Source organism: Meles meles, chromosome 14 (genome assembly GCF_922984935.1).
Source record: "Meles meles chromosome 14, mMelMel3.1 paternal haplotype, whole genome shotgun sequence".
NCBI classification, from domain to species: Eukaryota; Metazoa; Chordata; class Mammalia; order Carnivora; family Mustelidae; genus Meles; species Meles meles.
Window position 1 is genome coordinate 21,790,108 of NC_060079.1, and position 57,685 is coordinate 21,847,792.

General features: G+C 40.0%; 1 protein-coding gene across 1 annotated transcript; it reads right to left on the reverse strand.

Moving 5' to 3' along the window:
• Nucleotides 1-8,957: 8,957 nt before the first annotated feature.
• MRPS31 (mitochondrial ribosomal protein S31) lies at nucleotides 8,958-42,778 on the reverse strand. The gene is made up of 7 exons (XM_045978287.1): nucleotides 42,622-42,778; nucleotides 37,094-37,378; nucleotides 27,269-27,427; nucleotides 26,374-26,511; nucleotides 22,881-22,960; nucleotides 17,743-17,886; nucleotides 8,958-9,265 (listed from the first exon to the last, which is right to left on the reverse strand). Exons 1-7 carry the CDS (start codon nucleotides 42,735-42,737, stop codon nucleotides 9,036-9,038), a joined length of 1,152 nt encoding a protein of 383 aa, XP_045834243.1. The 5' UTR covers nucleotides 42,738-42,778; the 3' UTR covers nucleotides 8,958-9,035.
• Between the last annotated feature and the right edge of the window lie 14,907 nt (nucleotides 42,779-57,685).

The window sequence follows — 57,685 nt, forward strand, 5'->3', positions numbered from 1 at the left end:
GACTAAGTGTTTTCATATTCTGTTCTCCACAAAGATGCTACTGAGATCTTGGAAAACATTGTCCTTCCATTCGTGTGCTGTGAACAGGATTTGTTTAAGAAGCTCTAAATCGCAAGCATATTCCAGCAGCTCTTTGCTTTTCCTAATACAAGCTACTTCCCATTCTCTGCCACCATTACCAACATTCTGGTTCAAGGAGATACTAAGAGACAGAGTAAATTATTCACTTTTCAGAACTCGCTTAGTCCTTGAATTCATATGTTTTGAAAAGCAGGTTTGCTTCAGCCCCTTATGACTCTATTACTTAGAATGAAATCTCCCTAATTTAATAGTCAATTTGCATACATGTATAAATGCATGGATTTTAAAGCTACTTTGGGATTAAGAGGATTTTGTTGTTATTATTTGCATAACTTAAAGCTGATTACTCCAAGGAATTTTGGAACAATTTTAAGAATGGTAACAAGGCAAGAATCTAATGATAACACATTCTTTAGAACCAAGAATCTAATGATAATAAATACATTCTTTAAAATCAAGTCTGTAAATGGCCAGATAAAGGATGTCTTTAACATCATGGTCTCAGCTGAGGACAGACCTCTATCATCTGTCAAAACTAGGGCTAAGCTCTGTCTGTCTTGCAGTTATTTGTCCATTTCCATTTATTCCTTAAAATATTATGAATTGTTGTTACATACAAAAGAGTATCTGTAATATGATGTAAATATAAATAATACAAATAATTTAAAGCATGATAATAAAGTGACCACCTGTGAGCTTCCCATCCAGCTTAAGACAATGTTAGTATTATGGAAGCTCCCTGTGTCCCTCCTCAACCACATGGCCTTTTCTCCTGAAATGCGGTGTTGTGTCCATCATTCCCACGCTTTTCTTTTAGTTTCATCAAATTTATAGCGCAAGGCAACATACTAAAAATTTGGCTTTTAAATCATATGGACGTGGTACTGTATTACATGCATTCTTCTGCAACTTATTTTCCATGCAACATTTTTTCTGAAATAATCTGTGTTGGGCACCTGGGTGGCTCAGTCTTTAAGTGTCTGCCTTCGGTTGGGGTTATGATCCCGGGGTCCTGGGACTGAGTCCTGCTTCGGGCTCCCTGCTCTGCGGGTAGCCTGCTTCTCCCTCTGTCTCTCTCTCTCTGTCTCTCATGAATAAATAAAATATTTTTAAAAATTTTTTTAAAAATGAAATCATCTGTGTTGATGTGTATAGTTCTATTTTAATGATTTTCACTTGGGCATAGTGTTGCATTGCATAAAGAAGCCACAATTTATCACTTTCTCCCTTGATTTTTATACTTTGAACAGTTTTGGGGTTTTTTTCTCACTTTTTAAAAAAAGATTTTATTTATTTGAGAGAGAGAGAGTGAGAGAGAGCATTAGAGGGGAGAAGGTGGGAGGGAAAAGCAGACTCCTCGCAGAGCTGGGAGCCTGATGCGGGACTCGATCCTGGCACTCTGGGACCATGACCTGAGCTGAAGGCAGTGGCTTAACCAACTGAGTCACCCAGGAGCCCTCATTTTTTTTTTTTTTTCCAAGTAAGCTCTGTGCCTAATCTGGGGCTTGAACTCAAGACCTTGAGATCAAGAGTCGCATGCTCTATTGATAGAGCCAGCCAGGCACCCCTGCTTTGAACAGTTTTATACATGCCTCTCAGCACGTATTTGTGAGGGTTTCTTTGGGGATATACTCCAGGAGCAGGATTGCTTGCTTATAAGATTCTGTAATTATATAGGTAAAAAATATTTATATACACAAAATTATATGTATTTATATTATATATTTACAGTAATCGTTTACATCTGTATAAATGTATAGTTAAATGTTACATGTATAATTGTTATATATTTATATATGTATATTCTGTAATATATATATGTATATTCTGTAATATATATATGTATATTCTGTAATATACATATATATAAATATATATTTATATATATAAATATAATATATGTATATATTATATATTTATATATATTATATATTTTATATATATTATATATATTTTTATATATAATATATATTAATATATAATTTATATATATTATAAATATATATATTATATATATAATATACATAATTTATATATATATAAATATAGGTATATTCTGTAATATACATATATAAATTATGTAATTCCAAAAGTGGTTGCCAATTTACACTCCCACCAACAGTGTACAAATGATATTGCGTTTTAATTTTTTACCCATCTAAGGAGAATACAAATGTTATCACAATATGGCTTAAATTTGCATTTCTCTGAACATTTTTCATCTACTTATTAGCTATTTATATATTTTCTCCTGTGAAATGAAATGCCTGCCTTTGTCTTTTGACCACATTCTTTCAGTTGGTTTATTTCCCTCTATTTGATTTTTAGGAGTTCTCTATGTACGTTATATACAAATCATTTGGTGACTATATGTAAAGCATTTATCTTCATGTTTGAGGCTTATCTTTGCACTCTTGGCATTGCCTTTTTTAATTGAAAGTTCTAAATTTTAACAGTGAAATTGACGAATCTTTTCCTTAGAGATTGTGCTTTTTGATATTTTAAATCCTTGTCTACACCAGAACTGTAAAGATATTTTTATTTTAAATGTTTTTTAATATTTTATTTATTTGTTTGACGGAGAGAGGGGGAGCAGCAGGTAGAGGGAGAGGGAGAAGCAGGTCCCCCACCAAGTTAGAAGACTCCAGGATTATGACCTGAGCTGAAGGCAGACACTTAACCAACTGAGCCACCCAGGCGCCCCAAGTATCAAATTATTGAGTTTTGTTATCATGAACTTTTTATCCATCTACTTACTTAAATATTTTCATTGTTATTACTATATTATTATTATTTTAATTTAAGTAGGCTCCATGCACAACATGGGGCTCAAACTCCCGACCTGGAGATCAAGAGTCTCATGCTCTACTGACTGAGCCAGCCAGACATCCCTTTTTTCCTTATTTTTTATTACTTACTATGTTTCATTTAAGTTTTAAGAGGTTTTCTTCACAAACATCCTAAATATCTTTCATTAAGATTTTGTTCATTTATATTTTTGATGCTACTATGAACAGGATCTCATAAATCATCTTTTTTCTGTCACTGGTATATAGAAATGCAATTGCAAACTTGCTAAATTCTCCTATTCTTATAATTTGTAGGTTATTTTTTTCCTACATAATCATAGACTCTAATAATGACAATTTCATTCTTCCTTTCTGTATTCCTTTCTGTGTTCAGCAAATAACCTCAAACTTAGTGGCTTGGAACAGCATGCACATCATCTCCCAGTTTCTGTGGGTCACTTAACTGGGTCCCCTCTTCAAGGTCTCACAAGGCTGCAGTCAAGGAGTCCGCTGGGCTCTGTGACTTTTCAGAGCTTGGGGTCCTCTTCCAAGACTGGCGGGAGAATTCAGCGGTCGGAGGCTGTAGAACTGAGATCTCCATTTTGTTGCAGGCTGTCAGGCAGGAGTTGCCTTCTGCTCCCGGGGAAACTGCATGTAGCCTGTTCATAGGCCTTTTCATGACATGGCAGCTTCTTCAAAGCCAGTAGAATTCTCACCCAGCTGGCTAACAAGGAGTCTTATGTAATGTAATGTAATCACAAGAGGGACGAATTGCATCACTTTTGCCTAGAACGGAACTCGGTTGTGGGAGTGACTACCCCATCACCTTTGCCATATTCTATTTGCTAGAAGCAAATCTCAGGCTCTGTCCAGAAAGGGGGTGATTCACTGAGGATTACTTTAGAATGAATTTCTAATTCTAATAGCTTTTACGTATATCTTTTCTTGCTACACTTATAGGTTAGGCCCCCATATAATTTTTTAGAGATTTTTTACTTACTTATTTGAGAGGCACTGAGAGGGAGAGAGCATGACAGATGGAGGGAGAAGCATACCCCCTGCTGAGCAGGGGGCCTGATGCAGGGCTCCATCCCAGGACCCTGGGATCATGACCTGAGCTGAAGCAGATGATTAACCGACTGAGCCACCCAGGCATTCCCCCCCCCCCACCTTTTTTAAAAGATTTTATTTATTTGTGAGAGAGAGAGAGAGTACGTGTGCATGTGTGAGTGAGGGGAGGGGCAAGGGGGAGGGAAGGGGAGATGGGGTGAATCCCAGGCAGACTCATGCTGAGCATGGTGCCCATGTGGAGCTCAATCTCATGACCCTGAGCCAAAACCAAGAGTCAGAAGTTTAACCGACTGAGCCACCCAGATGTCCCTGCATTCTTTATTATTTTTTCCCCATTGTTAAACCTCCCTTGCATTCCAGGAATAAATTCAGTTTGACTATTGTTTCTTTCCCATACGTTGCTGGATTTAGTTTGTCATGTTGTTTGGTTTTTCAAATGTGCCTTCATGATTATGATTAACCTTTGTTAATTCTAGTCTCTTGAAATTAATTTGAGGTTTGTTCTTTTTCTGTGCTTCAGAATAATTCGTGTAAGAATTACCTTTCTTTTTTTTTTTTTTTTAGATTTTATTCATTTATTTGACAGACAGTGATCACTAGTAGGCCGAGAGGCAGGCAGAGAGAGAGAAGGAAGCAGGCTCCCCGCTGAGCAGAGAGCCGGATGTGATCCCAGGACCCTGAGATCGTGACCTGAACTGAAGGCAGAGGCTTTAACCCACCGAGCCACCCAGGCTTCCCAAGAATTACCTTTCTTCTGAAGGCTTAAGACCCTCCTGAGAAATAGTCTGAAGTTGTTGCTTTCTTTCTCAGAAGATTTTTTTTTTTTTTTTTTTTTTAAGTTATCTCTATGCCCAGTGTGGGGCTGGAACTCACAACCCTGGGATCAAGAGTTTCATGCTCTACCGAGCCAGTCAGGTGCCCCTTTCTAGGAAGATCTTTAAATTAGGGATCCAATTTCTTTCTTTCTTTCTTTTTTTTTAAAGGCATGTAGATGCTCTTTTATTTTATTATTTTTTAAGATTATTTATTTATTTATTTGACAGACAAAGATCACAAGTAGGCAGAGAGGCAGGCAGAGACGAGGGGAAGCAGGCTCCCTGCCGAGCAGGGAGCCCGATGTGGGGCTCGATCCCAGGACCCCGAGATCATGATCTGAGCCCAAGGCAGAGGCTTTAACCACTGAGCCACCCAGGTGCCCCGAGATCCAGTTTCTTTAAGTTATTAAGTTATCATTTTATTTATTTTTTTAAATTTAATTTTATTTTTTTGACAGAGATCACAAGCAGGCAGAGAGGCAGGCAGAGAGAGAGGAGGAAGCAGGCTCCCCGCCGAGCAGAGAGCCCGATGCGGGGCTCGATCCCAGGACTCTGGGATCATGACCTGAGCGAAAGGCAGAGGCTTTAACCCACTGAGCCACCCAGGCGCCCCAAGTTATCATTTTAAAAATAATGTCTCTAATAATGTCTGTCAGACTCTCTTTTTCTGATGTGAATCTAGCCACAACCAGATTAACACTTGTCCATTTTTTCCCTTTACTTCCAAACTTCTGGTATTGTTTTAGCTGTGTCTCTGCCAAAGAGCATTATCACTTGACATTTTAAAAAATTCATCCTGGGCGCCTGGGTCACTCAGTTGTTAAGTGCCTGCCTTCAGTTCAGGTCATGATCCCAGGGTCCGGGGATCGGGGTCCCGGGATTGAGCCCCGAGTCCAGGCCCCTGCTCAGTGGGGAGTCTGTTTTTCCCCCTACACTTCCCCTGCTCATCTCTCTCTCAATCAATTGGCTGAGCGTCTGCCTTCAGCTCACGTCATGATCCCAGGGTCCTGCGATCGAGGGTTGCTTTGGACTCCCTGCTTGGTGGGGAATCTGCTCCTTCCTGTTCCTCTGCCCATCCCCCCTGCTTGTACACTCTCTCTCTCAAATAAAACAAACATTAAAAAAAATTCATCTTCACATATCCTATTGTCATATATTTTAATCAATCCCATAAGACATTTTACTATTTTATAATTAACTTAGATATTTATCACTTTCCTATTTTTTCTTATATTTCATACCTAAAATGTGGGATTATGTCCTTTTCAGTTAAAGCACATCTTTAGGATTTTTTTTTTTTAAGATTTTTTATTTATTTATTTGACAGAGAGAGATCACAAGCAGGCAGAGAGGCAGGCAGAGAGAGAGGAGGAAGCAGGCTCCCTGCCGATCAGAGAGCCCGATGCGGGGCTCGATCCCAGGACCCCGAGATCACGACCCGAGCCGAAGGCAGCGGCCCAACCCACTGAGCCACCCAGGCGCCCCCCATCTTTAGGATTTTTATCATCTGCTGCTAGCCAATTACTTTTATCTAACAAATGTATTTAACCCTCATTTTTAAATAAAGGTTTTATTTATTAGAGAAAGAGCACGGGTGGGGGCAGGGAGGGGTAGAGGGAGAGGGAGAAGCAGCCTCCCTGCTGAGCAGAAAGCTTGATGTGAGACTCAAGACCCTGAGATCATGACCCGAGCCGAAGACAGATGCTTAACCAACTGAGCCACCCAAGTACCCCTTAGCCCTTATTTTTAGAGATATTTTATGTTTCATCCCTCTCTTCCACTAGTATGACATGAGAAAAAATAAGCAAAATGAAGGCAACAAAGCATACAAGGGTACACAAAAGAAGCTAGTAAAAATAAATCCAAATAGATCAGTAACTATGATTAAAAATAAATGAACTAAATACTTGAAAAAGTTCGGGTGTCCCCATGTACTAGTAAAGAATGTATTTTGTTGTTGTTGGGTGCAGTTTCTATATATGAGCCAGAGATTACTGTCTGTGAATTGATGTCTTTCATAAACCATAAACTCCTCAAGTACCCAGATAGCTTCTGACCCATTTCTTCTTCTCTCCTTCTGGAAATCTGATTGCACAAATGTTACCTTCTTTTAGAAAAAACCTTTTTTTAAGTAGTTCTCCATGCCCAACACGCGACTGGAACTCATGGCTCTGAGTTCAAGTGTCACATGCTCTACAGACTGAGCCAGCCAGGTGCCTAACAAATGTTACCTTCTTGTATCAATCTTTACCTCTCTTTCAAATTTCTTTTCTCTTTTCTTCTCTGCACTACATATGGATTTTTCTTTAAGTAGGCTTCACATTAGGCACTTTTTTCTTTTTTAAGTAGGTTCAACACTCTTGACCCTGAGATCAAGACCTGAGCTGAGATCAAGAGCTGGATGCTTAATTTACTGAACCACCCAGGTGCCCCCACATGGATTTCTTTAGATCTACCTTTGTGTCTAATCTGTTGTTAAACTCCTTAAATTTTCGTTTCCCAACATCTAGTCACTTTTATTATCTCCTGCTCTGTATTTTACTCTTTTTTTTTTCATTTTATTTATTTTTTCAGTGTAACAGTATTCATTCTTTTTGCACAACACCCAGTGCTCCATGCAAAACGTGCCCTCCCCATTACCCACCACCTGTTCCCCCAACCTCCCACCCTGACCCTTCAAAACCCTCAGGTTGCCCCAACCTCCCACCTCTGACCCTTCAAAACCCTCAGGTTGTTTTTCAGAGTACATAGTCTCTTATGGTTCGCCTCCCCTCCCCAATGTCCATAGCCCGCTCCCCCTCTCCCAATCCCACCTCCCCCCAGCAACCCCCAGTTTGTTTTGTGAGATTAAGAGTCATTTATGGTTTGTCTCCCTCCCAATCCCATCTTGTTTCATTTACTCTTCTCCTATCCCCCTACCCCCCCATGTTGCTTCTCCTTGTCCTCATATCAGGGAGATCATATGATAGTTGTCTTTCTCCGATTGACTTATTTCACTAAGCATGATACGCTCTAGTTCCATCCACGTCGTCGCAAATGGCATGATTTCATTTCTTTTGATGGCTGCATAGTATTCCATTGTGTATATATACCACATCTTCTTTATCCTGTATTTTACTCTATCTTACATTTAGTTCATAGTATATGATAAGTCCAATATTTATTTATTTATTTGAGAGAGAACAGGTAGAGCCGGGCACAGGGCTTGATCTCATGACCCTGAGATCATGATCTGAGCCAAAACCAAGAGTTGGACACTTAACTGACTGAGCCACCCAGGTGCCCCAAGCCTAACATTTAAAGACTTTACGAGTCTGCTTCTGCTCGTGTCCAATCACACTGTTTTATTTCCTTATGTGTTTTGTAATTTGAATTCTGAGTTGATGATGGGTTCCTTCCTAGGATTTCCATTTGTTTATGCCGGGAGCCTAAAATACTACTAGTGTACGACCACTATAAACTAAATTCTTGTTTTGAGTTTTTCAGAATCTTTATTCCTTTGAGTTGTATGAATTTGAGTCACACTTCTAAGCACCGTAACAGAAAATAAGTAGTTCTAACTTTGGCACAAAGACCTAAAGGACTAGAGGGGTTAGGATAAGCCACTGATCTCTACAAGATTACTTCTTGTTCATAACCTAGACTTAGATGAGGGTAATTAATTTCGGGTGAAATATATAAAGATACATAAATAAAAATATGTGTATGTAAATATACATAGTCAGTGCATATAAACCTGTCTATAAACCATCTCAACTGTTAGAGCACTCTGATGTCATCAGATATGTGGCTAATAATTGTATTTCAAAGAAGTATAGTCACTGAAAAGAAAAAGAAGTTGCTTAAACTTGTAGTAATTCTACGATATTCTCGTTACGAATTACCAAGAGCGCCTGGGTGGCTCAGTTGTTAAGTGTCTGGTGCCTTTGGCTCAGGTCATGATCCCAGGGTCCTGGGATCGAGGCCTGCACTGGGCTCCCTGCTTCTCCCTCTCCCACTTCCCCTGCCCTCTGTTTCTCTGCCAAATCAATAAAAATAAAATATTTAAAAAAAAAAGAACTACTAGTTGTATCTGTAAATACTGACAACTTTTCTCAATGCAAGAATATTCTTCAGTTACCACTATATACTTTAAAGCATTTTAACATTTATACCATTCAAATCAAATGTAATAATTAACACAATATAGGAAAACTTCTAGTAAAATTATTTTATTTAGTTTTAATATCCATCACCAACATGGATATATGTTTTATGGAAATAAAAATTTCCATGGTCTTCAATTAAGCCGTATCCCACTTTCTTTTAGAATGTCTTGTTTTTCATTAAAATAATTTCTAAACCACTCTATGTGTTCAATCTTCTGTTTAACACTCAGGTATGGGTTTTTGGAAAGGCCACAGGTCACCAGCTCCATGAAGTGGCGAATTGGTCCTTGTTTTGGAAAATCTTTCAGGTGTTTATCCAGAAATACATGTTCATGAAATTCTGAACCATCATCATCAAAACCTAGGAAATGAGATAAAATACAATTCTGAAGTAAAATCTCTATTGCAAAATTAGCACTAATGACTATTACAGTTAAAGCCATCAACTTTGGAGTTAGACCTAGGTTTGCCCACCAATTTAACAACTGTGTGACTGGGCAAATTAATTAACTTCTCTGAGCATCAGTTTTCATATAAAATGAGGATTAAAACAGAACCTTCTTCATGGGGTTTCTGTAAAGATTACATAGATACAAAGCTTATAAAACTCATAATGCCTAGCACATTATAAATGTTCATTATAAATGTTCACATTATGATTCATATTATAAATGTTCAAAGTGTAGCAGCAGTTACTAATAAAAACTTCAATTCTACAGCAACCACTAAGAAAACTACACAAACTACATAAAAAATTATATAAATAAAACAAAATAGAATCTTAAAACATGTTCAAGCAGCTCACAGGGACCCCCCCCCACAAAAAATGTAATGAGAAATAGAGAAAATGAAAAGAAAACAAGTAATAAAATTGGAGACTTAAGTCCTAACAAATCAATAATTACTTCAGATGTAAATGGTCTAAATACACCAATCAAAAGACAAAGATTGGAGAGTGAATATAAAATCATGCATCCAATGATATGCTTTCTATAAGAACCTCACTTCAAACACAAAATCAGAAGGTTGAAAATAAAAGGATGGAGAAAAATACATCTTGTTAACATTAATTTTTTTAAAAAAGCAAGCATGAGTGGTTATATGATTATCAGACAAAACAGACTTCAGAGCAAAACAAAAAAAATTACTAGGGAGAAAGAAAAACATCTGAATTAGAAAATTAGCCCAGATTCTCTGCTCAGCGGGGATCCTGCTTCCCTCTCTCTCTCTCTCTGCCTGCCTCTCTACTTGTGATCTCTGTCAAATAAATAAATAAAATCTTAAAAAAAAAAAAAAATTAGTCCAGATAAAGAAGAACTGAATAACAACAACAAACATTATCAAACTGACGTCTACAGAACACTGCACCAAACTATTTCAGAATACAAAATCTTTTCAGGAGTTCATGGAGCATTCACCTAGCTGGACCACATCTTGGGTCACAAACTGCAACACATTTAAAATAAGTGGAGTAATACATAGTACATGCTCAGATCATAATGGAATCAAACTAGAAATCAATAACAGAAAGACAATAGGAAACAGTCAAAGATCAAGCAATATACTGAAAAAACACTCAGAATTGAATGAAAATAAAAACACAACAAATTAAAATTTGTGGGACATGGCTAATGCAGTGCTACGAGGGATACATACAGCACTAAATGAATACAGATGAAGAGGAAAAGTCTCAATCAATAACCTAAGTTCCCACCTCAAGAACTAGCAAAAGAGCAAAATATTCTAAAGCAACAAAGGAAGGAAATAATAAAGATAACATCCAACATCAAAATTGAGAATAAAAAAATAGAGAAAGATCAACAAAACCAATACTAGTTCCTATCAAAATCTCAGTAAAGTTTTGCCAACAAATTTATTCTAAAATTTATATTGAAAGGCATAAGTCCTAGAATATTATAACAATCTTGAAAGAGAAGAATAAAATGGGAGCAACAATGCTAAGATTTACTGAAATAGCTACAATAATCAAAAGTGTGGTATTGGCAGAGGGACAGACACACAGATTGATGGGACAAAAGGGACGGCCCAGAAACAGACCCTGTTATGGACTGAATCATATCTCCTCAAAATTGATAGGTTGAGTGTGACTCAATAAATAAATAAATAAATAAATAAATGTGACTATATTTAGAGACAGGACCTTTAAGAAAGTAATTAAGGTTAAATGAAGTTTTAACAGTGGAGCCCTGATCCATCCTATCGGGGCTTGATCTCACAACCCTGAGATCATGACCTGAGCTGCAATCAAGAGTCAGATGCTTATCCAACTGAGCCACCCAGTTGCCTCAATGCAACCAAAGATTTAATAAAGGTCTAGAATATATTAAATTAAAAAAAAAAAACAAAAAAAAACAACCTCCCAAAGCTCTGTAGTAAGAAAACCAAACAATCCAAGTAGAGAATGGGCAAAAAACAAGAACAGAGATTTCACTGAAAAAGATAATAGATGGCAAACACACACAAGAAAAATGTGGTCAATCTCTTGACCCATAAGGGAAATGCAGATTAAAACCACAATGAGCTATCAATACACATCTATCAGAATGTAAACACATCTAAAAGAAAAATAGTGACAACATCAAATGCTGGTGAGAATGAGAAGCCAGATGGTTCACATATTGCTGGTGAGAATATAAAATGGCATAGCCACTCTAGAAAATAGTTTGGAAGCTTCTTTAAAAAAATTAAACACGCAGGGGATCCCTGGGTAGCTCAGTTGGTTAAGTGTCTGACTTCAGCTCAGGTCATCTCAGGGCCCTGGGATGAAGCAGTGTGTCAGGTTCCTCCCAAGCCCTGGGCAGGGCTTTCTTTTTCTCCCTTTTTTTCTTCCGCTGTCCTTCCCCTGGCTCATGCTGCACTCTCTCTTTCTCTCTCTCTCAAATGAACAAATAAGTAAAATCTTTAAAAAACAAAAACAAAAACAAAAAAACCCACACAGAACTAAACATGCAGGGCGCCCCACTGGCTCAGTTTGTAGAGCATGTGATCTTGATCTTGGGGTTGTGAGTTTGAGCCCCATGTTGGGTATAGATATTATAAATAAATAAACTTTAATAAAAAATAAAATAAAAACTAAGCATGCAGCTACCATATGATGAAACAATTTCACTCCTGGGTATCTACCCCAAGGAAATAGAAATTTACATTCAGACAAAACTCTGTACAAAATATTTATAATACCTTTATTCATAATAGCTCCAAACTGGTAACAACCCAGATGTCTTTTACCAGGTGAATGGTTAAACAAACTATAGGGCACATTCAAATCATAGACTACTACTCAATTAAAAAACAAACAAAAAACCTCAACCAACCAAACAACAAAAAACAAGGCACAAACATACTGACACATGCAACAATTGGCTAATTTCTAGGTAATTAATCAGGCTGAGTGAAAAAAAGTTAATTCCCAAAGGTTACATACTCTATGATTCTATTTGTATATATTTCTTGTAATGACAAAATTACAAAAATAGTGAATGAATTTAGTGATTGCCAGGGATCCAGGACTAAGAAGGGGAGGCAGTGGAAGGCAAGCAGGTGTGGCTTAGAAGGGCTCTAAGAGGGCTCTGAGATGATGGAACCGTGTATCTTGACCGTGGTGGTGGTCTCCTGAGTCTACACATGTGATAAAATTGCACAGAACTAAATACACCTGTATAATGTAATACTTGTAAAGCTGGTGACATCTGTACATGGTTGGAGAATTGTGTCAATGCCAATTGCTTGGCTGTACTACGGTTCGGTTTTGCAGGAAGTTAACTATGGGAGAAAATGGGTATAGGCTATCTAGGATATTTATTATTTCTTCAGTGGCATGTGAATCTACAATTATCTCAAAATAAAAGGCTTAAAAGCTTTCTACTCACTTGGAGTTAGTTTATATTTACTGAAAGAGATTTAAAAAAATTTACTTGGATACTTAAAGATCTATACATTATTTTTATTTTTATTTATTTATTTTTAAAGATTTTATTTATTTATTGGACACAGAGAGAGAGAGAGATCACAAGCAGGCAGAGAGGCAGGCAGAGAGAGAGAGAGAGGGGGAAGCAGGCTCCCCACTGAGCAGAGAGCCCGACACGGGGCTTGATCCCAGGACCCCCAGATTATGACCTGAGCTGAAGGCAGAGAGGCTTCCTGCTGAGCCACCCAGGTGCCCCTATACATTATTTTTACTAAAACTGAAGTAAATAAAAAATAAATCAAGGTGGTAGACAGACAAATGGCCACATATCGTATCACTCTCATGCTTCTAGACATTCCCCTTCACAATGTGATTTTGTCATTCTTTGCATAAATGGAGTCTGTTTCTCAAACCCTTGAATTCAGGGTTAGCAAGTGACCTGCTTTGGTCAATGGGATATTACTCAACACAGTGCAAACACAGGCTTGAAAAGTACCTCCACATCAATCCTTGCTCTTCCATGCTGTTATGAACTCTACTACAGTCGTGTGAAGAAGTCCAAGTTAGTCTTTGAGATGATGCGTGACGTATAACCCAGTTATCTCTTCCTCCCCTGACAAGAGCCAGCACCCACAACCAGACATGTGAGACATGCCACTCTAGAGGGAACTACCCGCAGCTAAGCTGCCAGAACTAACCAGAAAACCCATAAATTCAGGAGCAGTTGTAAGTTAGTTGTTGTTTTACTAACTTTGGTGGTAGCATGTTATGTATCAAAAACTGATATATTTCCAAACTTACTGTACTTAACACTATTTTGGTGGTATATTTTATGGCTAAAGAATATTCAAGAGCAAGACTCTGTTAACTGCGTAGTAGTAAAAACATGATTAAATTCAAAGTCAAAGTTAAGGCTAAAATAAAAATGCTTTTATCATCAATCCAATCTATAATAACTACTACAAAATCTAAGTGGAAATAATGCCATCTATGCTCTTACAAATGTCTATGCTGGCAAAACGACACAGAAGGGACAAACCAGTTCTTAAAAATAACAACAACAACAACAACAACCTGGAAAAAAGCTACTTCAAAATGGAAAATAATTTATATGTTTTATGTGGTAAAACAACAGGCTGCAATTTTTTATATAAATGAAAAACGTAACACTGGAAAGTAAAGCTGTCAACATAGGAGACGTCATTTTGTCATTTTCAGTATTATGTTCAGAAACTGGCATGGCCCAGCCCTAAAAATAAAACACTTTTCCCTCAAAGCATCAGAGTAAATCTTCATGAAGCTAACTATTAGTAGAGAGAGCATGACATTTTATTAATCTTAAAATTTAAAAATAAGAAATACAGAAGAATATTATTAAACTGCTGAGGCTTCAAATTCTAATGCCACTCTCTTAAAGTATTCTCACGTTCCAAACTGTATACTGAGGGGAGTGATCAAAGTGAGAAAGTTTCCACAGTTCTTTTCCTGTTTTTCATTCCGATAACAATTGCCTCAAGGAGCTGGAAATGAGATACCTCCCCTTCCCATCCTGAAGCATCAATAATATGTACAAGTGTATATGGAAACTTGTCACATTTATCTCCCTAACCTGACCAAAAGACATGGTTTTTTTTTTCTTTTCGTAAAAATTAAACTTGCTCAAAACCCAGGTCAAAATTAAGATAGATTTCTTTGGAGTTTGGACATTCAAGATTTTGATGAACTGAAGTGTTTTATTTTTGATGACAATGTACACTAACCCTTACTTTCCTGTTACCCTATTTGGTGGTTCCTAGAAAATACACATCCTCACTAACAGTTTAAGATTTAAGATCCTTGCAGTAGAGTAAAACCCTCTCGTGATATTGTTGTAGGAACAGAGATGATGATGGTTGATGATGCTTTACTTGTATAACCTCACTTGATTTTCAGAAGAATCACCTGAATTCAGAAGAAGAATAAATTTTATTTTTATTCCCATCATTTTATAGACAGGGGAAGTGAGGCTTAGTGAGATTAAGCACACAACTCACTCAAAACTTGAACCCCTAACCACTGTCTCACCTAAATAAAGTCACATGTTCAGGCACCTGGGTGGCTCAGTTGGTTAAGAGTCTGCCTTCCACTTTGGTCGTGATCCCAGAATCCTGGGATCAAGCCCCAAATCGGGCTCCCTGCTCAGAAGATAATCTGCTTCTCCTTCTGCCCCTCAACCTGTTCATGCTCTCTCTCTCATAAATAAATAAATAAAATCTTAAAAGAAAAAAGTCATGTTATTCTACCTCAATATGGTGTTTTAGAACCATATTTTTAATGACTCAGAACACCCACGTTGCATCAAATAAGGAAATTTTCCCTTAATATCACACACTGCATTCTGCTAATTTTTTTCTTTTAAAATTCTGTGTTCATACAGAAGGGACATGAATTAACATTATTTACATGTATTATACACTAAGAACGGGGCTCAGCAACTCAAATAACTGCCTTAGTTCTTACATTCTTCCAATGAGGTACCTTTAATTTTACAGATGAGGAAACTGATCTGGTTTTTTAATCTCGGGATGTTAAACTGTTTTCTCAAAGGCAAATGCCTAATCACTGAGAGAGCTAGATCTGTACTCTGGTTTGCACAACTGAAAAGTCCTTGGGCGTTTTTTTTCACCCTTCCCTGATACCTACCAGAGTATGGGAAGCATAATACTTTTTTTTTAAAAACTTTTAAAAAAAGATTTTATTTATTTATCTACTTGAGAAAGAGCAAGAGTAAGCAATTACAAGCAGGGAGAACAGCAGGGGCAGAGGCAGAGGGAGAAGCAGGCTCCCTCTGCACATCAGGCAGGGAGCCTGATGTGGGTCTTGATCCCAGGATCCTGGGATCATGACCTGAGCTGAAGGCAGATGTTTAACCGACTGAGTCACCCAGGTGCCCCTGGGAAGCTAATACTTTGAGAAATATACATTTTATATATACCAGGTGAAACACAGCAACACAGCATCCTTTATGACTGCATATACCATACAAATCCACAAAATATTCAGAATTTATTAAAGGAGTTATAAGTCTCTAAAAAGTTTTCCTACACAAAGTAATAATTTATGAAGATATAAGACAAAATATTTCTGATACTTAAGCTTCCATTCCACTTATTACTCCAAACAAATGAAAGATTATAAAAAAATAAAATGTTACAATGACAGCATACTACTATAAAGGTTAAAATATGGACATTTTCCTAAGACTTACTGCAATGCTTACATTTCCTAGCTAACTGTACCATAAAAGTAAGTGAATCTCTTCTAATTGAAAATATACCTAAAAAAAAAGCATAAGAAATAAATTGCATAGTAATACTGTTTTCCTTTTGAGTGAGAAAGAAGTAATATCTCCAGGACAATCTTCAGGAAAGTAGATAATACAGCGTCTAGCAGTTCAAAGAACCTAGGTATGGAGCCAGAGTCCCAAAAAATCTTGAAGTCTTTTAACATTTTTGCTTTGAGTAGCATTTAAGCACAAGAACCTTACATCTCACTAGTGCAATAGTTGTTTTTTTTTTTTTAAAGATTTTATTTATTTGACAGACAGAGATCACAAGTAGGCAGAGAGGCCGGCAGAGAGAGGAGGAAGCAGGATCTCCACTGAGCAGAGAGCCCGATGCGGGGCTCCATCCCAGGACCCCGGGACCACAACCCGAGCCGAAGGCAGAGGCTTTAACCCACTGAGCCACCCAGGCGCCCCTAGTTTTTTTTTTTTTTTAAAGATTTTTTTTTTTTAATTTATTTGACATAGATCACAAGTGGGCAGAGAGGCAGGCAGAGAGAGAGAGGAAGGGAAGCAGGCTCCCCACTGAGCAGAGAGCCCGATGCGGGCTCGATCCCAGGACCCTGAGATCATGACCTGAGCCGAAGGCAGAGGCTTTAATCCACTGAGTCACCCAGGTGCCCCTCATTAGTGCAACAGTTTTATGAGTAAAAGACAACCAGCATAAAACTTAAGAGTTGTAATGTTCTCTAAAACCAAAATATCATCTCATACCCAAGATTTAATGTATGAGAAGATTTTCCAGGTAATCTCCAGCTTAGCAATTAGGGAACTGTCATCATTTGTAGTCAACACCTTCACGTCACATAGAAATTCATGACACGTGGCACCTGGGTGGCTCAGTCATTAGGCATCTGCCTTCGGCTTAGGTCATGATCCCAGGGTCCTGGGTTCAAGCCCCACATCGGGCTCCCTGCTCAGCAGGAAACCTGTTTCTCCCTCTCCCACTCCCCCGCTTATGTTCCCTCTCTCGCTGTGTCTCTGTCAAATAAATAAAATCTTCAAAAAAAAAAAAAAAAAGAAATTCATAATACATTTCTACCATATGATTTTACTTGCTTTTAAAATTTTTATTATTTTTTTAAAACAGACTCCATGCCCAGCACAGAGTCCAACACAGGGCTTACGACCTGAGCTGAGATCAAGAGTTAGACATTTAAGGGTGCCTGGGTGGCTCAGTTGGTCAAGTGTCTGCCTTTGGCTCAGGTCATGATCCCAGGGTCCTGGGATGGGAGTCTCACATAAGGCTCCCTGCTCAGCAGGGAGTTTGCTTCTCCCTCTGCCCCTCCTCTCCCACTCGTGCTCTCTCTCAAATAAATAACTAAAATCTTCCAAAAAAAAAGAGTTGGACCCTTAACCAACTGAGCTTCCCTCGCGCCCCTAGTTTTACTTCTTTATTTTTCTTATGAAAAACCCAGAATTAAGTGAAATTCTAACTTAAAAAAAAAACTGTCAAATTTCTTTTCAGACATCACAGAGATATTTATACAAAGTTTTGAAATTCATGTAAATCTCTAGACTCTATGACTGAACACCAACCAGATTTAATCTCCATATGGAATTTTATAAACCTCTGAAATTAACTTACCGGCTTCATTGTTAACTGGAAACTCCCACAGCTTCCCCTCTTTCGTCCACTGGATCATCTCTGCAAAACCATTCTGAAGGGGCTGTTCATTTACCATGGCTAACTGCTTCGCAAATTCCACTTCCCAAAGTGAAGGTGCTGTCTCTATAATAACATTTCAAAATAATCACAAGTCAATGTATATATCTTTATTTTTTTAAATGATATAATCAACTCTAAATTAGTAATACATTTCAGGCCCTGAGGATTAAAATAAACAATATATAGTGAAAGGTCACTCACTGAGAGCTAAAGCTAAAGGAAGATGACAAAAAAGCCTACGGTGCCAATTCCTGCAAGCCTTAGCATTTATTACACTGCTAGGCAAGCAAGCCCTAAAGTCTGACCACCCCCTCTACTGGAAAGGAAAAGGAATGTGTATTTTGTTTAAGAATGTTTTCATGAATGTGAGTATTTTTTTTAAAGATTTTTAAATTTATTTTAGGGGCCACTGGGTGGCTCAGTTGGTTAAGCATCTGTCTTCAGCTCAGGTCATGATCCCAGGATTCTGAGATCTAGCCCCACATTGGGCTCTCTACTCAGTGGGGAGCCTGCTTCTCCCTCTCCCACTCCCCCTGCTTGTGTTCCCTCTCTCACTGTACACTCTCTCTCTCGTCAAATAAATAAATAAAATCTTTGGGAAAAAAAATATTTATTTATTTATTTGAGAGAGAAAGAGAGGGAGAGACCACATGTGCAAGAGAAGCAAGGGGTGAGGAAGAGAATCTTAAGCAGACTCTCCCTAAGCACAGAGCCCATGGACCGGGGCTGGATCTCACGGCCCTAAGAACATGACCTGAGCCAAAATCAAGAGGTGGATGCTTAAATGACTGAGCCACCAAGGTGTCCCATGAATGTATTTTTTATATAACATGTGACTTTAATATTTAAACTCTAGCCTGTTTATCTTTATGCAACTATGTCCTGAATGTCAACTGTGGTTTTGGCACTGTGCCTGACACTTGAATTACATTACATTACTTCATTTAATTCTTGAGAGGTATGCATTAGGCCTATTTTATAGATGGAGAATGGGAAACTCAGAAAAGTTAGTATGACAGAATCTGAATTTGAATAATTCACATCTATCAAATACCAAAATTCCTTCCATTAAGCTATATTGCCTCTCTGTTCTAAATTACTGTAGGGTAAGTAGAAAGGTCTACGACTACGGAGGGAAGCAAAATGTGGGAATCATGGGACAGAAGAATTCATTCATTCTGTCAATAAATAATTACTAAATGCCAATTATACATCAGGCATTATTTTAAGTGGTAGAGACAGCAGTGAATAAAAACCGAATTTAAGTTTGTACGCGGTTGGTATTGTACTTAACTGGGAACAAAAGACATTCTTTAGACTCAATCAAGTATAACTTATTAAAACAGTACCTTCATTGAATTTTTAAAAAAAATTTTATTTACTTATTCTTACTTAATCTAGAGAGAGAGCGAGAGCAGGGGGAGGAACAGAGGGAGAGAGACAAGCAAACTCCCTGCAACTTGGGACACATCAGGCTCCATCCCACAACCTTGAAATCCTGACCTGAGCTGAAACCAAGAGTGGGATGCTTAACCAACTGAACTACCCAGGCGCCCCCTAGGGTAAATGTTAATAAATTTACCTTATGAGAGTACAATCATTTTATATTTTTTATAGAACACATAAAACTTCAGCGCTTCCTTGCCAGCTAATTTCAGTTTTAAGAAATAGGATTTCTGATTTAAAAAAGCAAACTGGCTCCTTCAAGAATCCAAGTGTCTCTCCTGGCTGTTCATTAGGTGGACAACCACAGCTGCCCTGACAACAAATGCCTTTTTTTTTTTTTTAATTTCTTTTCAGCATAACAGAATTCATTGTTTATGCACCACACCCAGTGCTCCATGCAATACGTGCCCTCCATAATACCCACCACCTGGTTCCCCAACCTCCCACCCCCCCCGCCCCTTCAAAACCATCAAATTGTTTTTCAGAGTCCATAGTCTCTCATGGTTCATCTCCCCTTCCAATTTCCCTCAACTCCCTTCTCCTCTCCATCTCCCTATGTCCTCCATGTTATTTCTTATGCTCCACAAATAAGTGAAACCATATGATAATTGACTCTCTCTGCTTGACTTATTTCATTCAGCATAATCTCTTCCAGTCCTGTCCATGTTGCTACAAAAGTTGGGTATTCATCCTTTTTGATGGAGGCATAATACTCCATAGTGTATATGGACCACATCTTCCTTATCCATTCGTCCGTTGAAGGGCATCTTAGTTCTTTCCACCGTTTGGCAACTATGGCCATTGCTGCTATAAACATTGGGGTACAGATGGCCCTTCTTTTCACTACATCTGTATCTTTGAGGTAAATACCCAGTAGTGCAATTGCAGGGTCATAGGGAAGCTCTATTTTTAATTTCTTAAGGAATCTCCACACTGTTCTCTAAAGTGGCTGCACCAACTTGCATTCCCACCAACAGTAGAAGAGGGTTCCCTTTTCTCCACATCCTCTCCAACACACGTTGTTTCCTGTCTTGCTAATTTTGGCCATTCTAACTGGTATAAGTTGGTATCTCAATGTGGTTTTAATTTCAATCTCCCTGATGGCTAGTGATGATGAACATTTTTTCATGTGTCTGATAGCCATTTGTATGTCTTCATTGGAGAAGTGTCTGTTCATGTCTTCTGCCCATTTTGTGACATGAGTATCTGTTTTGTGTATGTTGAGTTTGAGAAGTTCTTTATAGATACTGGATACCAGCCCTTTGTCTGTACTGTCATTTGCAAATATCTTCTCCCATTCCGTGGGTTACCTCTTTGTTTTGTTGACTGTTTCCTTTGCTGTGCAGAAGCTTTTGATCTTGATGAAGTCCCAAAAGTTCATTTTTGCTTTTGTTTCCTTTGTCTTTGGAGACATATCTTGAAAGAAGTTGCTGTGGCTGATACTGAAGAGGTTACTGCCTATGTTCTCCTCTAGGATTCTGATGGATTCCTGTCTCACGTTGAGGTCTTTTATCCATTTTGAGTTTATCTTTGTGTACAATGTAAGAGAATGGTCGAGTTTCATTCTTCTACATATAGCTCTCCAGTTTTCCCAGCACCATTTATTGAAGAGACTGTCTTTTTTCCACAGTCTATTTTTTTCCTAATAAATGGCCTTTCTGATGCAAGTGTAACAGCTGCCACATCAACAGGGGAGAGGTGATCTACTCTCCATGACCACACATTTTATTGTGCTTTTTTCAAGTAGCTTGTTAGAATCATCTAAGAGAGAGGGTGTGTGTGTGTGTGTGTGTGTGTGTGTGTGCATTTTGTATTCCCCCCCACCTTTTTTTAAGGTAATCTCAACACCCAACGTGGGGCTTGAACCCACGACCCCAAGATCCAGTTACATGTTCTGAGAACTAAGCCAGCCAGAGCCCCTTGTATTTCCTGTCCATCATACAGGACAGAAAGCAGTTTTCGCAATAAGAGCAGGCAAGTTGTTCTCTTAGTTTCTCCTTTAGTTTAAAAGAATAAACAGATTGAATTAACTCCTTTCCTCTATGGATTGATATTTCATAGCTCAATTTGTTTAAAAAAAGCATTTATTTAAAAAAAATTTTTTAAAGCATTTATGATTTAAGGTAGTTAATTCCTATGATTCGTCAGCCACTGGCTAGGTGTTGCTGGGTATACAAAAATCAGTGAAACCCAGCCCCTAATATCTAGCAGTTTACTGAATAGTGGAAAAAATCAGATGTTTATAAAAGTAACTATGATAAGATGAACCATGAGAGACTATGGACTCTGAAAAACAACCTGAGGGTTTTGAAGGGGTGGGGGGGGTGGGAGGTTAGGGAACCAGGTGGTGGGTAATAGAGAGGGCACGTATTACATGGAGCACTTGGTGTGGTGCAAAAACAATGAATACTGTTACACTGAAAATAAATTTTAAAAAAATGAAAAAAATTTAAAGAAAAAAAAAGTATGCATTCCTCATTTGCTAACATTTTAAATCATCTATCACCCCACATTTTTTTATTATTCTGTTTTGATTCTGTATATTTTTAAATAAGTAATATGTTTTTTGTTTTTCTTTTCTATAATTCATTCTCAGTGTCAATAATAACCAATATTCATAATCACTAAGATTACATTTTCTTTTTATGTTTATCCTGATTACTTAATTTGGCAAAATCAAATCTGTATACTACTTTTCTTCTTAAATTATAGATTTGTTCCAAAATTATGTAAAAAAAAAAAAAAAGTAACTATGATAGATTAAATGAGCCATTGGAGGCAGGCCATGGAACTTAAATAACAATCACAAAATTATCAAGTCCAAAAGCTAACTTATAATCTTTGGAAATGAAAGCCACTTGTAAGCTGAAGACCATTTGTATTGAGCTTCCCATTTATCTGAATTTATCAGTAAACCATACTTAATGCAAGGGGACACTCTTACATCTCTTTTAATTAGACTTAAATGGTGATTATGAAAGATTTGACCTCTTACCCAAAGGGATAAGTACATGGAACAAGGATGGTGTGCTTAAAAAAAAAAAAAAAAAAAAACAACACGACCACCACAAATCTGCTAAATATATTTCCTGAATGCTCTTCTTCCAGCTCCTAAACAATCACTAAGTCACTTCATTAAGTTACTTCTACAAATGCTATCTCCCTTTTTTTTTTTTTAAATACTGTATTTATTTATTTGAGACTACGGCAGAGGCTCAATGACTGAACCACCCAAGGTCCCACCCCCACCCCCATCTCCTCTTCTAGATAGCAAGCTGCCTTAGGGCAGAAACCACAGTTTATCTTTTATAATAGCATAGTTGCAAATAAAGGGTGATAGTTAATGTTCTAACCCAAATCAGTAGCCAACTGCTAGCTCTGGATTCAAGAAGGTGGTAGTCTTACCTCCCACTGTCTCACAGAATGCAACATTTCCAGGCAAGAATCTGGCCAAGACTAGCAATGGCAACAATTACATTCATAAGCAGGATCCAGGCCAATGACAGGATGGATTATTAAAATACCTCACATTGAGCAATCAAAACATTAAGGAATTTTTTTTTTGAAAGATGGAATGTTTCTACACCTGAGAAATCATGTTCTTAACAAACCTGTTTCAGGTACCTCTTCAGTAACTGCCTTAAGGTCAAAAATATTAAGTCTCTTCCCTTTGAGCATATTTTTCCTAAGACTGAAAAAAGAAAAAAACAATTTAACTTAATATTTTTACAATGGCCAACAAAAAAATTGAGAAAACTATTTTATTATTATCATTTTTAAAGATTTTATTTATTTATTTGACAGAGAGAGAGAGACACAGCGAGAGCGGGAACAGAAGCAGGGGGAGTGGGAGAGGCAGAAGCAGGCTCCCCTTCCCGCAAAGCAGGGAGCCCAATGTGGGGCTCGATTCCAGGACCCTGGGATCATGACCTGAGCCAAAGGAGATGCTCAATGATTGAGCCACCCAGGCCCCCTTAAGAAAACTATTTTATATGAAATACTCAATGTAGAAATTAAAAACAATTCCACTGGGGTGCCTGGGTAGCTTAGGTCATGAATCCAGGGTCCTGGGATGAGCTCTGCAGCAGGCTCCCTGCTCAGCGGGAAGCCTGCTTCTCCCACTCCCACATCCCGTCTGTTTCCTCTCTCAATGTGCTTCTCTGTCAAATAAATAAATAAAAATCCTTAAAAATAAATAAGTAAATAAAAATTCCACTGACTCACAACAGACATTTTAACTAAATTGCCACATCATAAGAATGGATAACTAAAAACTGAAACAAATGCACTTGAATTTTTGCATCATGATACAATAAAGCAGTTTAAGTAGTTTAATTTCCAAAATATCTAACTGAAAAGATTAATTTTACATAATTTTATGTGATCCATTTCATATTAAGGTTTTTAGAAAACTCAACATTAGAAAGCTATTAAAATATGCTAAATTAAAATTGTTTAAGTCAATAGTTGTCTTAGTTTAAGGGCAGAAAACAATGTATGTTTAATTACAAACTATAATTATAAAAGATGGCAAAGATAAATCAAAACATTCCCACTTATAAAGCAATCATTCTGTAATTTTAACACAATGATTAACTTTCTTTACATAATATTTTAAATTAACTATTAAAATTAATGTCAGAGAGTCAATAGGTAACTTTTCCTTGTATATTTTAATCAACTGCTTTATGCATCAATTCACATTCATACTTGAATAAATTTACTGGGAGATTAAAAACCAGTTCAAAACTGGATAATCAGTTTAAAAATAATTTTGAATTCTTGGGGCGCCTGGGTGGCTCAGTCAGTTAAGTGTCTGCCTTTGGCTCAGGTCATGATCTCAGGGTCCTGGGATTGAGTCCCCCCACACTGGGCTCCCTGCTCAGTGAGGAGCCTGCTTCTCTATCTCAAATAATAAATAAAATAAATAAAATCTTTAAAATTTCAAAAATTCTTTTCTGAATCAAATTTTTTATGAAATCACATTAACTGAAAAAATTCAACTACCATATTAAAATTAGATAAAGTAATCTCAAATCACTTAAGTGTTCCTTTAACAGATCCCCAAGTATTCTTAAACAAAGGTATTTATGCTCCCCAACTATTTTCAGTGCTTTTAAGTCCTTCCCCCCCCCCCCCCCCTGCACGCCCTCACTTTGCATCAGGTTAAAAGGCTGATGGATTAAGGTAACTCACAGCAAAGAGGGAATGATTTGGTAAAGTATGGAATTTTAGAATGTACTGAAGAGGAAGGGAAGGGAACAGACATTTGCTGTGTATCTACTATATATAGTTGTCACACTCCTATTTTTCAAGAAAGCCATTTAAGTCAGGCTTCAGTTTCAGCATTTTATAGATGAGGACACAGACCGAGAAGGCTATAAAAGTGGCCCCAGTCCCAGAATTAGTCAGTGGCATAATGCCAAGATTCTGAGGCAGGCCAGAATGACTCCAAAGGCAGTGCTCTGTGCCTCACCCCTCTCAGATGTCTCTTCCTGAAGGAATTAACCCAGGGTATATCTGTGGTGATTAATCTAGGCCCCGATTGTCTCAGGCTGTCCCATGACAGAGCAGGGTAAAAACCTGGCATGCCATCACTCCTCTCCCTTCTTCTAGAGTCCTTCAGTCAGCTTAACACAGTCATTATATGCACATAAACCACCATCCTACTTTTTAGCTTCTTCCTTACCACTTTCTAATTTCTAAGAATTTTTTTTGACAGACACACACGTATGTCGGCGGAGGTGGGGGTGGGGCTGGAAGGAGGAAGAAGAGAGAGGGAGAGGGAGTGAAAGAATCCTAAGCAGGCTCATCTCACAACCCTGAGATCAAGACCTGAGCTGAAATCAAAAGTTAGACACTTAACCAACTGAGCCACCCAGGTGCCCTGCCACCTTCTAATTTTCAGTGATGGCTAATATCATTAAGAATCAAATTATGATATAGCATTCTGATGTATTTTCATGGAATCACTTCAAAGATGACTGATTCAAACAAGACTGAAATTTAATATATATATATGTGTAGTATATATATATATATATATATATATATATATATATATATTATATATATTTTTTTTAAGTAAGCTCTATGCCCAACACAGGGCTTGAACTCACAACCCCCAGAAATTAAGAGTTGCATGCTTTACTGACTGAGCCAGCCAGGTACCCCTGAAATGAAATATTTTGAGGAATCTTAAGTAAAACTCCAAGTATACATTATACTCTATTCAACATGTCATAGGCATAAACTCACTTTAAATTAGTAATTCAGATAATCTCTCTAAATCATTGTAACTTCTTGAACTTGCTTTGTTAACAGCTGACTATCTTTTACAATCTTCCTGCACAAATCAGTAGTTTAACTTCTGATTAACTTGCTGGGACTATACTTAAAATCCAAAGAATACACAACATGTCAAAAACACTCCAACTGTAAGCTCCCCCTTCTATCAAGATCAGTTAGTTTTTGTTAGAGCATACTAAATACCTGGTTTCCCCTCCCCAACTATTACTTCATGGGATTGAAGGAGAGAAAACAGAAACTTTCTGTAAATACAGACAGCTTTTTATTATAAAATAATTACATAAGGCATGGCTTAGCATCTTTAAGTCTGCAAATCACCAAATTCAAACTGCCACAAATAATCTACCACCTTAAGGTATTATAATGGATCTTTCTTTTTTTTTTTTTGATGGTGGATTATTTCTCTAAGGTATGAATAATGATAATTATGTAGAGATAGAAAAATTATATAAATATTGTTATGTACATATCAGAATGAAAAATAATGCTTTTCCCAAATGTTCATTTGTTCAGAATTCAATCAGCTCCACTTATCTTAAATCAGGAGACCTCTACTCATCATGGATAAATAGGAGGCAGGGCCCAATGTGATTAATGGTTACAGAAAAGCACAAGACTACTAAACCCAGAACATCGTTTCCTCTATAAGAAATGGTACATGCAGGGTGAGAAGAGAGATATAAATGCATCCATAATGCTCAAATACCTATCAGCAATAACATGCACAGAATAAAGTAAATCTACAGAGAAACAAATAAAACCAGCAAAACCAAACAGACTGCAAAGCCTGAGTACCTTTTCTTAAGATCATCAGTCTTCTGTCCCATGAAACTGTCAGTTCCTTCATCAAATTGAATTTGATGCACTGGTCTTGTACTAACTCTACCTTTGGCAGATTTGGCAACTTTCATATCTGATATTATGTTACTGACACTGAAATAAGAAAAAGGTCAAGTGTATTAGAAACTGTAGCTACAGTAATAAACTTTCTGATACACGAGATTCCTATTATTTAATCCATATTTCACTTCCGTGCACTATAACAGCACAAAGCATTATGTTTAAATGAAAGATTATATGTCATATGTTAATTCACATCCCACAGATTACTAAGACTTATATTTCTTTTTGAAATACAACTTTTGAAGGTATTCTTCAGAAATGTTCATTTAAAACATAAAAGTGTCACTCTGATGTGACACTATTAAAAAAAAGTGTCACTTATGAAAAAGTATCAGATATCTGAAGTAGTATATCAACTTCAAACTTGGCATAAAATAATGAGATGAGAGGCAGAGTGAGGAGGTGTCAGCTAAGAAGGAAACGGGCCTGAACATGATCATACTGTACATAACACCAGCAAATTATTTAACAGGAAAAAATTAATATTCTCAGAGAAACTGTCTTATTCTTTTACTTGTTTTTAATCACAATACTGAATTCATCATTTCTTTTTCAGGGACAAGAAATCATGTAACTTTGAGAAAGAAAAATTTAAACCATTCCATTGATCTTCGAAAGACTGCAATCTTACTTAACATGTCAGTTTTTTTAAAAAATTACCAATATTCCACCTATGAGAAATATTTAATGTACAAATTGATATACTGTGCACATTATTCACCAGTCACATGAAAAGAATCTATTTTGAAAAAGCAGCATTACCGACAGAACTATTTGATTCACTAACCTAATTTTAGTTCTTTCTCCATCTTTCTGTGCCTTTGAGACTTCCTCATGCTGCTGGAGTTGCCTGAGCAGCTCTGACTTGGTTGTCTGCTTATCAAAAGGGAGAAAATCTGCAACAGCAGATGCTGCTGCTTCCAACTCAGGACTCACGGACTTGGTTCTAACAAAGAAAATGAGGAACAAGAAAAAAAGGCATTACCTATTATGCCATTAGTTTAGTGGAAAGTAAAATGATTCTTTTCCAGAGAAAACTTTTTTTGTCATTCCAAAAAATCCATTTCTGACAAAATCAATTATTTTTAAATATTTGGCTTTTTCTTAAGTAGGTACCACACCCAGCCTGGGGCTCAAACTCATGACCCTGAGAGTCAAGATCAAGAGTCACATGCTCAATCCACAGAGCCCTAGGTATTGCTTTTTTGTTTTTAAGATTTTGTTGAGTTATTTGACAAAAAGATACAGCAAGAGACAGAACACAGTCAGGAGTAGTGAAAGAGGGTGAAGCCGGCTTCCTGCCAAGCAAGGAGCCCGATAAAGGACTCAATCCCAGGACGCTTGGATCAGGACCTGAGCTGAAGGCAGACACCTAACGACTGAGTCACCCAGGCACCCTGGTACTGGTTTTATATAAACTTTAAAATGTCAAAAGTTGAAATACTTGAAGCACAACACTAACTCAGAACAACACATTACAGTAATATAGTAAAGTATAAATTAAGCACAATACTAACTCAGAATATATTAAATTAAATATGTTATATATATTATATATTTATGTAATGGTTAAAGTAGAGGGGTGGATTAAGCCGCTGCCTTCGGCTCAGGTCATGATCTCAGGGTCCTGGGATCGAGCCCCGCGTCGGGCTCTATGCTCCGCAGGGAGCCTGCTTCCTCCTCTCTGCCTACCTCTCTGCCTACCTCTCTGCCTACTTGTGATCTCTCTCTCTGTCAAATAAATAAAATAAAATCTTAAAAAAAAAAAAAGGATCCTCTGTAATATTCCATTTATACAACTTCTAGAACAGGCAAAATTAACCTACAGTGAAAAAAATCAGCATAGTGATCGCCTCAGGACAGAAGGCTACTGACGGGAAGAAGGAAATGAGAAATGCTCTGAGTCTTGATAAGCACGAGGGCAATGTGGGCGACATGGACCTATGGATTTGCCGAAATCCTACAGCTAAGATGTGTATGCTTCAGAGTATGTCAATTTTACCTGGGAAAAAAGAACCATAAATCATTATCATGATCTAGTAGGAGATGGAAAGTAGGTGAAGATACAGACGACACAAGAATGGCAAAAATACTGCTTACTGAAACTGTGTGACAGGTACAAAGGGGTTCATTACATGATTTTATGTTTTAAACTTTCCATAAGAAAAAGCTTTAAACAAAGCTCTTCCTCAGTAAATTAGGATAAGTTAATGGAAAAATGTGCCAGACATAAAAAGAAATTGTCTACATTGTCACATATTAACTCACTAAGAACTGCTCTCTCAGTGAGTGGGATCCAAGTTAATGTTTTACTTTCTACATAATGATCGGTCGTCTAATATGTAAATCAAAACTCCCAAATCCCCAAGTTGCTGGATGAAGATTTAAGGACTTTACCTAAGATATGAAAACTCTAAAATCTGACTGTGCCAAGGAAGAAAAACAGAATAAAAAAGGAAATATTACAGGGGCTTCTGGGTGGCTCAGTGGATTAAGCCGCTGCCTTCAGCTCAGGTCATGATCTTAGGGTCCTGGGATCGAGCCCCGCATCGGGCTCTCTGCTCAGCAGGGAGCCTGCTTCCTCCTCTCTCTGCCTGCCTCTCTGCGTACTTGTGATCTCTCTCTCTGTCAAATAAATAAATAAAATCTTAAAAAAAAAAAAAGGAAATATTACAATTAATATTACTATTAGTTAAAAAGAAATGAGCTACTTACAAAACTGTTACCTATGAATAAGGTCTGAACTTTATCCCAAATCACTTTCCTAAACTACTTGAGAGGTTTGTTTTCAAATTTTAATATACATATTTAATCAGAGTGTACAAAGAATATAAACGAGTATTCATTCTCTAGAACCATGCATTTTATTACCACAGTGTTCTTTACAATCATAGTTTCTGGTTTTAGAATTTGAAATGTTCTAGTTAATAAAAATTGTCAGGGAGCTTCTATCATTGAAATAAGATGATCTTTACATACTGAGATCCTTCTACCCAGATTGTTAACAAGAGAACTTGCTAAAATAACAACCTGTTCTATCCTATAACTCAGACTATTTCATGAAAACATACTTTATACCATTCTGTCCTTCCTGAATTTATTTAGAATGAATTGTATGACATATACAATTTCAGAAAAGAAATTCTTGTAAGGAGTAGGATCCTATTAAGGGGACACAAAAATTACCACAATTTCTGGCAATGTGATGACAGGTTTTCAATAGCCTGAACAGCACACCTGGCTAGCTCAGTCAGTTTAGTGCCCAGCTCTTGATTTTGGCTCAGTCCTGATCTCAGGGTTTTGAGAAGGAGCCCCAGGGCATGCTCATTCTCTCTCACCCTCTGCCCCTCCGCAACTAGCACTCTCACCAGGAAAAAAAAAAAAAAAGTCCCAAACATACGCAAATCCTTTTACCTAGAAATTCCACTTCCAGGAGTATTTGTCTAAAGAAAATAAGCAGATACATACATGGAATTTGAGGTATATTACACACTCCAAATTCAAGGCCTAAGCAGTTCTATCCCTAGTACCCAAAAGCAAATCATCTTTCAGATGTCTGCATGGCTTTATGCATAACTTTATTTCAGGCCTTTTCTTTTTTTAAAAAAAAAAAAGGATTTATTTATTTCTTTGACAGACAGAGATTACAAATAGGCAGAGAGGCAGGCAGACAAGGAGAGGAGGAAGCAGGATCACTGCCGAGCAGAGAGCCCGATATAGGGCTCAATCCCAGGACCCTGAGATCATGACCTGAGTTGAAGGCAGAGGCTTTAAACCACTAAGCTACCCAGGCGCCCCTCAGGCCTTTTTTTTTTTTTTTTTTTTTGAGAGTGTATGGGCGAGCACATGAAGGGGGTGAGAGGCAGAGGGAGGAGGAAGAGAATCTCAAGCAGGCTCCATGCTCAGTGCAGAGCCTGATGCAGAGCTCTGTCTTATAACCCCAAGATCATGACCTGAGCTGAAATCAAGAGCCAGTCACCCAGCCAACTGAGTCACTCAGGAGCCCCAATATTTCAGGCCTTTGCTTAATCATTATTCTCCCATGATCCCTTTAAAAAATAGCCCCTCTCCAGCCTATCTTATTTTTCTTCACATTTCATCACCTGACATATTGTGTGTCTATGTGGTGTGAGTACATATACTCTCTCCCACCCCGACTCCCCCACTATTCCGTAAGGAGCAGAGACCTTTTTTTTGAGACTGTTTTGTTCACTCTTCTCCTCCATCTCCTTGGACACTGCCTGAGATCTAATGACAATCTAAAGCTGCTGAATGAAGTTCATCATAGCATTATTTTATACTAATGAAAAACTAGAATAATCTAAATTTCAAATTCGTAGATTCATTAATTAATAAGTAACTGAAACCTTATTGGATGATCAGAGCAGACAGTTGCTTAGTTAAGAGAAAGTTAAAGTACGAGCTAGAAATTTTGGTTATTGCTTTACTCACCAGGGGTCTTGCTGGGTTCCACAACCCATTCAGACTCACAAGACTACCACAAACGTGTTTGGTCCAGTCTGTTCAGAAAGATAAAGGACAGAACCACAGCAGACTGGCAGGGCAGCATCATGTGACCCTCTTGGTGGCAATCCTTGCAGCACTCATGTGGATGACACCGCACAAGCCATCCAAAAGTTAGGAGACCCACATCGTGCAGGTGCAGGAGCTGCTTCGCTTAGTGCCCCATGGGAACCGGTTCTCTCTCATAACAAGGCCACAGAGTCTCCATGGTCCCCACAACGGACATGCAGTTACAAGAGCAACTGCACAGCGAAGCCCTAGGTACATACGGTGAACAGTAAGGTACCGATATTCTCCCAATCCAGATGCGATGACCCCTAACTAGGGGTCAATTTCATCATGGTAATGTTCCCTTTAGTACAACAGATATCAACAGTTATCAGCTTAACAGGTGTGGCAGATTATATTTTTCGAAAATAGAGATAGCAGTATTTCTGGCGCTACAAACTCTTCCAAAACCTTGCCACATTCCCATAGAGAGAGGGACTCCATGTTCCCTCCCCTTGAAACCAGAGCGAACTGTGACTGCCTCGATGAACACAATGATAGAGATGATGCACGGTGACTTGCAAGCCTAGGTCATATAAGATGATGCAGCTTTGGTTTGGCTCTTTTGAGATGTCTGTCCCTGGAACTCAGCTGGCAGGTTATGGAGAGGCCTTGGCTCAGTGTTCCGGCAAAAAACCCCAAACATGGCTCAACCAGGAGCTAGCACCAGCCACTGGAAAGTGCATGAGCAAAACTTCGCCTTGCACTGGCCCTCACTAGTGCAGAGTGGGGCCGACACGGCTATCTCCACCACGCTCTGCTCAAGCCGTGGGATGGTTTGTTAGGCCACAACACGTAACTAGAAGATTTTGGTATCTAGAAGTTGGGTGCTACTGTAACAAAAAACCTAAAATGTATGGGAAACCTTTGGGTATTAGGCAGTGGGTGGAAACAGGAAAGACCCTGAGGCAAGTATACATAAGAGACTAGGGCCTCAAAGAGACTTAGAGCCAGAGGGCCCTCAAAGCCACTATGAGGGAGAACTTTAGGAAAATCAACATTACTGGAAGCTGCAGGAAAGGGGACTTCTGTTGAGCAACACTGTTGTTTGTAGTAACATGGAAAACAGGAAATACACCCAGGGAATTGGGTAAGCCAGTCTAAGGAGACTTCCAATGTAGAAGGTGCCTCTTGGCTTCTTAGTCGCGGATGGTAAAATTCAAGAACACAGAGAGAAGAAAAAACTGCACCATATAAAGGAACCAAGATCTGCAGGAATCAAAAATAAAACATTTTTCCTTCTTAGCTCCTCCAGAAAGGAAATGATGCTAAAATTCAGAAATGGCTTCTGATATGATCTCACTGATATGTGGAATTTAAGAAAGAAGGCCGAGGATCATAGGGGAAGAGAGGAAAAAATGAAACAAGATGAAACCAGAGAGGGAGACAAACTGTAAGAGACTCTTAATCACAGGAAACAAAACTAAGGGTTGCTGGAGGAGAGGGGATGGAGGGATGGGGTTATTGGGTGATGGATATTGGGGAGGGCATGTGTTGTAATGAGCACCGGGCATTATATTCACACGGATGAATCATTGGCCTGTACCCCTGAAACAAATAGTATATTATCTGTTAATTAATTAAATTTAAATAAAATTAAAAAAAGAAAAAAGAAATAGCTTCTGAAGAGAGATCAAATTCAGTGCAGTGTCAGGAAAACACTGTTTAATGATACAGCCATGGGTATCACTACAAAATCCCTTGTTAAAATCTTAGATTTTTTTAAAAAGATTTTATTTTTAAGTAATCTCTATACCCAACATGGGGCTCAAATTCACAACCCTGAGATCAAGAATTCCATGCTCAGGAAATTTGGGTGGCTCAGACAGTTAATCATCTGCCTTCAACTCAGGTCACGATCCCAGGGTCCTGGGATTGAGCCCATATGAACCCTGCATCAGGGTCCCTGCTCAACAAGGAGCCTGCTTCTCCCTCTCCTGCTCCCCCTACTTGTGCTCTCTCATTCTATCAAATAAATAATTAAAATCTTAAAAAAAAAAAAATTCATGCTTTACCAACTAAGCCAGAATTTCATGTTCTACCAACTAAGCCAGTCAGGCTCCCCAAGATCTTAGAAAGATTTAAAATGGTGCCTTAGGGAGCCTATGAACAGACAACAGGAATTCTAAGAAACTAATAGATGTGGTCCCAAAGACTTACACAGGGAGCTCAGTGCAGAATAGGACTTAGGTTCTCAGACAATGACCTAAGGCACCCTGGAGCACCACAGGGAAACACAGCCATCAGTCAGTGACCGTGCAAACTACTAAGTCAAGGTGGTTCCCAGTGTTAACACTAGACCACCGCATTCCTTTTGATGATATATTTTTGTGAAGATGCTTTTCTGGCAGTTGCTATGATAAAAAAGCAAGTAACCCCCCCCCCCCCCATCAATATGAAACAGGAAAGTATCCAATCTCATCCAGTATGAGTCCTAGGTTATACCATAAAAACAACACAAATTCTTTCTGGCTCTCTTTCTCTTGAGACACTTGCTTTTGGAACCCAGATGCTACGCAGTGAGAAAGCCCAGGTCGCAGAGTCCTGCACTAAAGGTCTTAGCTAACAGCTAGCTTCAACTGTCAGAGCTATGAATGAGCAAACCTTTAACTGATTCCAGCCCCTGGACTTTCAAGTCTTCCAAGGGAGGAAAGCACAGAGCAGAGATTAGCCTTTTCCACTGTGTCCTGTCCAAACTGCTTGACCCACAGAATCCATGAGCCTTAAAAATGGTTGTTTTATGCCACTCAATTTTGGAGTAATTGCTATGCAGCCACACTAACTTTATCAACAGCTGTTTTATATATAATATAAATAAAAAACTAAAATCAGGTCATACACGAAGCCATGACAGTCATCATGAGTCAAAGATGAATAACCCAAATCTGTGCATCTGGGATCCCTTAGAAAAAGAAGGCGGGGAACAAAATCATTAGATACATTAAAAACAATTTTTTAATTAAGTAAATTCTATGCCCAATGTGGGGTTCAAACTCAGGGCCCCAAGATCAAGCACTACATGCTCTGCTGACTAAGCCAGCCAACGGACCCTAAAAGGTACATTTTTATTTAAAAAAAAAAAAAAAAAAAGATTTATTTATTTATTTTAGAGAGAGAGCGCAAATGGGGGGAAGCAGAGGAAGAGGAACAAGCAGACTCCATGCTGAGCAAACAGCCCGATGCAGGGCTTGATCTCACAACCCCTAGATCATGACCCTAGCCAAAACTAAGAGTCTGAGGCTCAACGAACCGCGCCACCTGGGAACCCCTAAAAGATAAATTTTTAAAACAAATGTATCTCGTTCACCAATATTTTGATGTAGGACCAAAGCCCTTTTTTTTTTTCTTTTTAAAGATTTTATTTATTTATTTGACAGACAGAGATCACAAGTGGGCAGAGAGGCAGGCAGAGAGAGAGGAGGAAGCAGGCTCCTTGCGGAGCAGAGAGCCCGATGTGGGGATCGATATCAGGACCCTGGGATCATGACCTGAGCCGAAGGCAGAGGCTTTAACCCACTGAGCCACCCAGGCGCCCCTCAAAGCCCTTCTCTGAACAGAAATTCCAACATGTATCTTTTATATATGCACTGCACCATAGAACATTCTCTGAGTTCTAATTTTGGTTTCTTTAAAGTGGAAACTCAAATCAAGAACTTAAAAAGGTTTACAAAGCATTCTGAGTGCAGAATTTTCTTACATTTTTCTGCTTGTCTCATTCATACCTAATTGGAAAGGAATTTTAAAAAATCTTTTCTGAGTCTTTGCAAAATATTCAACTTATTTTAACCATTTCTATAATAAATAATTAAATTATATAATTGTAATAAAAAACCACAATGGGTCACAAACAGGTCTGGAAGCTTAAAAAGAAAAACCTCTCGATAAAGATATATACATGTGTGTGTGTCTATATCATCTAATTCTATATACTTTTACTTACTATTTTTGTTTTATTTTGTTTCTAAAAAGGAGGAGGAAGATGGGGCACCTGGCTGGTTCAGTCAGTAAAGCATCTGACTCTTGATCTCAGGGTTGTGGGTTTGAAGTCCACGCTGGGTACAGAGATTATTTAACAATGAATAAATAAATAGAGGAGAGGGGGTATGTAAGACGGGCATACACTGAATTAGCTTATTCTCTACCACCCAATTAAGCGTTCCAAGGATGGTTTTGATACAATGGGATACAATACAGAAACCAGTAAGTTTCATAAAAATACTAAGTCATTCTGGAAAGTAGAAATCTACATTAGCAGGAGCCTGGATGGCTCAGTCATTAAGCGTCTGCCTTTGGCTCAAGTCATGATCCTGAGGTCCTGGGATGGAGCCTCACATTGGGCTCCCTGCTCAGCATGAAGCCTGCTTTTCCCTCTCCCACTCCCCCTGCGTGTTCCCTCTATTGCTATGTCTCTCTCTGTTAAAAATCTTTAACTAAAAAAAAATCTACATTAGCTGCTGATTCTGCTAAGAGACGTCAAAGATGGGGTTGTTTAAGCCACAAACCTTATTACTATTTGAATCGATGACATCATCTGTGTAAGACTCACCGTTTAAGTATCATTAAAACAAAACATTGCCATTTAAACTACAACACAATGCGAAAACATTATTAGAATCAGTGAAATAGGGACGCCTGGTTGGCTCAGGAGTTAAGCATCTGCCTTTGGCTCAGGTCATGATCCCAGTGTCCAGGATGCTGGGATCCAGCCCTATATCTGGCTCCCTGCTGAGTAGGAAGCCTGCTTCTCCCTCTTCAGCTTCCCCATGGCTGTGTTCCTTCTCTTGTTATCTCTGTCATAAATAAATAAAATCTTAAAAAAAAAAAATAATCAGTACTCTTTTCACAAGCACAAGTAATTACAATATTCTGAGGAAACCACATAAGCTGAGAGCACTGATAATTACTGGTCAAAGGAAGTCATATAAAACAGTTGTAATCAACATGCTTAACTTCTATGCTCAGTGGAATTTTTAAAATGGAAATTTCAAACCAAGTCCTTCAGAGACATGAGGCTACCTCCAAATCAGGATATAAACAATTTGGTAATTAACAGTTTAAAGAGGCAATTAAGTTGCAGTTAATAACACTGGTGAGTATGTAAGAAAACATGTGGAATTCTCAATTAGATCATGACTCTTTTCCTCTCTAGATTGTATGCAGATGTCCCCTTCCTATTTAAAGATTTTTTCCCCCTTTTTAAAAATTTTTAAGTAGGCCTCCCCACCCCCACCCAGGGTGGAGGCCAACACTGGGCTTTAACTTGTGACCTGGATATCAAACCCTGAGCTGAGATCAAAAGTCAGATGCTTAACCAACTGAGCCACTCAGGCTCCTTAAAGATTTTATTTTATTTTGTTTTTTTAAAGATTTTATTTATTTATTTGACAGAGAGAGACAGTGAGAGAGGAAATATAAGCAGGGGAAACAGGAGAGGGAGAACCAGGCTTGCTGAGGAGCAGGGAGCCTGACCTGGGGCTCAATCCCAGGACGCTGGCATCACGACCTGAGCCGAAGGCAGATACTCAGCCCCTGAGCCACCGCCCCAAAGACTTTAAGTAACCTCTAAACCCAAATGGGACTTGAACTCACAACCTCAAGATCAAGGGTCACATGCTCAACCCACTGAGCCAGCCAGGTGCCTCTCCCCTTCCTATTTAAACACAGAAGGCTATGGGGCGCCTGGGTGGCTCAGTGGGTTAAGCCGCTGCCTTCGGCTCAGGTCATGATCTCAGGGTCCTGGGATCGAGTCCCGCATCGGGCTCTCTGCTCAGCAGGGAGCCTGCTTCCCTCTCTCTCTCTCTGCCTGCCTCTCTATCTACTTGTGATCTCTCTCTGTCAAATAAATAAATAAAATCTTTAAAAAAAAAAAATTGCTAAACACAGAAGGCTAACAGTATCTTTCATGTGCTAGAGTCTCTGTGTTTACAGACTAAGTCTTCATGTAGCATCTCCCAGGTCCTCTAATTTCAGTTTTTTTTCCTAAAAGAAAAAGGAGTTTCAAAAATTACTTTCAATGTAATTGAAATTCAATTCCATTTACCTCTTCTTTGGGCCATCTTCCAGAGTTTTTTGAAGGCTGCCAAATGTAGCTTCCACACTCTTGAGTTGTCTTCTGCTGGATGGCTTTGTTGTTTGTACATTTACTGTGCTTAACTCAATTTTCATGCCCTTAATAATATCTAACAAGTCTTTTTTTGTATTCTCCTTTACACTCTCTTGGCTCTCTGTTTCTTTGGAAATCCCATGCGTTGGAGCAGACTGCTCATCTTTCTTACTATAATTCACACTGTTGGTGCCAAAGTATCTTTGGACATTATTTTTTGTCCTAGAAAGAAGCATTAAAGAAAAAAAATGAAAAATACAATCCAAAATAATAAAGGAAGGATTCAAAACACTGCTTTTATGTGTTTTTAAAATTTCTAATTCAAATCCTTCCCTTTTGTTTTTATTATTATTGTCAGCAACCGTAACAAGAGCAATGTAACATTTTTTTTTTAAATTTTATTTATTTATTTGACAGGCAGAGATCACAAGCAGGCAGAGAGGCAGGCAGAGAGAGAGAGGAGGAAGCAGGCTCCCCGCTGAGCAGAGAGCCCGATGCAGGGCTTGATCCCAGGACCATAAGATCGTGACCTGAACCAAAAGCAGAGGCTTTAACCCACTGAGCCAAAGGCAGAGGCTTTAACCCACTGAGCCACCCAGGCGCCCCAAGAGCAGTGTAACATTTATTGAATATATACTATGTGCTTAGTCTGGTGCAAAATATTTATTACATTTCGTCATACCCGCAACAACTCCGTATTACCCCCATTCTGCAGATAAGGAAAATAGAAACCAGAGAAGCGAAGTGATTTACCCAAGGTCATGTAGCGCAGGGCTCACTAAGGCCTAAGATACACTGGTGAGTCACAAATGGGTTACAGGTGTGCTGAGACTGACTGATTACCTGGTCCTTAGGGTAGCTGGGTGAAGCCTGGGGCTGCTGGAGCTCCCATCTGTTGCTTCCCTCTGTTTACCTCAAGATTTGACACAAGATCATTTTCTATGCATTCTGTGACATTTAGAAAAGGTGATAACTTTGTGATCTACCATATGTGGTGGAAATATCACCAAAAGGAAAGATTTTCATAAAAACCTTATGGGGAAAGACCACTTTCCAGGATGAACCCTCAGATACAATAGAAACTGTAAAGGCCAAGATTCGGGATAAGGAAGGAATTCCTCCTGACCAGAGAGACTGATCTCTGCTGGCAAGCACCTGGAAGATGGACGTACTCTGTCTGACACGACATTTAAAAGGAGTCCACTCTTCATCTTTGGCTGAGACTTCACCATGGTGCTAAGAAAAGGAAGAAGTCTTACACCACTCGCAAGAAATTCTTCTTGAGAATTCCTCATGAGAGAAAGAAGGTTAAGTTAGCTGTCCTGAAATACTACATAGTGGAATCAGAAGTGCCCTTCAGATGGATGTGGTGCTGGAGTCTCATGGCTAGCCACCGTGACAGACATCACTGTGACAAATGTTGTCTGACCTATTGCTTCAACAAACTGGAAAACAAGTAATTGTATCTGTGTTGATAAAAGACATGAACTGTGGGGTGCCTGCGTGGCTCAGTGGGTTAAAGCTTTGGCTTTAAAGACCTTTTAAAGACCTTGGCTTTTAAAGACCTTTGGCTCAGGTCATGATCTCAAGGTCCTGGGACTGAGCCCCACATTGGGCTCTCTGCTTAGCGGGGAGCCTCCTTCCCCCTTTCTCTATCTCTACCTGCCTCTCTGCCTACTTGTGATCTCTGTCTGTCAAATAAATAAAATCTTAAAAAAAAAAAAAGACATGAACTAACATTTAAAAAAAAAAAAAAAGGGTTCCACAGGCTGCCTGGGTGGCTCAGTCAGTTAAGTGTCTGCCTTTGGCTCAGGTCATGACCCCAGGGTCCTGGGATTGAGCCCCACATCAGGCTCCTTGCTGGGGAGTCCACTTCTCCTTCTGCATGCCGCTCCCCCTGCTTGTGCCCTCTCTCTGCCTTTCTCTCAAATAAGTAAAAATAAAACCTTAAAAAAAAAAGGTTGCAAAAACCATGACAGAGTTAATAAATTGCAATTTACTATTCTCAAACCCCAAACTGACAACCAAGTCCTTATTCTTAACATGATATAAAACTACCTCTTTAAAAGGTATTAAAATACAGAAATTTCTTTTTTGTTTTTTTAATTTATTTTTTATTTTTTATTATTTATTTTTATTTATTTATTTTATTTTTATTATTTTATTTTTATTATTTATTTTTATTTATTTATTTTATTTTTTTTATTTTTTTTATATATTATATATTATAAAATATATATTTTATATATTTTATTTATTTTTATTTATTTATTTTATTTATTTATTATTAATTTATTTAATTTATTTTTGTTTTATTTATTTATTTGACAGAGAAGTCACAAGCAGGCAGAGAGGCAGGCAGAGAGGGGGAAGCAGGCTCCCTGCTGAGCAGAGAGCCGGATGCGGGGCTCAATCCCAGGACCCTGATATCATGAACTGAGCCGAAGGCAGAGGCTTAACCCACTGAGCCACCCAGGCGCCCCCAGAAATTTCTATTAATAAAGAAATGCTATTTTCTTTAAAAAGCATGTCTGAGTATTATTCTAATGTCTGGGTGTTATTCTAACCTGATCAATTTTCTCATTGAGCTGCATGTCATTTAACCAATCACCATTTGTAAACTAAGCTGAAATGGACCAGCAAAAAGGATATTCAATGGCTACTTTCCACTTTTTTCATTAAATACATTTGTGAAAAAGAATGACACAAATGATTACATCTACTTCAAATTCATGCAAGAGATCTGCCAATCTAAGTCACCCAAATGTCTATTTTTTTTGTGGTGTTAAAAATCTTTTGATACTTGATATTGAAGAACTTTTTTTCTTGAGGTGCATTTACATATTTGAGAGAGAGCGCGTGTGAGCAAGAACGCAAGCACCTACAGAAGGGGCAGAGGGAGAGGGAGAAAGAATCCCAAGCAAGCTGAGCACGGAGTCCGATGTGAGGCTCCATCTCAGGACCCTGAGATCATGACCTGAGCTGAAACTGAGCCAGACATTTAACCAACTGCACCACCCAGGTGTCCGGATATTGAAGAAATTAAGAACCTAGGGCATCCGGGTGGCTCAGTCACTTAAGCATCTGCCTTCCGCTCAGGCCACCATTCTGGGATCTAGCCCCACATCCTCCACGTGGGGCTCCCTGCTCAATGGAGAGCATGCTTCTCCCTCTCCCTCTTCCTCTCTCCCTCCCCCTGCTCGTGGGTGTGCTCTCTCTCACACTCTCTATCCCAAATAAATAAATCTTAAAAAAAAAAAATTTTTTTTAAAAAGTAAAAAGCTAATGAATGTGTTAGATTAGAAAGGTAAAATGTACACAAAGTCATTCATTGAATACAATGAATATCTACTCTGTGCTGGATACTATACTATGCACTGACAATAGGATACAATAGTAAATCAGAATCTTATGGTCCCTATCTTTCTGAAGCTAACAGGCTAGAACACTGTTTCTCAAACTTCAATACGCGTAAGAATTACCTGGTCCCACCAAGGAATCTTTATTCAGTAGCTTTGAGGAGGGACGCAAAGTGTTTGCATTTCTAACAAATTTCCAAGTAATACTGATATTGCCCATCAGAGGACCGCGAATCTGAGGAGCTACGTGACACACGTCCTTTAATCCTTACAATCTTACAGGACAGGTTTTAGTACTCCTGTTTTATACAAGAAACTGATGCTTAAAGAGGTTAAGTCAGTGGTCCTTAACCTTTAGGGATCATCTGAATCACGTAGGGAGCTTATTTAAAATATATTCCTGAGATTCTTAGTTGCTAAGTTTGGTATGCTGCGCAAGGACCTGCATTTAACCAAGATGCCAGGTGCTTCTGATACAACTCATCTCAAGACCGCACATCAGACCCTGGGCTACATATTACATCAACTTTTCAAAGCTAGCCAATAGTAGTATCAAACTAGGGACCCTTTAATGAAAGAAAAAAAAATGGCTATTGCCAAGAATTCTGAAACAAACTATTTGATCTGCTTATAAAAATGTCAATGGCTATCAGCTAGAGGCACTTAACAATTAGAATGCAAAACCAATTACATAATTAGTATCTTTATAATCAGTACACAGGATCTTCATCATATCATTCAATACATGGTACGATTCAGTTTAGGAAAATATTATTTCAATGTTAAAGTTAAATATTAAAGGTATTATAACAAAGGTGGCAATCAGGAGAATCTCACATATAACCTCCCATCTTTCAATGTTTCCTTCCAAGACTACTACGGGGCCACAGAACGTAATCTATGTTTAGTACAGGAAAATCATGTACGGGCAGTAACTCCATAACACTAAAATAATAAAACTTTGGTCCTAACCTCCCATCAGGGCTTGTTTCCACTGAGAGCATTTCACCAGCACTTCAAATACAACACATCCAAAATGACATTCAAGAGCTCCTCTCTCATACTGACTAACCATTTCTCACCCTTCTGTACTGAAGGGGATTCTTACCATAACAGATATTTTGAATTCTAAAACTATGACATATGTTAAAAGCCTTCTCAAAGCTGCTCTGCAATCTTCTATTAACATTAACAGTACACCTGTCTTGTAGGGTAGCCTGCTTAAATCTTTTCTCTACCTTACCCTTATTTCATATGTCACATCACATCAATTCTACCTGTGCAATTTTTCTCCTCCATCCAGCTACTTTTTCCCATCTCCGTTGCTACTAACCTGCTTTGAGCTACACTCAACCATAGTGACCCTGGTCCCAAATCGTTCTGCTTGCACTATATGCAGTAGAATTAAGTTCCCATAATGACAGGAGATCTTAGAGAATAAACAGCAAGACCAAGTATGCATAACTACTTTTCTGGCCTGGCTAGCTCCAACCCCTGGCCCCCCTTTAGATTTTATCAGACTTCTTTTCCAGAAAGGATACTCTGAAACTCTCCTGCAATAGTTGGCTGTCCCGACTTGCTCACCCAGCCATGACTGCAATTAATAAAGCATTCTGTGCTACCCACACCATCTCAGCTTCACTCTGCTAAACTTGAATTGCATGCTTGGTGAACTACAAGCTTCGTGGCGGCAGAACTGTTGTTATTCGGGGTTTAACGCCAGTATCGGTACAGGGTAAGTACTTTAAATGACGAATCAAAGAATAAATGGAGGCAGGAATGAGACCGTTATAGTCTTGGGGAAGTTAAAAAAAAAAAAAAAAGGTGAGACAACTTTGCTTCTGGAGCCCGGACTGAATGAGGGGAGGCGTGGCGGAGCGCTCGGGACAGGAGCCAACCTTGCAACCGTAGCTCTGTTTCTCGCTCACGTTATGACCTTGGGCAAGTCATTTTAGCTTTCTGGGCTTTCCCTTTCCTCGGCTTTAAAGCAACGGCCTCTGAGATCCCGCGGGCTGGAACATCCACCCCAGGAAGCGGAGAATGACCATTGAAAGCCCCGGAGGTTGCCTTGACACCCGCAGGGCCAACAGGGCCGAAATGCGGTACCTGACCGTTCCGTGCGCAGCACCGAGTCGCACAATCGCAGCCTCTGAGCCTCCAGAGCATAAAGGGAAGCGGGAGAGAGGGCGTAAAGGCAGGATCGCGGAGAGCCTCGGAAACATCGCCAAGAGACAAACCAGACTGGGAGAACCAACGATCAGACCGTCCCTCTACCAAACAGGTCCCCCACTCGCTCTTTCCGTTCCGCAGCCTGGCGCGTTCCGTCCCTTCACGTTCCGGTGGGCAACAGGGGCCGGTAACTGAGTTCCGGGCTCGTCCCCGGCCGGGCCTCGTCAGCTGCGTCCCCGCGACTCTAGTGGCCTAGGTGGAGTGGATGCCTGAGGTCAGCTAAGATGCGCTGCTTCAGACATCAGGACCCGCATGGGAGAGGAAGAGAGTGGAGGAAGTGATCTAGTGTGCAGTACTACTTTGGGGGGCGGGAAGAGGCGGAGAACTGACCCTACTGGGCGGCGTCTGGGGGAGAAGATGCACAGCGTTCATCCCATTCTCAGAATGGCCCGTGGCCACAAGCTTAAAAAAGGAAAATTACCCTGGAACATAGAAATTAGTATTTCTTTTCAGTTTCTGTTCTTGATGTAGAGTCAAAACATGAGACGTGTATGTTTCTTCGCCCGCCCCCCACCCCAAAATGGTTTCAGAGAGAAAAATGTGCAAGAGAAAGGCGTGGCTTCGTCCTGCCCTTGAGCAAGGCCGCGAAGGACGGATGAGGGGTGGTCAGACCTCGGAGTGCATGAGCATAAACCCCGGGAGAAGGCCGGCTGAGAAATCAGGTGCGAACCTCTGGACTGGACTTGCATGGTGGCCGCTGAAGGCTGACGTCAATTTCCCCCCTACCATGTCCAGAGAGAATCAAGATTGGTGGACAGTTTTTTGTAAACGGAAATACAGAAAAGCGTATGAGTCATAAACATGTTGAGGAAAATGTGCCTCACGAATTACTAAGGACTGAAATTTACCCTAGCTCAACTTTCTTTCTTTCTTCTTCTTTTTTAAATTTTTAAATAAATTTTTGAAAGATAGATAGATAGATTGATTGATTTTAGAAAGACTGAAAGAGAGTACGAGCAGGGAAAGGGGCAGAGGGAGACAATGTCCAAGCTGACTCCTGCTGACTGCACAGCCAGAGGTGGGCCTCCATCCCAGGACCTATGAGATCAGGACCTGAATCGAAACCAAGAGTCCAACACTCAAAAGATTGAACCACACAGGCGGCCCAGACTCTCAACTACTGCTTTCCAAAAGAGGCCTTTAATGTTAAAATAGCCTCCTGCACCACCCAGTCCCACTCTCTGGCAGGGATTGTTGTTGTCTACCAATCCCCATTTGCCTCTTCCTCTGGAGTTTTCGCTCTATGTGGCTACAGAAGAAACATTTCCCAGCCTTCCTTGCAGACAGGTACCTCTACGTTTTATCAACAGAATGTGACTAGAAGTGATGGACCCATAAAAAAAATGGGCACAAATTCCCCTTAAACTTTTCCTCTTTCCTCCTAGTTGGAATACAGACAAGATTATAGGAGCTGAAGCAGCTAGGAGATGGAGAGATGAAGGCTTTCAGAGAGAAAGGTGAGAACCACCCTACCTCTGTCCCTTGCTGCCTCCTCCAGACTCTCACAAAGGAAGGGGGGGAGGGGAACATTTCCTTCTTGTTTAAATATATTTCTTAGTTTCTCTGTGACAAGTAGTCTAGATTGTATCTTAACTAAGGTACCCTCTATGTCAAAACCTTGTTTCATTTTCTGCAGAGTACCACCAACGGAAATTTATCTCATATTTATGTGCTTTTGTTATCTCACTCTGACAGAATGTGTGTTCCATGAAGGAATGGACTTTGTCTTATTCACTGCTGCAGTCTAGTTTCTAGAACCATGCCTGTCATATGATAGATGCTCAAAAGTATTTGGGCAATACATTAATTATTTCCAAGTACAAAATAGGTGCAGAGAGTTTAGGAAATTTGCCCAACTTCTTGCAGCTAATCAATGGCAGAGCTAGATTCAAACTCAGAACCACTTAACTCTGATATTCTTGTTCATCTTGGAATACCTGACGGTTTATGATTTTACTTATGCATGAAGTCACATGGAGGCGCTCACTAAACACGTAAGTGAGTAGCTCAAAAGTTCTGAATCCAAGATTCTAGCAAGCACCCAGGTGATTTTGGTGCAGGTGGTCTTCAGACAGAATTTTGAGATATACTACAATGACAGTATGGCTTATTTAGCTATTCACAGCTCTGCCTTCACTTAGGATACACATAAAGAAAAAGTGTTATAATTGGTGTACTACTAAAAGTGATGATCAGACTATTACTTCTGATGAACGTCAAAGTCATAGTGCTCAGCAAACAGAGCCAGACGTAAGAGACCATACACTGTATGATTCTGCTTCCATAACAGCGTGAAGAAGACATGGCTAAAGGGAAGAAATCAGATCAAAAGTTACCAGGAAGTGGGGATGGAAGGAGGTGATTGGGTACGGCAGAACATGAGGGAACTTTTTATACTTACTGAAATACTCAGGGCGCCTGGGTGGCTCAGTGGGTTAAGCCTCTGCATTCGACTCAGGTCATGATCTCAGGGTCCTGGGATTAAGCCCCACATTGGGCTCTCTGCTCAGTGGGGAGCCTGCTCCCTCCAGTCCCGCCTGCCTCTCTGCCTGCTTGTGATTTCTGTCTGTCAAATAAATAAATAAAATCTTTAAAAGAAAACTTATTGAAAAAAAACTATATCTTGATTCTGGTGGGGTTCATGGCCTTTCACACTTACCAAACTCAACACTTGTACACCCAAATGTGTGATTGTTACTGTATGTAAATGATATATCTCAGCAAAACTGATTTGAAAAAAAAGTTAATTAAAGCAGTTAGAAATCTGCAATTATAAAATTAGTCACAAATTAAACCACAGGAGAATTTTAGTATATCCTAAGAAAAAGAAACGAAAAAACCTGTCCTTTGAAAAAGTATAATTGTGCAATCGTTCAAAGCAATCATTTATAAAAGCAACAAAAATGTAGCCTGAAAGTAGAAAATGTTTTTCCTCCTTCTTCTATTCTGCCATGGAATCACTAGTCTTTTTCTTCTCAGTGCCCCCTGAAATGCACTTTCTAGAACAATGTGCCTTTGGCAAGAGGCAGCAAATCAACTGAAATAGGTCCTGATACACATCAGGGACTTTGTCCTAAATGTCTCATGAAATTCTACACTAATTAACTTGACCAGCTTTCCATGAGCGGAAAAGGCAAAAATTATTCTCTGTTCCAGTTACCGATTGCTGTGTAACACACCACCCCAAAACTTAGTGGCTTAAAACAACAATTTATTCTCTCTCACAGTCCTGTGGTTCACTGAGTACAGCTGGGCGGTTCCCCCTCGGGGTTAGTCATGTGGCTACAGTCAGCAGCTAGTCTGGATTGGATGTCTCAGATGTTCTTCTCATTCTCATATTTAATGGCACAGCTGGGATGGCTGGAAGACACAGGGCCTGGCCGAGTAATATTCTCTCTCTCTCTCTCGCTTCCTCTCTCTCCACATGGACTCTGAAGGGTAGCAAAATATGCCACCTTAAAATATACCACTTGGGTCATAAAGATCATTTTGAGCTGTGGACATTTAAGATGCAAATACAAGTGGAGCTCTCTGCCCTCCCCCTATTTGCCTAAACGCAGGACATAAACTTTTGAAGGTGTTCCCCCTCCCTTCTCTACCAGGAAAGACAAGATAAGCACTGGCTACACCTCTAGAAATGTCAGCCCAGAAATGGCACTAAAGGAATCCACATAAATAACTTTACTAACTAGCCCTTAGTTTACATTAGTTCCCCCTCCCATATATTTGCCTTTTTATGATTTGCAGCCTTAGAAACTGAAAATCCTTTGCCCTGCTCTTGTCACTTCCCTGAAAATTCACCACTGTTTTCTTAAGATGCTATAAAAGCCCAAATTCTAACCATCTCTTTGAATTACTCATCTCTGAGTGCTCTCAGACACAGAGATATGTCTGTGCGGCATATGCATTAATGAACTTCTATTTGTTTTTCTCTTGTTAACCTGTCTTCTGTTAGTCTAATTTACAGGGTCCCAGCCATTGAACCTAAGATGGGTAGAAGGAAAAGAGATCTTTTTCCTCCCCTGCACCTCTCTACCTGGCTAGCTTGGGCTTCCTTACAACGTAACATCTTAGAGCATTTGAGTTTTTTACATAGAGACCAACTTACCTTATAGCCTTACATACAGTGAGTGTTCCATGAGGCCCAGTGTAACACTGCACAGCTTTTTAGGGCCAGCATTGGAAATCACATAGTATCACTGCCGTGGTGTGCCGCTGGTAAAAATTAGCCATAAGGCTAGCCCAGATTCTCAGGAAAGGAATTGTACTTCCCTGGGACACTAGGAGGAGTGGCTTTTAGGGCCCGCCTTTGGAGGCTTGCTACCACCTCTCAGCAAACTTTTAATTACGTCCATTCACTGTACCAGCCACTCTGCTGTCTTGTTTTGTCTTTTTTAAAAAAAATTTCCAACTATTTTGACAATTGTTTAAGAACTTATTTCAGTTTATATAAAATATTACAAAGAAGTATCACATACATTATTTGGTCATTGTGATGCTAATAGAGGAAGGCAGGACAAGGATTTTTATTTTTATTTTTTAAAGATTTTATTTATTTATTTGAGAGAAAGAGCATGCAGAGGGAGAGGGAAAAGCAAACTCCCCGCTGAGTGGGGAGCCCGGTGCAGGGCTCAATCCCAGGATCAGGACCTGAGCCCATGGCAGACGCCCAAACCCAGGTGCCCCAGAGCAAGGATTTTTTTTTTTTAAAGATTTTATTTATTTATTTATTTGACAGAGAGAGATCACAAGTAGGCAGAGAGGCAGGCAGAGAGAGTGAGAGGGAAGCAGGCTCCCTGCCGAGCAGAGAGCCCGATGCGGGACTCGATCCCAGGACCCTGAGATCATGACCTGAGCTGAAGGCAGCGGCTTAAACCACTGAGCTACCCAGGCGCCCCGGAGCAAGGATTTTTATCCCCATTGTACTAACAAGAAAATGAGCCTCAGAGAAATTCACTGAGTCACCCAAAGTCACGTGACTAGTAAGTGCCTGCCCACAGCCTGCTGACTCCTAACCAAGGCTTTTCACTGGCTCTGATGCCGGCTCAATGGCATGTTTGTGTTTCACTGGCATCATTCCAGCCTGAATGTCAAAGTTCACTTGACAGCATCCAAGTGCTGGTGTCGGCAAAACCATGCCTCTGAGGTTAGTGTGGTAAGACAAATTAAGAAAAAGCAAACAAAGCTTTAGGGAGCTGTCCACTGGAGAGATTTTAATGAGCCTGTGTTTCAGATGAAGATTATAGATATTGATTGTACTATTAAAAAAAAAGGGGGCTTCTTCAAACTGATTTTGATTTTGTTTATAAAATATGAGATAACCCTTTTGAATAAAGTAGCAATAAATTGGGAGGTGCCTGGGTGGCTCTGTTTGGTAAGTGTCTGCCTTCAGGTCAGGTCATGATCTCAACATCCTGGGATCACCACTCCACACCACCCTGCTTCTCCCTCTGCCCCTCCCCTCCCATTTGTGCTCTCTCTCCCTCTTTCTCTCTCCTTTTTTTTTCTCTCTCTCTCTCAAATAAATAAATAAAATATTTAAAAAGAATAGTAGCAATAAATTTGCCATCATACAATAACGTTAGAGATGATGCCAAGGTAACCTGTTTTTGTTTTTTTTTTTTAATTTATTTGACACACAGCAAGAGAGGGAACACAGCAGGGGGAGTGGGAGAGGGAGAAGCAGGTCTCCCACAGAACAGGGAGCCCGATGCAGGGCTGGATTCCAGGATCCTGGGGTCATGACCTAAGCTGAATGCAGATGCTTAATGACTGAGCCACCCAGGTGCCCCTGAGGCCAAGGTATCCTAAAATAATACATAGACAAGTCATGAATGTTCGAAGGATCATTGAAGAAAATGTTCAGGTCTCAAATTTTTTATTTATTTATTATTTATTTAGAGAGCAGCAGGAGGGGCAGAGGGAGAAGGAGAAGAATCCCCACTGAACGGGAAGCCAGATACGGGGCTTGAACCCAGGACCCTGAGATCATGACCTGAGCCAAAATCAACAGTCAGACACTTAATGGACTGAGTCACCCAGGTGCCCCAGGTTTCAAATATTTATACTGATGACATTGTTTAGCATTGCTTCACAATGCCAAGCAGATGTCGAAGTCAACGAAAAAAAGGAGGATTTGCTGATGTATGTTAGAGAGTGAACTTCATGGATCTCCTTACCTCCTTAACACCTGGAGACAGACTGACACAGGGTCCAGTACTATAAGCAGACAAAACTATTTGACGTTTGCCATGTGACATAGACCACCCACAAAATTCACATAACTAAAGAAAAATAAACTCTAACATGTGTTTTTAAACTATTTATATTTTTCCAAGAAATCGAAAGCAAAGAAATGAAGAATAAAACAATCACCCTAAAACTTCGTAGCTCAGGGGGGGACCTGGCTGGCTCAGTTGGTAGAGCACACAGCTCCTGATCTCAGGGTTGCAAGTTCGAGCCCCATGTTAGGTGTTGAGATTACTTAAAAATAAAATCTTAAACAACAACAACAACAATGGGGCGCCTGGATGGCTCAGTCATTAGGTGTCTGCCTTCAGCTCAGGTTGTGATCCCAGCGTCCTGGGATCGAGCCCCGCTTCAGGCTCCCTGCTCAGCGGGAAGCCTGTCTTCTGGTTTCAAGCATAGCACTCCTAGAGAACACCAAAGCCAATTTTTTCAGCAATTACTACTTCTGGACCTAAACCTTCATCATTCAAATCTTACTAGATATTCCAGGAAGAGTGTATTGTTATTGTTGTTAAGAATTTTTTTTAAGGATTTATTTATTTATTTGAGAGAGAGAGCGTGCACACATAGAGGGGCAGAGGGAGAGGGAAAGAGGCAGACACCCCATTGAGCGTGGAGCCCGACACTGGACTCAATCCCAGGACTCTGAGATCATGACCTGAGTCAAAGTCATGAGTCAGAGCTTAACCGACTGAGCCATCCAGACACCCCTGTTGTAAGAATTTTAATATAGTTCTGGGGTGGCTGGGTGGCTCAGTGGCTTATGCTTCTGCCTTTGGCTCAGGTCATGATCTCAGGGTCCTGGGATGGAGCCCCCATAGGTCTCTCTGTTCAGGAGGGAGCCTGCTTCCCACTCTCTCTCTGCCTGCCTCTCTGCCTGCTTGTGATCTCTCTTTCTCTGTGTCAAATAAATAAGTAAAATCTTTTTTAAAAAAAAGAATTTTAATATAGTTCTACATGCAGATGCTGAAGGAAATGAAAGAATTTTAAAAATTAAGGAGAACATTGTTTCTAGCCAACTCATGGTGCTGCAGATCTCTGGAATCTGTGATTCGAAGGCAGAAATCTAGAAGTAAAAATGTTATTGATGTCACATTGAGTTGTATTTTTAACTCTTTTTTTTTTTAAGATTTTATTTAGTTATTTGACAGAGAGAGATCACAAGTAGGCAGAGAGGCAGGCAGAGAGAATGAGAGGGAAGCAGGCTCCCTGCCGAGCAGAGAGCCCGATGCAGGACTCGATCCCAGGACCCTGAGATCATGATCAGAGCTGAAGGCAGCGGCTTAAACCACTGAGCCACCCAGGCGCTCCCACATTCAGTTGTATTTTAAAGCAGCATGTACATTTAGTCTTGGATGTTGGGAAGAGTTGTTTTTTTTTTAAGATGTTATTTATTTATTTGACAGAGAGATCACAAATAGGCAGAGAGGCAGGCAGAGAGAGAAGAGAAGCAAGCTCCCCGCTGAGCAGAGAGTGTGATGTGGGGCTCCATCCCAGGACCGTGAGATCATGACCTGAGCTGAAGGCAGAGGCTTAACCCACTGAGCCAACCAGGCGCCCCGGGAAGAGTTTTTCAAATATTCTGAATTATAACACATCTTTGGACAAGGCCAGTCTGAGAGTTTAGGAAGGGTCATATCCTGAGCTATAGAAAGGCATTCTTGGTTCTGTGCAATAAGAGGGACAGACAGGAAGAACCAGGGTTGAGAATTAGACCTTCCTCAGGTGTCACAGCAGTGCAGTAGGGAAAGGATTGGCCCAGCTGCGAGAATGCAGGATTTGAAGCCTTTGCTGACAGCTGTCTAGAGGATAATATAATAATTATGTTTATTACCATAACACACGCACACACCTCCAATTTTATATTTTATAAATATATAAATTTTATATATAATATAAAATATATAATTTATATATATAATAAAATATATAAATTTTATAAATATATCTTTATATAAAGATATATAAAATATAAAATTGGAGGTGTGTGCGTGTGTGTTAAATGTGTTATATATATATATAAACTTTGTATCTATAAACTGATCTGATTCCAAAGCATTGTATGAATTAATGATCGTTTGAAATTTTGTCACTAGTGAGTTAGAAGTGGGATTCAATCACTAGTGGCTCACTAAACTGAAAGATGATGTTGGGTGTATATTATAATTATATAAAAATATTGAAAATGGGTGAAATTACACAAAGTTACAGAAGAGCAGCAAAGATGATAAAATAGCAGTTTAGCTTAATAGTAAAAGTGAATTTGCTTCCATTTAATGCACTTCCATAATACTGAATCTACCCACATTCATTTCGTACATTATTTAGCTACTATGCTAATTCTAAGAAACACCTTGGAGCTAAGTAAATAACACATCTTGGGAAAAGTTAGAAATAGTCTGCCGATCTGCCATTGCCGCCAATCTGTTCATGCTAGGACCACAACAGGGCAAATAGAGAAGCCCCTTTGCTGTGAGGGCAGGTCAGTGGAACACAAATGTCACTGCCCAGGTGAGTTTTTCTGGTTCTGTGGCTGCTTGCTTATGCATTCATTGACGTTTTTGCTGCTTGTTTTATTCCATTTTCCATCACACTTGCTCTGTCTATATATACTTCATATGCAATCACATTTAATTTATATTATGCATTACTTTTCAGTCACTAGCATCACCTGTATATGTGATTCATTTTCCAATAAATATGTGGCTTTGTTGTTTACTGTATACCAGTATTCACTGTTACCAATACATTTACTTTTAGCTATAGAGATTACATAAATATATGTGTATGTATATATATATATATACACATACATATTTAAGATTTTATTTATTTATTTGAGAGAGAGTGAGTGAGAGAGAGCACGCATGAGCTGGGAAGGGAGGGGCAGTGGGAGAGGGAGAAGCACACTCTCCACTAAGCCGACCTGAGCCAAAGGCAAATGCTTAACCGACTGAGCGACCCAGGCACTCATATATATATATATATATATAAAGACTTACTTATGAGAGAGAGAGAGAGCAGGGGGAGGGGCAGAGAGAGGGAGTGGACCCCACCCCCTGCCCCGAGCATGGAGGGGGACACAGGGCTTGATCCCAGGACCCTGATATCATGACCTGGGCTGAAATCAAGAATTGGATGCTCAACCAACTGAACCACTGAGGCACTCCCGTAGATTTTATATTTTATCTTCAGGTTTGGTAGACATTACTGAATATCCAGATTTTATGATTTCATGTGTAAATAAAAGGAAGTTATTTTATGTGCAAAATAATTCCTTCCCTAAAATCAACTCAAAATTAAGTTTCAATGCTTTTGTGTAAGAGTGCATAAAACTTCCTCCAACAAAACTGGGAAGTACCATATATACCTGCCATGTAACAGTTAATTAGTGATAATGGGGCACCTGTGTGGCTCAGTGGGTTAAGTGACTCCTGATTTCAGCTCAGGTCATGATCTTAGGGTGGGGAGCCTACATTGGACTCCATGCTGAGCAGGGAGCCTGCTTAAGATTCCTTCTCTCCCTCTGCCCCTCCCTCCCTACGCACACCCACTTCGTCTCTCAAAAAAAAAATTGAAATAAACAAATAAGAAAACAGTGATAATCACAACACCAACAGCCACTATGGAGTACTAAACAATCTGTAGCTACTATCTCGTTTACTTCTCCGCATGACATCAGGATTATCCAATCCAAGGTCATCGCCTGTCAGGGCAGACGGAGGACACCACGCAAGAAGGAAGTCCACAAACAGTCAATATTTGGAAATCCAACCAGCCAGGCTGCCAGTGGCGTTGGTACACTGAGGTTTGTTCTTTGTGAAATATGCCTGCAGAATAAGCCCACTTCTCCAGCACTTTCAGCTAGTCATTTCAATTTACACATGACCTCATCAGTAAAAGTATCAAATTATTACCAACGTTCTTCTCCAGGCAGCGTACTGGCTGAAGGCGCAGAGAGGAGGAAGGAGGCTAGGCTAGCTGAGCTCACTTAGGGCATAGTTTGTCACCAGGCTTCCCAGTTGGGGTGGGGAATGGGTGGGTGTGTGGCAGAATGTCAGAGGTAATATTTCCCTTCCTTTCTCACAGGTGCGCTAACACCAGTTGTGTTTCCACACCATCCACGGTTGGAAATGTTTACCTTTCTCGGTAGATATAGGTGTATTTCAGGCTAATCCAGGCTGTAAATCAAGCCAAACAAGAGTATCAAACCCAGTCTAAAATAGACGTGGATACCTGGTATTAGTATAAATATGTAACATGTATTATGTGAAAATACAGTTTCGGTCCCCTTGGAATACAAAGATGAGTAAGACTCCATCCCTGCTTCCAGGGTCTGGTGATCGGATCAGGGTCACAGGTTAACAGGTGATGCAACAAGACATACAAGGCAATGTGGTCAAAGGGTCATGGTCACGTGCTCCTGTGGGGGCACGGGTGGAGGAGTCTCTTGGATCACAGGGTAGCCTTCGCACTAGGTCCTCAGTGTGCCAAGCCAAAGGGCACCATCAGGTGTGTGGGGGCCAGGGTTGGGGGGAGGGTGGGGAGACCTGCAGCAGCGGCCTGTGTGGGAGATGGGGGCCGGAAGAGGAAGTGGCTTTATGCCCTTCAGATCAGACTGTCTAGGTGCTCGCTTCTCAGCCTCAATGGAAAATGACTCATTCTCAGCAGATTGACATGTAAAATGGCTTTGGATTTTAAGTTTCTCAAAGAGCAGGATCACGTCCTTCTAATGTGAGCTGCACAGCGTAAGACACAGCAAATGATTTCTGGAGCTGACAGAGATGTTTCCAGGCAGAACTGTCCTCAGCCCCAATTCTCAGGTACCTGAAAGGTCCCTGGTTGCCCCACCCCCACCCCCTCCCTCTTCACCGACATGCTGCCCCTGGGGGCCTGCCTCTGCACTGCCTGCCCTTCTCAGAGCTTCCCAGCTTTGGGCCTCCCCAGGCCTGGCACCCTGGCCAGATCCTCTCTGGAAATTAGGCTTCTCTTCCCCTCAAATGCCTGTCAAACTGCCTCTCTCTCTCTTCTCTGCAGCAGGAGGAGGCCTGAATACTGCAACCGACTTACGCTAGTGTGCGAAGGCCCAAATTGTTGCCTTATTTGACAAGCCATGGCAAGAAAATCTGATTTTTAGAAGAAGAGCTTTTAAATTCCAGTAAGCAAGACTGCAGCTCCAGTTGGGATTGTTTTGTTTTCCCTTTCCTGGCCCTCTCAAGTTAGGTCCCTGGGAAACCGCTTCTCCTGAGAGTTATCACCCCTTTGCCCCGGGATATATTTGTAGGGCTCAGGTGCCCTCTGCAGGCAGAGATAATCTCATGGTACATGAAACATTTATACCGTGGTGTGGGGAAGGGGGCGGCATGTGGTGCTCCGGTAGCGTGTGTGGGTGTATGTGTGGGTATGTGTGGTATGTAGTATGTGTGTGGGAGTGAGGGGGTTGGGGGATATATGTATGCTGTGTGTGTGGGGGGCGGTATGCAGTGTATGTGTGGTATAGTGTGTGTGGTGTGTGTGTGGTATATAGGGTATGCGCGGTATAGTGTGTGGTGTCTGTGGGGGTGTGTGTGATCCGTGTGTGGTGTGTGTATGTGGTATGCAGTGTATTGTGGTATAGTGTTGTGCTGTGTAGTCTGTGTGTGTGTGGTCTGTGTGTGTGTGTAGTGTGTAGTATGTGTGTGGTACAGTGTGCATGGTATGTGTGTGTGTGGTATATAGTGTATGTGTGGTATAGTGTGTGTGTAGTCTGTGTGTGTGGTGTGTGTGTACGTATGTGGTGTGTGGGGTATGTGTGATGGCGTGTGTGGTATGTGTGTGTATACATGTGCATCCCTGCTAAAAAGACTACAGAGGATTGGAACCTGAGCTGGGGGTTCCTTCATTCTTCTGCCCCTCATTCTAGATCCCCAGTCCAAGCCACCATTGTCCTGGTCACCTAAGTGGCCCCCGTCCTGTCATTCCCACTCTCCTGCAATTTCTTCCCTACCCAGCCACTAAAGCTCTCATTAATAACATAATTCAGACCATCTTTTTCACCTGCTTGAAATCCTAAACTGGCTCCCCATTGTACTTCAGAAATTTTCCCCCAGAGGGTAAGATTTCATTTTATTGTTACATTAGTCTCACAAATAAACCAACACATCGAGAAACACTGAGCAGGTAAAGTGCAGGGCAGGGCCCTGGCAACAGGAGAGAGGAATCCAGTCTGTCTCCCGGGCCCCAGCCTGGAAAGGTCATTCTATTATATAAGACCAAGGGGGTAGCTGACAAACAAAGCAATTCATTCTGTAGACATTCTGAGGGAAGGAATAGAAAAACTTCCCAGGTAGGTTCTGTGCAGGGTGAGGAAATGGACCTAAATGCCCTCCATGCCCAGTGCTTGACTGTGGCTCCCACCTCCTTCCCCCTCCCCTCCCCTCACTGTGGTTCCAGCCACTTAGGTCTGCTTTCTGTTCTTCACAAACACAACACAGCTTTGCTCTAGGACTTTTAGCTTTGGCATGGAATCTCCTCTTTCCTGGACTACTCTTCTCAAAGACTGTCCCATGATTGCCTCCCTCACCTCTTTCAGTGATACACCAAGCCCTCCCGAGACCCCCTTATCGTGCTTGACTCTGCTTGTACAGTTCACTGCACCATGGAGGACAGGGACTTGGCAGCTCACAGTCTACTGGCTGGGAAGAGAGCCAAACATATTCCTCTCAATGTAAAAAAAGTATATTACTGAAGTGTAGTTGACATACAATGTTATATTAGTTCTAGGCACACAACATAGAGATTTGACAATGCTGTACATCACACGACACTCGCGATGGTAAGTGTGGTCACCGTCTGTCACCATACGTTATCACCACCTTATTGACTATAGCTCCTGTGCTCTACTTTTCATATCCGTGACTTATGTATTTTATGAAACTGGAAGTTCTTTTTTTTTAAAGATTTTTATTTATTTATTTGACGGACAGAGATCGCAAATAAGCAGAGAGGCAGGCAGGGAGAGAGAGGAGGAAGCAGGCTCTCTGCAGAGCAGAGAGCCTGACGTGGGGCTCGATCCCAGGACCCTGGGATCATGACCTGAGCTGAAGGCAGAGGCTTTAACCCACTGAGCCACCCTGGCGCCCCCAAACTGGAAGTTTTTAACCTCTCAATCCCCTTCACCTATTTCTCTCTCCTCACTCCCCCTCACCTCTTCAATCTTTGGTGGCCTAAATGATTTTGTGAAGGGGGGATAGGCATCTCAACAAGAGCCCTGCACTCTTCCTGGCCCTCACAGTTCGCCTATGTCTAATGACAAACATGTCCCTGCCACCTAGTCACTTTCTCTCCCACTGCAGACTGTGACGGTGGAGCCTGGACAAGGAGGGCTGGGCTGATAGATGAGAAGGCAGCAGGTTGTGCTGCCTCTGATTAACCCTACAAGGAGGTGTGGTTATCCACTCGCGGCAGCTCTTTCTGGAATGTATGGGACCTACTGCCTCTTTCCTTTGAGTCTTAGCACCAGTTTAGGATGAGAGGAATCAACCTCCTCTTAGGCTTTCTGGTATTAAATCATAATGGTAATTGTTAACAGCAGCATCTGGGTGACTCAGTCGATGAAGGGTCCGACTCTTGGTCTCAGCTCAGGTCTTGATTTCACGGGTTGTGAGTTCAAGCCCTGTGTTGGCCTCCATGCTAGGTGTGGAGCCTACTTTATTTATTTTTTTTAAAGATTTTTATTTATTTATTTGACAGAAAGAGACACAGTGAGAGAGGGAACACAAGCAGGGAGAGCGGGAGAGAGAGAAGCAGGCTTCCAGCTGAGCAGAGAACCCGATGTGGGGCTCGATCCCAGGACCCTGGGATCAGGACCTGAGCCGAAGGCAGAGGCTTAACAACAAGCCACCCAGGCACTCCTGGAGCCTACTTTTAAAAAAAGCTTAAAAAGATAAAAACAAGTGCAATTTTTAACCATATATTAAATGATCCGTCTATGTAACATCCCTAAATATAAAAACTTCCTTTTTTGGTTGTCTTGTTTGGTTCACTAAAAGGGATCCTTCCCAAGAGGATAAACCTCAAATCTTCCATTGACCACAGTGACCAAAATATATATGAGAAGAAGAAAGATCTAAGAACTGTAGGGTTGAGGTAGTCTAGCATCATAGTTGCCAAGACAACTGTTTTGTAGTGACCAAAGGAGGAACTGTTCCTCCTGCTGTTATGGAGAAGCTATACACTAAGTTCTCCCTCCCCCAAACGGCAATTGTTCAAGCTGAATTAAGTGCTTATTGACTCTGAAAATTTGAAGGGATGTATCTGACTGGTGTCAGATGTGAACATAAGAGATGAAAAGAACCTAAACAAGAAAATTTATTCATATATTTCTGATAAGTTTGCACTTCTAAGAAAATCGGACCAATTATAAGTAGATTTTGCAGCTTCTAATGATCACAAAAGAAAAAAGAAGGCAAAGAGAATGGGCCTTTAGAATTCTTATTGAAAAATATTTATAAAATGCTTCTAATGCTTACTATGATTAATCTGATAAGTGTAAAATATCTGCAAAGTTGGTAATGTTTTGATCTGTTTTATCATTGGACGGATTATTGTTCATTCTGGCTCTCAAGCCATATTTTATAACCATTTTCAAAGACGGTTTTGATGTTGCATCTAAATGAAAACATCAATGAAAAATGGGGATTTTCTTTAAGAG

Bases quoted from the DNA above. Each gene is read 5' to 3' on its own strand.
- MRPS31 (XM_045978287.1), bottom strand. From the start codon at position 42,737: ATGTTTCCGAGGCTCTCCGCGATCCTGCCTTTACGCCCTCTCTCCCGC. The intron at 37,379-42,621 runs GTACCGCATTTC...GCTTCTTTCTAG, and splicing joins GCTGCGCACGGAACGGTCAG to GACAAAAAATAATGTCCAAA. The intron at 22,961-26,373 runs GTACTCAGGCTT...TTCTTTTTTCAG, and splicing joins ACTGATGATCTTAAGAAAAG to TCTTAGGAAAAATATGCTCA.